A 72,089-nucleotide genomic window follows, 5' to 3' on the forward strand; every position below is an offset into this window, starting at 1 on the left:
TTTCTTCACGATTATTCTAGAAAACATGACCGAAGAGTGTCAAGTCCGAAAAATCCACTTTAACACTCACTGGAGGCAGAGAAACATGTTTTTCTTCTCTTTATGAAATGGTTTTGAGTTGGTTTATCTGATTGTTTGGTTTGGTTTTGGGATCTCCCCACCCCCACCCCCGTTCTCTCCTCTTCCCCCTCCTCCCCCCTCCCCTTTCCCACCTACCCAGCCTTCTTGGTTGGCCTGGAACTCACTATGTAGTCCAGGCTGGTTTGCAACTCCTAGAAATCCTGCCTCCATTGAGTGTTAGGACTACAGGTCCTACCATGCGCAACGTAAAATATTTTAGTTTTCGATTGCATTTCATTTTAACCTGTTCATTAACCTAAGTCATTTATTTTATCAGAAGTCTTTGTTTTATCATATATAAATCTGGCCATAAAACATGGGTAAATTAAACTGTTAGGATTCTGTCTAAGCTCCACCCCACAGTTACCTGGCAACAGCCAGGTAGGCCTGGGCCACCATAAGAAGGGCTTCTTGCCCCTCCTCTCTTTCTTGTCCTTGTAAGACCCCACAAAAACTGAGGGTACTCCAGCACCCCACACCCCGGAAGGCGACACCCAAATCACTCTCGAGAAACGGTCTCGATGCAATAGCATGAGGATTTCTTTATTCCAGAATTCTGGGTTCCATAGCCGTGCACCACGCAGGGTTAGAGGACTATGGACCCCGAGTGCCGAATTGAGACAGCTTTTTATAAGTTTACGACAAAGCCCTCGAATCACAAACCAATCATTTCTTAGCATGGAGAGCCCTCGAAATGCGAGCCAATTGATTTGTACCACTCCATAGTTTTTAGGCCAATCAGTTTAAATTATCGGAGCCCACGCTCAGTGGATCAATTAGTTTCCTATAATGTTTACAGCTGCGTGAACTCCTGCTTAGGGGTAATGGCGTAAGTTTACAGAAGATAAGCTTACCCCATTTCCAGTTACCCTATGGGGCCAGAATCACCTATTCAAGGCCTTTCTGCTAGGTCTAAACAAAGGGTGGGCTCTGGAATGTGACCTTTTACCTAGTTTCTAACAAAGCGAGATAGCATTTTAAACTCCTCGTTTCTTGGGGTCATTAGAGTTAGGCTGTATTATTTTCTATCCTTTCATCCTCTCTTGCCCTCTTGGGCTCTTCCCTTCTCCCTTCCCTCCCCCTCTCTCTCTCCACGTGGTCATGGCCGGCCTCTACTTCTCTACTCTCTCCTTCTCTTCTCTTTCTCTGGCTCTACTATCCTCTTAACTCCCCTCCCCATAGCCAAAATAAACTCTATTCTATGCTCTACTATCGTGGTTGTGTGGCTGATCCTGGGGGGAAAGGGATGCCTCAGGGGGGGCGGGCCAAGCCACCCTCTTCCCCCACACCTCACCACATCCCTTAGAACATATCTTAATAGCTCGTTATCTTTTCATGATCACAACATAAACAAGATGAAGTATTTTTAATGAAGGTAATAAATTTTTCATTCCTTATTTGTTTATTTCTTTCAGTGTGTCAATGCTAATATTTTTTAAATTTTTAATAAGAAGGGCAATGAAATAAAATAACTTTGCAATAGACATTTTCAAAGTCTTCAAGTATAAAACATTGTACAATATTCTAAAGGTCAGAGAAAATGACAAGAGGCAGGGTCAAACTAGTTTGAGCAGTCGATCTTATTTTAACCATGGTTCATTTTCTAGGAATAGCATTTTGGGTCCAAAAAGGAACACTTGCTGCTGCTGAGGTACCCAGCACGTCAGAGAGAGCCAGCTCATGACACACACTGTGTCTTCAAGAAGACCAGGAGCCAGAGCACCACAGACAACGGGAGGCTGGAGCCCAGGCCAGAGCCCAAGACGAGGCAAAGCTAAAAAATGCTGGTGTGTTTCCATGTTCATTCTGTAACTGTATTTTGGCAAGGTGTGAGGAGAGTAAATGTTGCTTTTCCTTTAACAATCACACTGCTTTAAAAAAACAGCTCATCAGACTGATTTTTCAGTAGCAGACTTCGAAAATATTTTAGCTAAATTTTCTCTACCTAGGTCCCTCCTCCATTATTAGTAAAACATTGTCTGGAAACAAGTTTGTGATCAGGGGGGGTGGTATTTACAGGAATGACCATGGGAGTTATTTACTGTGTAAAGCAAGATTGTTCTTAGGAGGCCAGTAGCAATCCTGATATTTATTCTTCTGTAAGTTTGAGTCTTCTATTTCATCCTTATCTTCCTTTGTTTTTTTTTTTAAGTGTGTGCACGTGTGTATGTATGTGTGTGTGTGTGTGTGTGGGTGTGTTGTAAAATATAAGGGTAGGCAAGAAACAAATATTGAAAAAAGTCTTTTATGAAAAAAGGGGGGTTGTGGTAGAGACGAACCTCATCTGTTAATATAAATATAAAATTAAATGTAGATTAAATGTTAATATAAATATAAAATTAAATGTAAATGGAACAAGGCCTCACCATAGAATAGTTTGATAAACAAGCCATAATCCTAAGGAAGGAGTGTAAAATCTACTTGTCAGCGTAGACACATTCTTAGCCCCTGCCATTTCCCCTAAAATAGTAATTCAACACCATTTGGTGGTATTTATCACAAAATTTAACTCTGAGGCAGACCTTACCTGTGTAGTTTATAAAGAACTTGTACAGATGACAAGTTCTTCCCTGAAGTCCAGAAGATGTCACAGGATGACCTGAATGTCAAAGCCTGATTGTTTGGGAGCTGGGATTTCCTTGAGTTAAGTTCAAGTAAGTATCTAGTTTAGAAACCCAGAGTTTATTCTGGTACTGGCCAATTTCTTGTCAACTTGACACAAGCTATTGTCCTCTGAGAGGAGGGAACCTCAACTGAGACAATGTCTCCAGAAGATCTGTCTTTAGGCAAGCCCATAGGACAATTTCTTTCTTAGTGATTGATGTGAGAAGGCCCAGCCCACTGTGGGTGGGGCCACCCCTGGGATGGTGGTTCTGGGTTTTATAAAAAGCAGGATGAGCCAGTCATGAGGGACCAGCCAATAAGCAGCACCCCTCCACAGTCTCTGCATTGCTTCCTGCCTCCACGTTCCAGGCCTGTTTAAGTTCCTGTCCTAACCTCTTTCAATGATGAACAGCAAGGACAAGCTAAATGGCCTTTTCCTCTTCAACTTGCTTTTTGGTCAACATAAAAAATCTTTTTTACTGACACGCAGAAAAAATTAGTTTTTTTTAAACATTCACTATGTATGCTGTTAATATGTCTAGTACATTAAAGCCCTCTCTGAAAGAGCTAGCTAGCATAGTTCAGAAGAGGTATGTGCTCTCTGAAAGCACTTTGGCACACCTGGCTCACTGACAGTCAATCAGCTTGTCAATCACAGAGTGCAAATCAGGTATTAACTCTCTCATCATCAGGAAGCAATCCTGGGGATTGCAGGAGATCAATCAAGCAGGGGCTGGCACAGTCTATCCCAAGAACCAAGTACTCACTCCTGACCGTTTTTGTAAATAAACCTCACCACGCTCATTCACTCACTTGTGGACTACTTAAGGCTGCCTTCGTGTCACAGTTGGAACCTACGACAAAGGCCCAACGGCTTGTAAAGCCTTAAAGATTTGCTACCTGATGGACATTGCTCAAACTTGGACTACAAGGCCTGTGATCTATTTGCAATGTTAAATAAACAATTACATAATCTTTGTAGCCAACGAACTAAAGAATATCTGTACCTTTATACCTTTATACTTTGCCCCCTTCCCCTGTTAAAAAATAAGAATAATTCAGGGTTTAACTGAATAAAGAATTTCTAAAACTTGGCAGATGTCTGTCGGTGTCAGTTGTGGGAAGACGTGGTGACCCCAGCCTGTCACACTCTGCAGATGTCTCCAGGTCCCTCTGTAAGGAGCATGCATATCTCCTCCATACTGCTTTATAATTTTCAATGCCTGAGCTGTCACTATGTACACAGATTTTGGTTAGTGATTTCTCCCTATGCTTTAGTTCTATTTTTACCATGTATTTTCCTGTGTGGGGCTTTTCCTTTGGACTACAGATAAGATCTCATCCCGCCAGCCTATTGTCTCTCTCCTTGGGTGGCTTTCAGTGTATGTGGGTCGGGGTTTTTCCTAGCGTGTCTCTGGAAGAGTGCACTTCTATATTTATTCTGCACATGACTGCTTCTGTGTGCTTCGGTCTACTTCCTTCCTTAATAAACTATTTTGTTAGCAGTGTTTATTTTTTCCTCCCATCCCTTATCCTGTTGCAGTTATTTTTAAGGTGCCACTGACTCTCTGACACCCCAAAGGCTAGGCAAGGCAGGAGTTGGTCTGTTTACTTCTCACATAGGCCGCCAGAGTAAAACACGGGTCTCTATAATTACTTGAAATGAATTCCAGCTCCTTCTATTTTCTTTGAAAAACCTGCCTTATCATTTCAAGTCCCTTTCTACCTGCCACAAGCCATCAGTTTGAAGATGGATCCTGTACATATTTTTTTGAAAATCCCTATCAGTGGTATTTATGCATTTTACAACAAGCAAAAGTCCCAGCTATGAGAGAAAAATAGCAAATCCACTTGCTCTCAAATGACTTATATCTTATCATATGCAAAGTCAGAGAGAAATAACTGGCTTTGCTTTTATGACAGTGTGGACTAGATCAGAGATTTATTTTACCGTTTCACCAACAGAGTCTGATGATGCAGCATGGGATGGTCTAGCACCCACAGTCCTCCGCCCTTGGTCTCCCAGGTGTTAGGGTTGCAGGTCTGTGCCACCACACCTGGCTTTTAAAGGACACAGTGTCCTTTAAAAATACTTCACAAAGAGCTAAATGGGAATGACGAGAGGTTATTGATTGATGCTTGGATGTCAGCCTGTTTCTAGTATGTCATCATTTCAGACAGATCACAAGATCCACAATAAAAGCCACTCCTGACTGAGAAGAAGGCATCTTACACTCCACTGGCTACACTGATGATCTCCGGCTGAAATAAACAAGGTGAAATCAACATGCTGTAAGCCATCTGTGATCCGGGGTGTGTGCCCTATTGTCATTGCAGATGGTACCACATCTCAGGTGTGCAAGTGTCTCACCACACAGTAAAATACATAAGTGACATTTTAAGTAGCTTACAAAACAAAATGCCAAATCTTTGTTCCCAATACTTGGATTTTCTTTTTGAAATTATAGTAGTAATCTCTTCATTTATCCAAGAGGGCAAGTGTAAGGCCAAAGGAATCTCCTATGTGTATTGACCTATGTTCTTTCTCTCCCAACTTTGTAACCAGCAAGAGATGCACAATAGCATTCATATGTGTCTGGATACCCAAGCAAGTACCACAGTGACAACCTAGACTTACCCCTCAGCCCAGTGTTACTGTGTGGAGGAAACTCCTGATATTTCTTTGATGTAATTGTAACATTGACTATATTTTCTATCAGCAGAGTTAAGACCATTTATATAGTGCTGTGCTCTCACCTTTTAAACTAGAAGCTACCCTCTAAAATCACAGGGAGAAAAGACTTTCATGCGAAAAGAAATCTAGTTCATATAAAACAGCCTAAAGAACAGATAGAAGTGAAGGCCAGAATTTATTAAACAAGCTTGGATCTGCAATAACATAGGTTCTTAAAGATGGAATGCACTGTCTTATCAAGTGGTCACTTCCTCTTCAACAGAACTGTGCAAAGAGTGTCAAGATAATCAGATATCCGTGGAAGACACTAAAGCTTTAAGAACACAGCTAGTGAGATAACTCCTAATGCTCTCAGTTTCTGAGATGACAAGAGAAAAACAGATCTAACAATAGTCATGTCACATGATACTATTTTCAAGGCTAGAAGAACACATCCCTTACAGCTTCATATCATGTTAGATGGAAGCAAGTATATATATCACGATTTATTCCTAATCATTGTCAATATCAGTAACTCTCTCAATAGCTTTCAGAAATCTTACCTTTTCCATACTTGGGAAAGTCCCCAAATCATAGCTTTTAAGGACTAGTCTGCCCCTATTGATTGGTAAGTCCCAACAGAGAGATAGTTTTACAAAGAGCTCTCTCAACTCTGCGAGCATTTAGGGGATGATGATGACTCTGTTTTATCCCTGATAGATCCTTTAATTTGAGATGAGATACTTAACTGTGAAAATCTCTTAGGTAATGAAGGTCGGATTTCAGAACTCAGTAAAATCATCTTAGAAAAGCAGTCATGTGCCCCTTGGGTAAGGAAGCCTAGGAAATGTTCATACTGGATAAGGAAACTAGAAATGCCCACATTAGATTAGAGAGATTCGCAAATGCCCACATACAATCCTGAAACAATTTCCTGATTTTCAAAGTAAAAAAATCTTGTGCTGACAGGACAGTCGACCCACCCCACTGCACTGCAGGAAGATAAGATATATCAGCTTCTTCACTTCCTCCAAGATGCTGATAACAAATGAATGTTGCAGGTGGCCCTTTCAGACCTTGTACAGATCTTGTACTTGTACTAATAGGTGCACTGGACACACTGACACCAAGATGCAATGCTTTATTCTGTGGTAGAATCTGTTATCTATCTCGGTGCAATCCAACTGACGTCATAGTAGTCTACTTGCCTCTACATTGTTTTCATTTTTCATCTTGTTTCTCTCTCTCTCTCTCTCTCTCTCTCTCTCTCTCTCTCTCTCTCTCTCTCTCTCTCTCTCTCTCTCCCCTTCCCTCTCCTCTCCCCTCCTCCCCTCTCCTCTCCTCTCCTCTCTTTTTCTGAGTCAGTGTCCCTTGAAAAACAAAGTGGCTTCTAACTCAGCCATTTTAGAAGATGATATTGGTTTTCTGATCTCTAAGACACCACCTCCCACCTCCTGGAATTAGGGATGCCATGCTTGGTTTCACACTGGTGCTGAAGACCAAACAGCCTGATGCAACTTCTCTACACTCCCAACTTTGTCTGTACTATTTGACCATAGTCTATAATTACTAAGATAATAACAAAAAATACAAAAAAATATTAGAAAACTAAGTATTTTGTGCCCTCTGACAAATCTTGCAATGATTCATCAAATAAATTATTCAAGTACTTCACCTCAGTTTGACTGATATACAAAAGCAAATCAAGTGTCAGAGGTTGGTAATCTTTTATTGTAGCAAGCACAGGCCCCTAACAAGTCTATGTGTATGACAGGTCCTTTTACAGAAGCAAGCAGTTTAAAATTCCAGATATGGTCAGATGGTAAAGGTTATCACAAAGGAAACATAGACAACAGCAAGAACCAGTCTAGATTCTGGCAGACCTGGTTTACATCCTTGCTCCATCATTAACCTAGGTACTGACCTAAGCAAGTTAGTTATCCTCAGGATAGAGATGATAAAGAATGGCTGAGTTACCTTGTAAGTGAACTGAGACAATACACCAATGTTCAGTGACCCAAGCATAGTAACTATGTCAATTACTTAATATTACAAAGTCACTCTAAGTAACGTAACACACCGACCACCTGCTCAAGAGTCTGTGGGTGGGCAGCTTGAGCTGAATCCTACACTAGAACAAAGGACCCAATGATGCCTTTACAGTGTTGGCTTATGGTCTGGAGAAGTACATTCCCAGACAGCTTCACTCACAAGTGATACTACAGTAGGGTAATTGGAAAACCAGAAAGGTGGAAGACCTCCCTTGTTTTCCAAATGGTCTTTCTCTCTATAGAGATTCTCATTCTAATACTGAATGGCCTGGACTTCTTCAGCATTCCAGAAGACAAGGCTCAATGCACAATGCTTTCCCATACCTCTAACTCCATGTTGCTTGCTAATGTCTCATTGGGCAAAACAAGTCACATAGTTAGGTACCGGCACTCACGTTTGTGAAGAGCTGTTTCTTTTATACTGTTGCAATGACTTTGTGAACTGTTTTAACTTAAATCCTGTCACTACCATCACCATCATCTATATAAGGTATCTTAACCTGGAGTTGAGCTAAATATCATTTAATTGTGTTGATTATTTGTTGAAAGGACAAATGGAGAGTTTCAGATTTCTGAGGTCAGCAATCAGCAGGCAGACACACAATCCATGCACCATTTCCTGTGTGCTTCTATGCATAGATCTTTCCTAAGTGCTAAGAACTGCTAGCAGGGTGTAAACAGGCCTTGCTGGCATGGAACTCATATTCTACTGGACAGAAAACAAGGCTTCATAAAGAATGTATGGTAGACAGCTCAGTCAGTAAAGTGCCCAAATCACATGCACGAGGAACTCAGTTTTGTTTTTTGGGATTTTTTTGTATATATATATTTTTTATTTTCTATATTCTTTGTTTACATTCCAAATGCTTTCCCCTTTCCCAGTTCGCCCCTCCCCATATGCCCCATAAGTCCTCTTCTCTCCATCCATTCTCCAATGATTCCCCCTCCCTTTTCTCTGTCCTGGTACTCCCCTACAATGCTGGATCAAGCCTTTCCAGGATCAGGGCCCTCTTCTTCCTTCTTCACGGGAATTGTTTGATATGCTAATTGTGTCTTCAATATTCAGAGCTTCTGGGCTAATTAATATCCACTTATCAATGATTGCATTCCATGTGTATTCTTTTGTGATTGGGTTACCTCACTTAGGATGATATTTTCCAGTTCCAACCATTTGCCTAAAAAAAAATCATGAATTCATTGTTTTTAATTGCTGAGTAGTATTCCATTGTGTAAATATACCACATTTTCTGTATCCATTCCTCCATTGAGGGACATCTGGGTTCTTTCCAGCTTCTGGCTATTATAAATAAGGCTGCTGTGAACATAGTGGAGCATGTGTCCTTATTGCATGTTGGGGAATCCTCTGGGTATATGCCCAGGAGAGGTATAGCAGGGTCCTCCGGAAGTGTCATGTCCAGTTTTCTGAGGAACCGCCAGACTGATTTCCAGAGCGGTTGTACCATCTTACAATCCCACCAGCAGTGGAGGAGTGGAGGAACTCAGTTTGAACCTGACCACCCACATAAAAAGCTGAGCCTAGTAGCACAAGATCAGAACCTTGATGCTGGAGACCCAGACATCTAGAGCTCATTGTGTAGCCTGCCTAGGCTAATCTAGAAGCCCAAGGTCTCAGTGAGACCTTGCCTCAAAAGACAAAACAAAACAAGCAAGGTAGAACTCTCCTGAGCAATGACAGCTAATGCTGACCTATGTCCTCCAAACAAATGAATGTGCACACACTCGCACATGCACCCACATGCACATACACAAAGAATACTAAACTATGAAACATTACAATGAAATGTGAAGAATATTGGAACCTGTTAGGCCTGTGAGAAAATTCTAACAAATAGCCTTTGAAACTTTCTAGTCTTAGAAATCAAATTAGCCAGGATTAAAGGACTGAGATTAAAAGATAGTACATTCCACAAGTATATATAATATATACATACAAATAAGTATGTATAAAAATGTTTTGTATATCCAGAGATATGAATACATATATATATGAATATAAATACACAGATGTATATATATATACACATTTGTTCATATATATACATTTGTATATATATGCATAAATATTTATCTATATCCCTCTAAATACAAAAAATTATATACACACATATTTATGTATATACATATATATCATACATATACATATACGCATACGCATACGCGTACGCGTACACGTACACGTATACATATACATCCGTATTCCTGGATATACAAATGATTTTATATACATGCTCATTTCTGTATATATGCATATATACATTTATTTATTCATATCCCTGGATATAGAAAATATTATTTTTGCTCATTTAAGAAGTTTAGTGCCCTTTAACCACCTTTGATACTGAGCTGAGTTTCACATGGGGCTAAACTGGGTTTCAGCAGGAGTACCCCTAGCTCTTATCTGACTCTTGTTGAAGGGATCAGCTTACAACATGATGTGATTAGTTTCATCATTCCTAAAAGCTTCACTTAGACATTTCTCTTTTTTTGTTGTTTTTTGTTTTGTTTTGTTTTGTTGTGTTTTGTTTTGTTTAGAGACAGGGTTTCTCTGTATAGCCCTGGCTGTCCTGGAACTTACTCTGTAGACCAAGCTGGCCTCGAACTCAGAAATCTGCCTGCCTCTGCCTCCCAAGTGCTGGGATTAAAGGCATGTGCCACCACCACCTGGCCCCCACTTAGACATTTCTTAAATACTGGGATAACATGTTAAAAGTTGCAAGTTTTAAGCCATCATTCAGGAGTATTAAAGAGATTGTCTGATTCTGACATTGTCTGAGGATCCTTGGACATTATGAAAATATTCTTAGGATGAATGGCATTTTAAAGGAGAATTCTGTAAGCAACGAAGGTATCATAGTACAGTGCTTGGTCCTAGGAGATAGCAGGACAACAGACACTCATTGATGATGCACAGGACTCTAGCTAAAATGGGGAAGTGAAAACCTTAAAGCTAACTTCAGATAGAACTAAAAAAGAAAGGTCCACTCTCCTCATAAAGAAGTGAGGCTAGAAGCCTTTGAAGGTCAGGAGCCACAGTCATTTTAGTGATTTGTCATGTGAGTGGCACATAATTCTGCCTCTATCCTGGGATTCACAATGAGTAGACTATAGTCTTCAGGTCAACTATCCAACTGAAGGGAATGATCAAAAACAAAGGCTGTATCTGTCAGAAAACATAATCCAGGAAGCAGGTTGGTGTTATACCACAAAGTGTGTTGTTCTGCCATTGTGTGGAGCCAGTTCCTCTGCTCCAGCCCTCCTTGACCACAGGCGATGAGTCACCCACTGTTCCTCCATCCCTGCAGTTTCCTCTTCTTCCCCATATTGTAAAGCCGGCCCTGTTCGTTTAGTAATGCCTGCTTATCCCTAGATTGTAGCCGTAACTCCACATCATGAAGCCTGATACACTGGAAAGAGTTAATAAATGTGTGTTAGTGACCCACTTGATCAAATGGACGAGAGAGTAAAGAAAGGGTGGACGCCCTTTGGTTGGGCCACAGGCCTTGGACTATTGCATTAAAAAAGACCCAGATCAACAATGAGTGGAAATAGATCATATATTCAACAAAACCCTCTTTCAGCCTCTTTAGCATAGAATTTGATATAACCCAGAACTTAACACTAATGAAAAAGTATATCTTAGTGATTTTAAGTGTGAGGAAACCCATGGAAAATTCTTTTCATCATTAGTAACAACTTATTTGCCTATTCCTTCTTGGGGGGCCAAGTTAAAAATCATGTTTAAGGGAAAAGAAAAATAAGCATCTTAGAAAACAGCTATTCAGTCCCTCTCTCCCTGTTGCTCACTCTCTATTATCTTGAAACAGAGTCTTATGTTGGCCAGGTTGGCCTAGAATTCTTGATTTTCTTGCATCTTGTTTCCAAGTGCTGAGATCTCTGGTTTGTTCTAGTACCTATGGCATTCATCTTTCCATATGGCAGGGTTCATATCCACGCCAAGGACCACACACACACACACACACACACCAGTGTCACTTGAGGCTAGGTTAATTAACAGGTGCCTTTCTGTGACTTCCTTTTTTCTAAAACAAGAAGTATTGAGTCAGCCATTTAGCCAGAGGGAAATCCCGGGGCCATGACTATGAATAACAGAAGCTTACCAAGGTTGGTAAAATCCATTTCCCCTTTAGAGGTCTGAGACCAAAAGTCAGTGTCACTCTCAGAAGCCCAAGAGACTTAGGAAAGCTTCCAGAAATCCTATAGTCGTTAATATTTCAAACTCAAATTCTGAGATGTTTCAGAGTTCTTTCTTGGATAGAAGCAGCTTTGATTTCATAATAAAAATTAGCCAAAGGGGGACTGCGGTGATAGCTTGATGACTAAGGAAAGCACTTACTAAGAAAGTATAAGGACCTGAGTTCAAATCCCCAGAACCCAAGTTAAAATAAGAGTGTGTGAGGCCAGGGTGAGCTTCAAAATGAGACCCTAGCAAAACAAACAAATACACAAAAACCAGTTAATAAATAAAGTCATGATAATAACATGATAGTGAGAGTCAGAAAGACTGGATGTCTGCTCCCAAATCTATTCTCAATGTGGTCATAAGGGTCCAATAACAATCTTATCACAGTGCTTAGAACAGAATAAATACTTAATACACTTACATTTCTTAGGGTTGCATGTGCATGTGTTTGTTGATGCGTGCGTGCGTGCGTGCGTGTGTGTGTGTGTGTGTGTGTGTGTGTGTGTGTATGTGTTGTGTTGTATAGTGTATATATGTATATTTGTGTTCTTATGTGTGTGGGTACACATGTGCACATGTGTATATACAGAGGCCTGCAGTTGACATTTGATTTCTCCCTCAGTCCTCACCTAAGAGTCAGGCTCTCTCAACTGAACCCAGAGTTTGCTCATTGGCTAGTCTAAGGAGCCAGTTTGCTGGAAAATCCGGTCTCTGTCTCCCAAATGCTGGAATTACAGGCATGTGTCACCATACCTAGTTTATATACTACAAGGTGCTGGGGTGGGGGTGGGGTGGGGATCAAACCCAGGGCTTTGTGGACCTCCGGCCAGCACTCTTGTCAATTAAGCTGGTTCTCTAGTCTTTATTCTGAAGAACTATGCCCCACAAAGTTCTCATTAAGGAGAGGAGAGGAGAAAGGGTGCAGAGTGTGAAAGGGAAGGGAAGAGAGGGAAAGGGGGAAGGGAGGGAGCAGGGAGGGCATAAGGGAAAAGAAAAGAAAGTATGCATGTTTCTCTGAGTGTTTCAGAAACTGGATTCAAGGCTCAGGATGAACGTCAAACAACCCGGCCCATGTCTCCTTCTGCTTGCTATTAGAAGGTGTTGGCTCTTCTCTAAAAGACAAAGCCATTTGAATTATCTTGCCAACACCCCATTCTGGCCCTAACTGCCACATTTATTTGAAACAAGAAGTGTGTTCGGTGGTTCAGGGTGACCCAGTTAAGAGCAGTCCCATTTGAAACTGTTAGGTATGCTTTCTTTTTCAGTGGCCATCCTGTTTAATCCCTCTGGACTGAAATGGTCTCTCTCACAGCTGCTTTCGGCCCATTTCTTGGAGGACTAAAGGGCTCACTCAGCTTTTTCAGAATGCTGTTTTGACTCAGAAGGAAGAGGTGGTGGGGAGGGGGAGAGGGAGTTCAGACCAACAGTAAGATGCCAATCACTTGGAAAAAGTACTCAAGCGGTTGCAAAGGGCACAGAAAGAGGTTGGACACGCTGCCAAGGAGGAAACTGGAAGAGTCCCCGCTCCCTTCCTCACCATTCAGTGGCTCAGGCCTTGCTTAGTACCAACTGTGAGAAAGAGAACATCTTTGTGGGCCTATTCTCCATTATGGGAAAAGAAGAATTTTTGTAGTGTACAGTGCAGTCCCAACCTGTTTGCAGAGTGGTCACAATGCTACTCTCCTGGAAACATGTACAAAATAAGCAATGTATACCTTACTAAAAACATGTGCTAGAAGTTTGTAACTCATAAATATTAGGTGGGGTGGCGAGGGTGTAATCAGCGATCTCTCGTGGAACAAGCCTTCCAGGGAAACTCAGAGAGTCACATGATTGGGTGCCTTTATTTCTTCCACATATCTCCAACAAGACTGTGTAGACAAAGCATTGGTTATAAGCATTAAAGTCCTTCAGTTCAAACTGAGACAAAATAAAAAAATGTATGCTCTGATTGACAAAGTGAAAAATAAGATACGGAATAATACCACTTAGATAATTAAATTATTTTTCTATTATTATATCTACCTATTTTCTCTGTCTATCAATGGGAAATCTATTAAGAAAACTTTTAAGTTACTTTTATAGATGAAAACATTCGGGGATGGGAGAGAGGATCTTTATATTTTGTATCTATAGTCTTTTATGTTTGCCATAATCATCTTTTGCTTATACCTTATTTGTACAGCTGATCTCGAGGAACAGAGAAAATTCAGAATTATTGGAGACAACTAACTGTTAGTTTCTATTAGTTTTGTGGCCATTAAGGAACCGTTTAAACATGTTTGTTGACCCTGTGGGTTCTCTCAAACTAACTGCGCTCTGTGGCTTCTCCTGAAATCTTGCTCCAGAAAATATGTACATTCAAGATAGAGTCATCCTTGGGATAGTACCAGTCTTCTAAAACTATATACAGAACCATGATTTGTGAAACTTCTCAGATATGGTTCAAGGCTGTTCACACTCAGACACAGTAGCTAGAGCCAGATTCAATAAGAAAGTTTAACACGGCTGAGTTCGATTGAGGAACATCAAAAGCTTTTGTCCTGCAGGGGTTCATCTTGCTTCTTTCACAGAGATCAATATACATGTTAGAATTCAGGAAGGAAACTAATACCCAAGAGCAGAACAAGTCTGGGCAGATGTCCTCACAGCCCCCTCCTTTACAATCATGTACAGCCAAAGGAGTCTCCACCTCACTGCCATCACTGTTAAATCCTCTAAACTTATCTTCATATCTTTGCTATCTTCACTTTCCAATTCTCTTTCATGTCCTTGCTGCTGGGTGCTAACCCCCAACACCTGTCACCCCGCATCCCTGAAATGGACAGCAGGCTGCTCAGGAATTCTATTGTCTGGCCACCACAAAGCATCTTTAATACAATTTCTCCAGAGCTCTTCATCTCCTGTGCGCAAAATTATACTTTTTTTTCTTCCTTACCCATCCAAATAGTTAGCCTTGTAATATTCTAATCTTCTATAACTGCAATTGAGGAGAACAATCCCAAGACCTGAGCTGAGCTGCCATCTCATGATCTCTAATACCCCCACACCCGGGCGAGGTGACAAGCTAGTGGGAAAGGGCAAGCCCTCAGGAAAAGTCTCTCAGTTTTATGCAATACAAAGCACGTACTTTGAGAGTCTAGAATTCCGATAGTCATGCTTGAATGACTTCTTTTGAGCCAACATGTTAGTCAGATATTAATTTCATAGCTAACTCCCAGGACTATTTCTGTGTTAATGGAATGATTCTTTAAACAGAAATTCAGTCTCTAATTATGAAGCTACAGGTACACTGCTGGTTGGGAAGCTATTTTTGGAAAAGGGAGTCTTCTTGGGTTTCCCCAAATATATCAAACGGGTAAGTGAGTAAGTCGCATAAACACTGCATTTGCTCTCCTGCTCAGAACACCTCAAGGTTCTCTAAAACTCTTGCAGCAGAACCTTCACAGTGTCACTTGAAATTCCTCTAGTTAGGTTGGTCTCTTCAGAGTGAGGCAAGAGAGGAAAACTCTGCGTTCCACCACCTCTTCATTCTTAAAAGTATTGACTCTGCAAACCCCAAGGAATGTTGGCTTCTATGAGCTTCTCTCCACACATGGATATTTTCAGTCTGGAATGCTAAGCACTAACAACCTTCATTCTGTCCTTGTGGATGGGACATGTGTGGCTACTTTGCCTAATCTACAGTTGATGCTTCTGTTTTTCCATTGGAAAATAACTTGAAATGTAATCGAAAATATAACAACAATAGCTTCATAAAGAAGAGACATATCTACCCAGAGATGCATTTTTCAGTGCTCATAATATAGCAAAAACTTTGCCTTCATTTTAAGTAGTCATTTTCCCTGCCTTAGTACATTTTGGAAGTACCCATTTCTAGAACCTTTTAATTGAAAGTGGACTCTCCTCTCAAATGCATTCACTCTCACTAAACCCCATCTCCAAACTTCATGGCCTTCAAAGAAATAGGCAAGGACAGTGCTCTGACAGAAAGGGATACCTCTCCTTCAACGAAGTACAAAGACATCTTTGCCATACAAAAGTGTTGGCTTAAAACAACTAGACTGGGATCCATAGACTAAAATTAAGCCAAGTAATCTCTGCCAGAGTGAAAGACACAGGCAAAGGCCCCAACATATCTCTAATGAGATTCACCACAGAAAATCCAAATGTGAATGATTCTGACTATTAAAATCCCAGCTCAAGACCCAAAAGATGATCTTTTGCCCTTTTACCAGAAACAGCTCTGATCATGTATTAGGATCGCAGAGAAGACCAAAGCCTCTGAGTAAAAATCGGCTCAAATTCTGGCAATTTAAAAAACAAAACAAAACAAAACTGTAATCATGCCCAGGCATGGTGTCACACTCCTTTTATCCCAGAACTCGGGAAGCAGAAGCAGGCAGATCTCTAAGTTTGAGGCCAGTATGGTCTACAGTGAGTTACAGGACACCCAAGGATACACAGAGAAACCCTATCTCCAAACAAAACAAAACAAAATTCTAACCATGAACCATTCAGAGGATGCAAAAGTTTTTCTTTTAACGGGTTTCACTAGTTAATAATGTCAGCCCATTCAACTATCTTAATTAGCAAAGTGATAATCACTGTCTCACAGATGACGACATACATAGAAAGACAGTCTCCATGAGGACCAAGCCAGTTAGGAGAGAATTCTCCAAGAGGATTTCACACTACATGCCTGTAATCCCAGCACTCAGGAGGCTGACAAAGGAGAATTGCCAGGAATTCAAACTCAGCCTGGGCTACACAGTAAGTTCAAGCCTAGTCTGGGCTGTACAGTGAGAACCGCTTTCAAAAAGAAATATAGAAACAAAGGCCCATCAACAGTTATCTCTCTACTCCCCTCATCTTTCTCTATGCCTCAGCCTAATACTCTCCTGCCCTGGCCTCCAGCCCCATCTTTCTTCAACTGTCTCTCCTTCCTCTAGGCTGTCATTGAAGTTTCTTCCTCATGTGCCTCTCAGTAGGAGAGCTTTCTCAGTAACTGTACCTCTTGGTATTGTGTGATCCAAAGTTCTTTGCAAACTCCAAAGAGACAGATAAGAAGGCTTGTCATGGGAGAATGCCCTCTTTGGTAGAGCCCATGGAGACACACAGAAACAAAGTCTCAACGTACACATGCAACCTCTGGGTCTCCATTCTTGAAGGGAGGGAGCAATTCTAGTAGAAGAGGAGTCATCCTGTGAAGGGAACATATTAGCAATGAACAAAACTTAAGAATCGGAGGACCAATAAGTCTACAAATAAGACAACTTCTAGGCTAAAGCTTTGGGGATTTTGCTCTTCTATTTGTTTCTACTACATAAAAATATCCTTTAGTGTCCATTCTTGGGGAAGAATACATATATACCTACAAGGGCAGGGTGGCAGAGAAATCAGTTAACTGGGAAGATTGTGGAAATTCAGGTTCTACTGCTAATAGCCACAAGTTATACATAGGATGACTTTGAATTTCCCTGGGATGATGCTCCCCTTGCCAACTCCTGGGGTTACAGAAATACACACCACTGTGCCCAGTTCACTGAGCTCTGACTTCCTCCCAAGCCTTCATCTAAGATTTTTGTGTCTATTCTTATAATAAATTAGAAGAAGAAAAAAAAGAGCCTCTGATTTGTGTGGTACACTTGGAGTCATATTCATTCAGAGATCAATCAAATGTACATCTTATGCTTTGGAGATCTGGAGATGGAGATCGATGGTGGAGGAGATTCCCTGCATTCAAAGTTTCCTTCACTCTAACTATCTTGGTGCCAATTATGAAAGTCTCTAAAGGAATTAGAATATCAAAAGTAAGTTCGTTTACCTTATAGCCGCCAACAAAACCAGCCTTCAGGACATTTAAACACACTCCTGCTACACTGGGTGTTTTTAGTGTCCTTTAGATTCTGGTGCACACTCAAGATAATAACCCCAAGGACAACACACAAGGCCTTATTAAGCTCTGCCCTGGGAATTCATGCAAGAGTGGTAGTGAGCGCATATTAAATGTAGCAGAGAGCATCTCAGACCTGCTTCCTCCTGTCCTCCGATGGAAATCAATAAGCCTCCAACCACCACGACCAATATCAGAAAGCAGCTGCTCAGCCCGGCAGCTGCACCTGAGACTGCACGTCCTCTTCCATTAGAACTGCTGACTGGAGCTTTTGAATCAGGCTGGATCAATCAGATATAAAAGATACCTCTTGTCTTCTCTAGCACACATTTCCGCTCTCAGAGGAAAGTGGGCTCTTGTTTTTGAAAGGTTGATTTTAAAGAATCAGGGAAGTATGGCATCTAATGAACCAAGCATACTTCTTTTGTTTATATTTTGTGATCAAAGGTACTAAGAAGAAATAGATAGGGATTTTTATGACGAGATAATAGAGAGATGGCTTGGTGGTTAAGAGCCCTTGCTGCATACTCATGGGGGTCAGAGTTCAGATCCCACCCAGCACCTGGTATGTAAAAAGCTGAGTGTCTGCAAGTACCTGTAACTCCAGCACCTGAACCCATGCTCATTCACACAGACACACACACATGCACACATGCAGACACATACATACACATGCATGTACACACAAACCACATACACATGTATATACACATAAACCACACACACACTCATATAGACACATACACATGCACACATGCAGACATATACATAGACATGTATGCACACACAAACCACATACACATGTATATACACATAAACCACACACACACTCACATAAACACACACACATGCACATATGCAGACGTACACCACACAGACAAACCACATATATACATGCACATACACAAACCACACAGACACATAGACACACACATGCAGACACACCACACACAATCAAACCACACACTTACATGCACACACACACAGAGACACACACACACACAAACCACAAACATGCATGCATACACATAGCATGCACATATACAGATATACATGCACACATGCACACAAACCATACAACAGACACACAAGTAAAACAAATCCTTCAAAAAAATAGCCCCCCCCAACAAAGCAAATTAGGCCTCTCACTCAAAGAAGTTGTCAGCTATTAATAAGTTTTGATTATATGTTCAATACAGTGTGTACAGCATATCAAACATAAATATTTGGCATGTACTTGAGGAGTAAGTAAATGTTCTTTTCCTGAGATGAATTATGTGTACAAGGGAAAAACAAAAGAGAGAGCCAGGTATGATTACTTGTGGGTAATCCCAGCACTTGTGTGTGAGGTCCTAGAGTCAGATCTCTGGGAGTTTGAGGCAAGTCTAAGCTATAGTGTGAGAATAGAGAGAGAGGCAGAGGAGGAGAGTTTTAGAAAATTTGTTAACAAGACTATACTGTTCTCTCAGTTATGATTTCCCTATCTTTTATAGTTAACCATTAAGTACTAAATAGCTGTCATCCATTCTTAAGTACAGGAAGAACAAGATGTCCCAAGTTTTCAGAACTTAATGAATGACCCTGAAGTCAGAGTCTCTGATTCGACTTTGATTTATTATCCAAATTGCAATGTTTCACTAATTCTAAGCAGACAAGCCCCATGCCACCAGCAGCTTTCTTTTGGGTTATGTTCTGTGTATATGTGATGTATGCAGGTGCACATGTATGTGAAGGTATTCATGCATGTGGAAGCCATGTGGGCAGTCTCGGGTGGTATTCCTTGGGAGGACTCCATCTTAGTTTTGAGACAGTCTCTCACTGGTGCCGGGATCTGGCTCTGATGACTGAGCAAGGCTGGCAACCAGGAAACCCTCAAAGCCGAGCACGTCTCCACCTCCCCAGTACACAAATCACAATCGTGCACTGATGACAGGTCACAAACATTAAACACACACAAAAAGAAAAATTAATAGCCAATTGGAATCTCTTTCTCTTTCCTTTACCTTATCCCTCCGTTCTCTGGATAGATCTCACTCTCAGGCACACATTATATATGTTAGCCTTCGGTCTAAACTCCACCCCACAATTACCTGGCAACAGTCAGATAGGCCTGGCCCACGATAAAAGGGGATGCTCGCCCCTCCTTTCTCTCCCGTTTCCTCCTTTCTTCTCTCTTGCCCTCTTGGGCTCTTCTCTTTCCCTGTCCCCACTCCCAGGTGGTTATGGCGGGCCTCTATTTCTCTACTCCCTCCTTCTCTCTGCCTTTCTCTGCCTCTATTACACTCTTAACACCCCCTCCCCAATGCCCTAAATAAACTCTATTCTATACTATACTATACTCTCCTGTGGCTGGTCCCTCAGGGGGAAGGAATGCCTGGGCGTGGAACCCTGAGGCACCCTCCTCCCCGACACCTCACCATACCACAGAGAACAGATCTTATTTCCGTTTCTCTTTTTATAAATGTTAGCATTCTGTCTAAGCTCCACCCCACAGTTACCTGGCAACAGCCAGGTAGGTCTGGCCCACTATAAAAGGGGCTTCTTGCCCCTCCTCTCCCTCTTATTCTCTTATCCTCTTGTCTCTTACCCTTTAGTTCTCTCTTGCCCTCTTGGGCTCTTCCCTTCCCCCATTCACTTCCCCCTTCTCTCCTTGTGGTCATGGCTTTCCTCTACTTCTCTACTCTCTCCCTCTCTCTGCCTTTCTCTGCCTCTACTACGCTCTTAACTCCCCTCCCTATTCCCTAAATAAACTCTATTCTATACTACACCATTGTGTGTCTGGTCCCTTAGGGGGAAGGGATGCCTCAGCATGGGCCCGCTGAGGCACCCCCTTCCCCACATGCCCCATAGAACATATTCTCATACCTCTTTCTCTTTGTATGATCACAACAATAAACACATCAATATATATAGGTATATACACACATACATATATACCTAGTCCAAGAATCACTTAAGGAAAGAATTTCAGTTCTGAGAAAAAAATGTGACATAAGTTTAAATATAAAACGAATGAGATTTCACTATAAATATGCCATTCACTAGGCAATCTCATCTCAGGACTGGACCTGCCTGGTACACTATGGTGTCATCTTTCAGCATGAGCTGAACCAAGACAGAATTTTTAACAGTTTGAAGAAAATGGAAACTGGGAGGGGGGAGGGGGTGGGAGGAGCGGTGATCAGAATAATTTGTCCTAAAGTTTTCACTTTTTTTAAAAAAAGGAGAAAAGAAAGAAAATGCAAACTGTTCCCAAAGCTGCTCGTGTTGAGGGTGCATTAGGAAGATGAGTCAGAGGCCTCATGGGCTCTCAGGAGTTCACAGAATGAACCGTTATCATCTCCATCCTTCCCACGTGCCCACCACATGGAGTCTGACTCAAAGTAGCATGGACGCCCTGTTTCCCAGAGATAAGGTCTCAGGCAACCCTACCATGGCCAAGGTTGGAGTGTGAAAGTCAGTCTGTCCTTCAGCATGGTCTCTCCTTTCTGCCCAGCTTTTCCTGTGTGACAGTTTGCAGCAGTGATGGCCCCCACGGCCCCAGGCATGACGGAGCTGGAGCATATTTTTGAACTTGATTTTGCCAAAGACACTGGAAATCCAGGAAATCTATCCTCTGCCTCCAGCCGTCAGTCAAGACTGAGCTCTGGCTGCCTTCTTATTCCAGAATATGCACACACTTATCTGTCTGTCTGTCCCTCTCCCCCATCTCTCTCTCTGTGCACGTGCATGTGTGTGTACATGTGCAAGTGTGCACATGTGTGTACTCTATATTGTCATTTGTTTTCTTTTTAGTTTTTAACTACAAATTTGAATTTCATTTTTTAAAAAAATGTATATGTATTACCTTAGTTTGATTTTTTTCTGCTGTGATAGACCATTACCAAAAGTGACTTGAGGAGGAAAAGGTTGCAGTCCATCATCAGGGGAACTCAATGCAGGAAGTCCAGCAGGAACCTGGAGGCAGCAACTGAGGCAGAGCAAAGATGGTGGAGAAACACTGCTTGCTCAACATGGCATCACCCATAATTCTCTGGGCTGTCCCACATTGTTCTTCATTAATCAAGAAAATGCCCTACACACTTGCATATGTTCCAATCTTGAAGGAGGCATTTTCTCAGTTGTCGTTCCTCTTCCCAGATGACTAGCTTGTGTCAAGTTGACAAAACACTAGCCAACCCAGGTGAAAATCAACCGGGAAACTGACTAGCACCTAAAGTCTTACTATAAAGCAAACCAAGCAGGCTTCCACCTCACCCAGCTCAGAGGCAATCACTCTCCAGTCTTCAACTATTTATTCTACTCTTACTTTATATTTCTAGAGAATTCTCCTGCCTGTTTACTTTTTAAGATTTCCTCTTATGTGTTTGACCTGCTGCATTTCTTTAAAGAAGACAAAAGTGAAATGTCTTATATCAAACTCTTGACAGACTTTGCACACATACACACAAGCTTATACACACACATACACACATACACACAGGCGTGCACACACACACACAAACACACACACACACTGTTCTTCCAATATTGACTTCCTATTAAATTAACCTTAGAATTTAATTAGCAAGATTCATAAATATCATTCACAGGCAAAAAATAATCTCACTTTGATTTCACTTCCCTTTTTGTAAAACTTTTATTTTTACTAGTTAATAATGACCGTTATTCTGGTTTTCTATGTCTCTATCAATAGCTTACCCCAGCTGTCTATTAACCAGACAAGTCAAACAGGACATAAATGCATCCCCTCCTTCATCTTAGATCAGTCGAGCGGGGAATGCTCGAGGCGAATGCTGTCGCTTGGCTCCCTTTCTGCTTTGTGTTCAGTCCAGAGCCCCAGCATACGGATAGTGCTGCCCATGATTAGAGTATGTCTTCCCACATCAATTAACTCACCTAGAAACTCATTGATAAGACCAGAGGTTTGTCGCCAGGTGATTCTACATCCTGGCGAAATGAAGATCAATATTAACCATCAAATCTTTTACCTTTTTTTTTAAAATTTCCTATCCTCTTCTTTGGAAACTAGTTTTGGTTGACGCTGGGATCTCTTAGATGGCTCCTCTTACATTTTCTTCTCAGGAAGTTTCTCCAGCTTTATCCTCTGATACTTACACGTTTGTCCTTTGCATGGTCTCTGACATGGTGTGTTTTGTTACGTGTCTAAGCATATTGGCCCCCGAGCTGCCTACTCGCTCTGCTGCCCCTCTTACTTCTTATCTTCTCTTGGGTTTTGTTGGTGGTGCTGTTGGTTGTTCCCAGATCTTTGCTAGGTGTTGTGGCTTGACTGAAGAATGATGCTCACTGACTTGTGATCTGAATTCTTATTCTCTGTCACTACTGGGGGCAGGTGTGTGTGTGTGTGTGTGTGTGTGTGTGTGTGTATGTGTGCAGCAAGTCTTTAAGTGGTAGCACTAGTTGGTGAAAGTCCATTAAGTCCATTACTAGGGGTGAGCATTTGACAGCCATGCTCCAACTCCACAGTGTAGGCTTCCTCTCAACTTCCTGGTCCACCATATGAGAATTCTCTAACTTAGTCTCCCCTCACCAGGAACTCTGCCATGCCTTTCTTGTCTTGATGGGCAATACCTCCACGAGCCAAATAAACCCTTCTCTTCTCTTATGTTGTACATTGGTCAGAGTGAGTCAGACATCAATATATTGATTTTAGCCTTTAAGAGTTGATCAAAACATTCTGGGTAATTTATGTCTGGGTAGGCTCTGCTAACTAGTGGCTTTCACTGTATGACAAGAAGTAGTATGTGCTGGCTATAACAGACATGAGAGCCTATAGGTCTTTTTCACTAGGTTAGTCAAACTTCCCATAGAACAACTCTTCTATTTCCAACCTGGAAGCCAGGGTTCTGTGTGCCGTATTCAGGAACGAAGTCAGGATTCTCAGTCTTAGGATACAAAGACTAATCCCCTCAATTTTTCATTTGAGTGAAGATTTTACTTAGCTCAGGCTGGCCTTAAACTTACTATGATAGCCAAGGAATACTGCTCTGAATATCTGATCTTTCTTCTTCCTGAGTGAGCGGTGGAATTACAGGCATGAACCACCATGCCCATATTCGTGCTGTGATAGGGATTGAACTTGGGGTTCTGTGCATGCTAGATGAGTCCTCTACTGACTGAACTTTAGCCACAGCCCCATAATGCTCCCCGTTTCAATGCCGACTCTCACAGACATCCTTAGATGTTCTGGGTGTCCTAATACAAACCCTCAGTAGTTGAACCTCTTTAAAAGGTACATTTCACTCAAACCTTCAGTAGAGGTGGAAATTCACAATTTGAAGTGGAGTATTCACAACTGAACTTCGTTGAGAAGGAATCTAGGGATCTACTGTTTCTTTCCCAAGATGCAATCATGAACTCTGCCTATGTCCAACTCACCTCCTGAGCCTCCATCAGGTCATCGGCTGCAGTGCACCTCCTCAATCCTACCCCCAGTAAGGGTACATACTTCCCTGGTCTTTTCCCTATTTAGTAAGTCTTAATATTGTCAAATTTTTTTATGATACCTTTCTTTTGCCCTTGGACTTTTTTCTTTATTGCATGGTTGAAGTCTTTGTAAAAAGCATAGGGTTTTGTTGTTGCTGTTGTTTGTTTTGAGATAGTGTTTTGCTCTCTAGCCAAGGATGGCCTGAAATTCCCTGTGTAGCTCAGGCTAGCCTCTTACCTTAGCTTCAAAATTATAGCACCACTTCAGAGATAACCTTTTGTAATTTCTTCACTGTCACTTTCTTGGAGTCTGGGAGATGACTCCCATGTGTCCTCTGTTCATCTTGTTGAAGTTCTCTCAGCCTTGTTTCCACCATACTTCCTGAAGTCATTCTATCAGTAGTGTCTCAGTATGACTCTATTCTTGCAGATGATTAGACTCCAGGATATATAATATATATTCCTATGTCTAATGAAGCCTGTATATTAATTGACAAATAAAATGCTTACATGTTAAAAAATTAAGAATTTAAAATAATTTTAATAATAAAATTCAGTTCTACTTTGATAGTAGACCTGTTTCTTTTAATCTCTCTTTTCCTTCCTACCTTAGCTGTGTGGTTAGACTTGCAGGCTAGAGAGATGACTGAGCAGTTAAGAATGCTTGCTGCCCTTGTAGAGGACCTCAGTTCAGTTCTCAGCACTTATATCAAATGGTTCACCATTGCACACATGTCCAGCTCCAGGGGATCTGATATCTCTGGCCTCTGTAGGCACCTGTGCTCATATGTGAACCAGTACACACACTGGTTCAATCCATAGCACCACAGGAAAAAAAAACAGATGTGGTGGCACAAGCCTGTAATCCCAGGTCCCAGGAGGAAAAGGAAGAATGATGAGGAGTTAAAGGTCATCCTTGGCTACATATTGAGTCCGAGGCAAGCCTGGGATACAAAATACTTTGTCTCAAAACCAAACAAATAAACAGGACCCCTGTGATGGTTCAGTGGGTAAAGGCACTTGCCACACGAGCTGACAACCTGAGTTTGATCCCAATCCCCAGAACCCAAGTAAAGATATGAGGAGAAAACCGACTCCACAAAATTGTCCCCTGATCTACACATATCTACCTGCACACCATCCACACACAGTAACAGTGTAGCAATTATATAGTTGCAAAATTATATATTATATAAAGTTTTAAGGGAAGATAGATTTTAGATGAAGTTAAATGATTGACATAGGCCCTCTGCAGCAAGCTCGCTATTCACATGTTAGTTATTTTTAATCATAGTAATACTATAAATATTTATTAATTAATAACTAATAAAGTACGACAAGAAGAGGGGACATGGGAGTTGAATTACATCTGGAAGGTTCTGTAGCTGAAATGCACATTGTTAGTCTCAAGTGAGACATGACGTAGGTTCATTTTTTTCTCACTGGCTCTAAGAGTTGCTGCCTTCAGGTTTTATGCTGGCTAGTTTTGTGTTAACTTTACACAAGCTAGAGTCATCAGAGAAGAAGGAGTCTCAATTGAGACAATGTCTCAATGATCAGGCTGTAAGCAAGCTTGTAGGGCTCTTTCTTTTTTTTGTTGTAGTTTTTGTATTTTGTTTTGTTTTGTTTCTAACTCTTTTATTATTATTATTAAATTTATTTATTGACTTTACAACCCAACATCCGTTTTTCCTCTCCTCCCAGTACTGCCACCCATAATGGGAGGCAGCCTCCATTTCCCTTAGAAGTGGAAGCCCCTCACTGGGTGTCAACCCCCTACTCCCATTCTACACACACACACACACACACACACACACACACACACACACCTGAACATCAAGTTGCTGTGGGACTAGGCACATCCTCTCCCACTGAGGCCAGGCAAGGCCTGTCCATTTAGGGGTGTGGGATCCACAGGCAGACAGGTAGGCTTAGGGACAGCCCCTGCTCCAGTTGTTTGGGGGACCTGCATGAAGACCTGCTACTTATGTGCAGGGAGCCTAGGTCAGTCCATGCTGGCTTTTTGTTTGATGAGTCAGTCTCTGAGAGCCCCCAAGGGTCTAGGTTAGTTGACTCTGTTGGTTTTCCTATGGAGTCCCTATCCTCTTTGGGTCCCTCAATCTTTCTCCCAGCTCTTAATTAGTGGTTGATAGGAGAGCTCTTATGATTGGGGCCATTCCTGGGCTGGTGATTCTGGGTTCTATAAAAAAGCAGGCTGAGCAAGTCATGTAGAGCACGTCAGTAAGTAGCAGCCCTCCGAGGCCTCTGCATCGGTGCTTGCCTCCAGGTTCCTGTCTGTTTGAGTCCCTGTCCTGACTTCCTTTAACGATGATCAGTGGTATGGAAGAGTATGAGAAATGAACCTAGTCCTCCCCAAGTTTCCTTGGTCATGTGTGTTTTATCACAGCAATAGTAACCCCAAATATGACATTTTCCAACTGTATTCTATGTCCAGGCTTCTAAAATGACAGTGACCTGAGATATTGCAGAACATCAAGATGAGTAGTTGCTTCCCTTATTATCAAATATAATGGGCACTTTGCTCAAAAATCCTCTAGAAGGGATTCAAACCCAAGTAGCAGCCTACACATATATAACTTTATCCAAAGGCAAAATGAAGGCCATCTTGCCTCCTCCCATCAGCAATCACCAGCTTTAATTAAGAATCCCATCACACAGGCCTCCATAATTGGAGAATTCATTTAGTGGGCCATTACAAGGTAAGTAATTTCCACTCCCTTAAACTCAAAAGTCTACCAGATGAGTATTTTCTGGGTCTTTCCATTATCTGTGCATAACCCTAAGCTTTCCAGAATTCTACTTGTGACCATGCAAGACTCCAACCCTGTCTGAGTTTAAAATCAGGACAATTCTGACAGTTTGTTCAGGAAGCAGATGTACTTTTGTTGTACAAAGTTTACATATCTTAGTAGATTTAAACTGAGCTATAAACAGAGTCAACTGCCATTTCTTGACTATTTATATAAATTAAAGGATGGTTTAACTTAATTTCTTCCACTTGTGCCCTCTGGCAATAAAGGTTGCTGAAGAGTTCAGTTCTCTTTTCAAAAGAGTGCTTGCCATCTTCTGATATTTAGCTGCATTTGCTGCGGTAGTTTATATTGGAGCCTGCCATGATCTAATCCATAAAAGCTCATTTCTGACGGAACTTCCCCATCCTCAGATCAACAAACTACAAACCAAAGAAACAGGACTGAATAGAATTTCCCCCATCAAACCCAAGACTCAAATCAAGACATAATTTAAAGAATCCTAACATTGTGACCAAAATAGACAAAACAGATGCATTTAGCTTTGAGAGGGATTATTGAAATAAAATGGCAACATCAATGATGTGCCTCAACCCCTGCACCCAGAACTAAGCGGAGAGGGGCTTCTTAATTCTAAGAAAATACATTCATGATTCTTTACCAATGTTGGCGGGTACATATTTGAAAATAAATTATAATAAATCATATGCACTATAAAAAGATCTTTTCTGAAGACCCTGTGTGTGTGTGTGTGTGTGTGTGTGTGTGTATTAATGGACATGTATGTGAATGTACATGCATATTGAGGACACAGGGTGATGCTGGTACATTCTAGAATTTTCTATTTACATTTACTTACTTATTTAACTTAGAAATAGGGTCTCACTAAGTGTCACTGGCTAAACTCTAAATCTAAAACTCCCAATGTAGATTAAACTGGTTTCAAACTCACAGAGATCCACCTCACACTCCTAAGGGCAGGAACTACCATGCCTGGCATCTTTCTCATATTTTGGGACAGAGTCTGTCACTGAACTTGGAGCCCACTGGTTCACTTGGCTGAGCTGGCCCTGCTGCAAGACACAGAAACCTCCTGTCTCCAAGTCCCCTGTGTTAGGAAGCTAGGCAGGTGCTGTGCCAACCTTTTGTTTGCTTGCTAGTTTAATATGAGTTCTGGGTGTTGGAATCAGGGCCACATGTTTGCATAACAAGCCCTTCCTTTTGCCTATTGAGCTCAGTACTTTAATATTCTGAGTGAGCAGAGAACGGAGTGAAGCTAACTTGGGTGGTAAGCAGATTTGTAAGATAACGCTGTATCCTAGCCACGATAGATGCACATCTTCTCCAGAGAGCCCATCGACACTCAGTCCAGGCACTGCTATGAAAACTCACAGGTGTAAGCAAGACCTTCGGTGAGCTGGCCTTCGCTTTGGTGATGAAGCCAACTGGATGAACCGTGGAAAGACCTTAATGTACTTTTTTAAAAGGGGAGATTTGAACCACCAGAAGGTTGTAATGCAAGAGAGGCGTTTCTAACGCTGGCTTTGAATGCCAAGAGGATAATGTGGAATTGGCTGTGGACAACTGAGAGCTGGAGTCTAACCCCCAGGACACGGGGACCTTGGCCCCGCCATAGGAAGAAAGTGAATTTAGCCTGCAGCCGACATTGAGCATGAAGCAAGCTCTCCAGGGTTACCCGGAATGAGGAGCCTGGGCCTTTGGTTTCTACCTTTTAAGACCCTGAGCTGAGAACACAGCCCTGCTACACTTGACTTTTGTTTGAAAGAACTGTGTAAATTAATAAATGTTTTTTTAAAGCTGCTCTTTGTGGTATTTTGTTATATAACAATATAGAACAGTGCAAAACCCCATTTTAGTCCTGGAGGGAGTGTTGGTTGGGTCCTGGAGGGAGTATTGGTTCGTTGTATTGGTTTGTTGGGTTTTTTTGTTTGTTTGTTTGTTTTGTTTTGTTTTTGAGACAGAGTAACACTCGTAACCCAGAGCGACCTTAAACTCATTGTCCTCCTGACTCCACCTCCTGAGTGGTGGGATTAGAGCATGACCCATCTCATCTAACCAAATCCCTATCTGTAAAGATGCTCCTCTTGTTTTATTGAGACTTTGGCATTATATGCATGGATATAACAACTGCTATCTATTTATCCATTAAGCAATTTCTAGTTTAAAGGGGTTATGAATAAAGTTGTCAAGAAACTTTTGACCATTAGTAGAAGCACATAAGGTTCAGGGGTCCATCGGTGCTTCTCCATATTTGTGCTAAAAAAGGAAGCACCATGAAATGATTAGCTATTCTCTTGTCTCCCTGGGTGAGAACTACCTGACCTCTATTAGAGTTTATTAGATACTCCTCTGCTTTTTCTCAGGGAGAGAATAAAATAGCCATGAAAACTGTCAGGAAGTCTTAAATTGCTAAGAGCCCTCCAGTGTAACGAGTTCTAGACCCAGGGAGTCCTTCAGTGGGTTGGTGAGCCTATTTCTCCTGCATACTTTGAAATTTTTAGCAAACCCTATACATGCAAATTGAATAAAGAAATTCTTGGAGATCGTGAAGGTAAGAATGCAAATAGACAGAATAGAAACAAGTAGAAATGACCTTCACCCTGGCTGCTAATGTTAAGGCTTGTACATCCAGTGATCTTAGTAACTTAAGACTTCCTGGCAGTTTTCACTGCTATTTTTTCCCTCCCTGAGAAAAGTAGCAGAGAAGTGTCTAACAGAATCTAATAGAGGTAAGGTATTCCTCACCCAGGATACAAAAAAATACCAAACCATTTCCTGGTGCTTCTCCCTTTTTGGCACAAAATACTAAAAAGCAGGACAACTTACCTAGAAACTCAGTGAGTTAAGGAGAAGAAATTCAAGTGACCAGGATTCCCAGCAAGTGCTCCTGCAGACAGCTGTTCCTCCCTTCAAGTAGACCTAAAGCAAAAGATCAGAAACACACCCAACCTCAGAGGACACCACCAGCATTGTTTGCTTACACTTCACTTTCTGTGGGAAGGACTTCTTTTTCCCTTTAATTTAGTTGGTTGCTTGATTGCATGAGAGTTCTATTAAAGTCGAGAACCAACACAGACAAAACAGAGCAGGGGCAAAGGTGAAAACGGCTTGGGCAGTTGTCCTGAATGGCCTCATTCCAAATTTATCTTGCCACAAAATCTCACTCAGTTGATAAATGAGCATCAAATTATCAAATATATTTGTACATATGAAATGCTAATATCAAGAATGGCTGTCAGCTAAGTTCACTGGACCTTTAAGATAACCTGAATTAATGAAGAGCCTGGCACTAGATGTGTAATGTGAGAAGACAGACAAATTTGTCCAGACAGGGTAAAAAAAAAAATCTTACATAAGAGGATCATGCCATCAGAAAAACAGGGCATAATACAAATGTCTTGAGAATACACTAATTGGTCCTTGAAGCCCAGGATGCTCCATATGAAGTCTTTCTTTGCAGTCAATAATGGTTATCAGTCCTTAAAACTCCCACTCTATCTCAGGACTACTGTCTCTCAATGAGCTGGCTCCTTTTTATTTTCTGTCTCTCTGTCTCTCTATATGTGCAGTGTCTGTGTGTACATGTCTTTATATGTCTCTGTGTGTGGGTCTCTGTGTGTATGTGTATAAATATGTCTGTGGAGGTGTGTGTGTGTGTGTGTGTGTGATCACACTCCTACTGTACTAGGCTCTTCATTCAACACAATGGGGTCTTACCTAGAATATTTGAACCCTTACCTAGAATAGATGACCCCATGTGTTGTGGCAACACAATGTCATTAGTAAAGTAACCAGTTCCAGTGAAGGGTTCCTTGACGTTTTATGCTCTCAGATAGACCAGAAGCATTCTGAGTTGGGACTTGAATATCTACATGAATAATTAATCTGATCAGAATCAACATACCCAAAGCCCATGGAAGGATTAGCTTCCCTTGAGGAAGTCCTGGATATTCCTGATATAGCTTTGAGCATCATGATGCCTATGACCTGACTGACGGGTTATAGGCATATTTATAACCCACTGGGCTGATGCAGTGGTTTTGAGATTTTATGTGTTGTAAAGCCAAACCACAAGTGATTTAGGAATCACTTTGATGCACACAGTTTGACCCATAGAGTCAGAGTGGACCAGTGCATTTACAAACATCTGTGATTCCCAAGGGAGCAGCACCTTGGCTTTCCCTGTTGTGTCAGAGTCAATTCCAGTCTGTAAAACTATTGGAGAGAGATCAGCAATTGGTAATTGTCTGTCTGACTGTCTGTCTGTCTGTCTGTCTGTCTGTCTCTCTCTGTGTGTGTGTGTGTGTGTGTGTGTATGTGTACACGTTCATATGTATGCATGCATGTGTGTATGTGTATGTATGTAAGCAGCAGGTCCTCACAGGGAAAACATTCTCCCTCACAGTGAACTTGAAGGCACTTGTGTTGACTTCTCTTGTCCACTTGTCAGGGTCTGATCATTTTCTGAAGGATCCTGCCGAGCAATATGAGAAAGTGCAAGTTCCATTTCAAATCTCCTTTGCCTGCCAACCATAAGACCCCGAGTTAATACATTATTTCAGTTATTTCACCTGTAAAACAAACAAGGTATCTCTTTGACAACATGACCACTTAAGGATATATAACTTAAAAATAATCTGCCTGCCCTATAGACCATCAAGATGCACTTTTCTAGAGACAAAAAAAAAAAAAAAAAAAAAAAAAAGAGGCACAAGCTAAATATCTGAATATCTGCTTGTAATATTTTGGCATCTTAGTTATGCATACATATTCAAAATTGCATTCACATGTATGAGGTAAAAATGTTGGAAGCGAGGGCATTACTCAGTGGTAGAGTGCTTTCTTAGAGTCTAAAACCTTAAGTTACATTCTTAGCCCTGCACATAAGTGTTTATAATAATTATCACTATCAAATACAATTACGTGTTGCCTTTTAAAATACTGTATTTTTCCATTTTCACGTTCTAAAGCCAGACTTCTCCTCAACGGTTGCCACGTGCCTCCCCCCAGCAGTTTTCCAGCAGGTCACTGCCATGTCCCTCTAAGGCAGAGACCTGATACTGCTTAGTCCATGAACAGCACTGACGCTGGAAATGTCCCCCCCAAGGCGTAGGCATCCATTTGTACCGCATTTGCTCATTTGTTCATTTCCTGTCAGTCTATATTTGTAATCTCTATAATGTACTGATTACTGGATTCCATTCATAGGTGATGTCTGAAAGGCTGATTTTAAAAAATATCTCGCGCTCACATTTCAGAGATCAAATCAAGAATGACTATTATGTTGGTGACACGTTCTTCTTCCTTCTATCTTCCTTAGTCAGTCTGGCAGATGACCTCCATAAACACCCCAAACAGACTTTGACTTTCATCACTGCACCCCATGCATCTTTCACTAACAGTGATTTGTTGTTGCTCCAAATTCAGGCATTTCAAGGGTATGAAAAACCATGACATCATAAGGATGTGTATGAAAGGTGACTTCCTTTTTTCTGGGAAATAATTTTTTGAGACAGTAAGTTCATCTTACATTTAGGCAAAAGGATATATATTTAAAGCCAAAACCAATACTTGAAATTAATCCAGAAATATCAGATTAGCATGTGTTTTGTTTTTCTTTCATTTGTCCCTGGGATCCCAGATGGCGTCATTCTCTGTGGCTGGCCATTCAGGGTACATTACTATTATCCTCCTTTCGAAAGGAAGCAGCAGAATTTAATATATGAGCGCAATCACCAAGGCCCATCTGCTGAAAGGTACCCACTGGCTTACCTGGCACAGAGAAAAACTGCCCAAGGAGGGAGAGAGAGAGAGAGAGAGGGGGGGGGGGGAGGGGGAGAGGAGGGGGAAGGGAGGGAAGGAAAGAAGGAAGGAAGTCAATTCTTGACACTTTAAAAAAATATTTCTCAGAGGAACACTCCTCCACTGCTGGTGGGGTTGCAAATTGGTACAACCACTCTGGAAAGCAGTCTGGCGGTTCCTCCGAAAACTGGGCACCTCATTTCCAGAAGATCCTGCTATACCACTCCTGGGCATATACCCAGAGGATTCCCCACCATGTAATAAGGATACATGCTCTACTATGTTCATAGCAGCCCTATCTATAATTGCCAGATGCTGGAAAGAACCCAGGTATCCCTCAACAGAAGAGTGGATGCAAAAAATGTGGTATATCTACACAATGGAGTACTATTCAGCCATTAGAAACAATGAATTCATGAAATTCTTAGGCAAATGGATGGAGCTAGAGAACATCATACTAAGTGAGGTAACCCAGACTCAAAAGGTGAATCATGGTATGCACTCACTAATAAGTGGTTATTAACCTAGAAAACTGGAATACCCAAAACATAATCCACACATCAAATGAGATACAAGAAGAAAGCAGGAGTGGTCCCTGGTTCTGGAAAGACTCAGTGAAACAGTATTTGGCAAAACCAGAACGGGGAACTGGGAAGGGGTGGGAGGGAGGACAGGGGAAGAGAAGGGGGCTTACGGGACTTTCGGGGAGTGGGGGGGGGGGCTAGAAAAGGGGAAATCATTTGAAATGTAAATAAATTATATTGAATAAAAAAATATTTCTCTATTTTATTTTATGCATATGAGTGTTTTGCCTACACTTATGCCTGTGTACAATGTGCATACAGAGCCAATAGGGAATGGGGAATAAAAAAACAGATTCCCCTGGAACTGGAGTCAAAGATAATTGTAAACCAAGTGGGTACTGGGAATTGAACTCGAGTACTCCAGAAGAGTTACAAGCCTTCTTAACTGCTGAGCCATCTCTCCAGCACTCCCATCCCACCCGGATCTCTCCAGCCCGGAGGCTGATTTCTTCAATAAAATTTCACCTTTTCCACAGAATAAGGAAAGCAGTGGTATGGAAAATAGCTGCTGGTCACTGATGCCTCAAAGTTGTCTCCTTGGTTACTCAAGAGCATGTTACTCTCAAATTGTCCTTCCCAAAATGCTAGGCCATTCCCATCAAGGAGGTGACTATGGACACTTTCATCATGGAGGAAGTAGAGAGAAAACTGCCCTTCTGTTGGACTCTGGGTCATTTATAGAAGATTTCGCTAGGAAATAGACAATAGGTAAAAGTAAATACCCAACATTCCAACTCCTACACCACTATCCTTTTGTTCCTAATAGAACAAACAAGCCTACAAGCAGAGGTTGGAGAGATGGCTCAGCAGTTGAGAGGCACCAACTGTTCTTCCAGAGGTCCTGAGTTCAATTCCCAGCAATCACATGGTGACTCACCATCTGTAATGGAACCCGACGACCTCTTCTAGTGTGTCTAAATACAGCGACAGTGTACTTAAATAAAACAAAGGAAAGAATCCTACAGGCAAGCTATTCTTTGGGGGATGTTTGGTACTCGTGTGTGTGTGTGTGTGTGTGTGTGTGTGTGTGTGTGTGTGTGTGTGTGTGTATGTGTGTGTGTGTGTGTGTGTGTGGTGTAACATGTAAAATTACATTCTTACACTGACCAAGTCTCCTTCTTCTCCCATAGCTTTGAGTCAAGTAGTATACTAAGTTAATGCTATGGCATCACTTAAATAAGGCTTACTTAAAAAATAACTGACTCTTATTTCTACCTGAATTTAATGCAAGGACAGACTTGGGCATTCAATTATGTTATTCTTAAAGCTTCATAAATACAAGAAAATGCCCTTTCATTCTAGATTCTGGTCTCTCAATTCTACTAAACCTTGTTTTTTGTTTTTGTATTTTTCTCTAGTGAAAAAAATAAAGTTTTTTGTGTTCATATTAGGAGAATTTTGAATTTAAAAAAATTAAGCAGTGAATTAACAAAGTTGGTATTCAAGATGGCCAACTCCCCCCCACCCCCGCCCCTACAAAACTCTGAAAATAATTCTGATAAAAAGAGCAATCCTGCTCGTGAGGAAGCCAGATGGCACCGTACTCCTTCATCCAGTCTGTTAGCTTTCATGTTGCCACTGTGGAAGTTTCTTCCCAGAGAACACATGGACATGGGACTCTGTGGCAGAGTCAGTAAACTGTTTTGAAACAAGGCCCATCTACCCAACCCCCAGGTCTGCTAAGGAATAGCTTACTTCATGTTCTTTGGGATAATTTCCCTGGCAGACTAACTACCCTTCTGGAAAACTAAATATATCCCTCGTGGTCAACAGAAAGCAAACACTGAGGCTTCTTCCTGAAGAATTTAGACAAAACCTCAGAACTTGGCCACATTCTCTGGATCCACACAGTGAGTGGAGCTGGGTCTGTCCTGAATGGTTAGAACACTCATCTTTGGAAAAATTCCCCATATTCTATGACACGGTCATTTGTAGAGATGGTCACTAAAGCCTAACAAGAAGCACTGGAGACAACATGATGAAGGAGGCTTCTTAGCATAGCAGAAAGCAGTAGTTGAGTGACTATTTTGAAATCTCACATATTGTCACTTCCTCTAAATGATTGCCATATCCCAAAGAGTCCTGATAATTAAAGCTCAGAACAATTAGTACTAGGGTAAGTGTAATCTACCCAACATATATGTTTTTATAAGATTTTTTTTTTTCAAGACAAGCATGGAGGAGTAAGACTGTAATTCTATCAATGGAGAAACTGAGGCAGAAGGACCAAAAACTCAAAGCCAGCTTGGGCAACTTTGTGAGACCTGGTCCCAAAATAAGATGTAGAATAAGGCTGGAGATACAGCATGGGGTAAGGTACTTGTGTGGTGTGTGTGAGGCCTAGCCTTAATTCCCAGCAGTCCTGCCACACAACATTTATAATCTGGTCAGATATATACCCATGGAAAGTAGTTTAAGCTGATCACAACAATCATTAGTGTAGACTACAGTCTGTTTCCCATAGGTGTGGCATTCTCAGAACAAAGAGGAGATCAAAACCGTACTTCAGAGCAAGCTCCTGAAAAGTTCATAGAAACACAATGTAGATGACAGCCCTCTAGTGTGTTGGATAAGGGCCACTGCTTCTTTGACATGTTCACCAGGGCAAGTGCCTGGAAAATGCTACTAACCAAAGCATCCATTCACACCATAAGCACCATGCACGGAGTAGCATGCCTTTACTTCATGGCTTGGTTTTACCAAGTACTGTCCTTCTGACTGCTCTAAGCTAACATCCAGGTACCATGATTCAAGCAATTTCATTTAAACCATAAGGTTCTACAGTGGATTTTCTTCATTCAGTAGAACCTTTGAAAACATAAGATTTTTTTAATGGCTCAATAATTAATCAGAACAAGCTGTGTCTTCCAAAGTGACCTTTTAAGACATGGGTGATGGTGGTAACATGGTGCCCTTTCCAGTGATTCCAAATTCACCTTAACAGCCACCATGTGGTGTGATCTGTCTCATGCAATGCCCAAACATTCATGCTCAGATTTTGTATGTGAAAACAGAGTTCTACAAATTGTACCGCTTAGGTATACTCAGCAGTAAACCTAGTGCATGATGAGATTGAAACAAAAGGCTAAGTTTAAATAGAATCTCAGCTCTTTGTTGGCCTCATAATTTTATTACTGACACATTCTATTTGTTTATCTATTTATTTGTATTTTTGTTGGTTTCTTTAAGACAGGGTCTCTCTACATAGTTCTGGTTGTCCTAGAATTCCCTAAGTAGATCAAGCTACCCTGAAATTCACGAAGATCTGCTTGACTGTGCCTCCCCAGGACTGGGACTGAAGGCATGAGCTACCACACTCAACTTGAATTCAATTTTAACTTCCCTAGTTCAGCCTACTAAGGAGTCCAAACTTTCCACAGGTGTCTATCATTTTTAAAATTGGTTTTTCAAGGACACCTTTATTACAAAATAGTTCACATGCAATAAAAGCCACCCATTTTAAGATGTATAGTCCAGTTGGTTTCAGAATCTCTTCAAGGTTGTACAAAAATCACAACTAATTTTAGAATATTTCATAACCCTAAGAAGAAACCTCACATCCATTAGCAATTGCTCTCCATGCTTCCCTCCTCCCGCCTCTGGCGACCACTAATCTACTTTGTTTCTATCGATTTGCTTATTCTGAGCATTTCATATTAATGGGATCACATAATATGTGGCCTTTTGTGCCTGGCTTCTTTTACTTAGCATAATGTCTTCAAGGTCCATCCATAGCACATATTAGTCAGTACTTTGTTCTTAGTGGCTGGCTTCTCAACATTTATAAGAGATTTTATTTTGGATATTGCTAAATATACTTAGTCACATGGGAAGATCTATCAGATGCAGTTCCATACAACAAGTCCAACTGCGAAGTACATAGCAAGGCTTGTCAATGAGAACCAAGACATGGTATCAAGACACATCACACACTCTGCAAAATGACCATGCAAGACATCCCAGAAGGGCCACAAAGTCATCAGTTCACCGCAAGGAATAAGCAGAGTCCTAACTTCCACCTTCTGAGAGGAAATCATTAACTGTGATCTTAGCAGAATGTAGGCAAGGCTGCTGGTCCTTCCAACATGGTAATTACATCCAAGCAATCTGTCAAAACTTTAGTTTTCCAAATGTGTGCAGAGGACACATTGCATGAATTGGTGACCATATTTCATCTGCCCTGGTTTTCTCTACCTGATGAAGTCATTGCTGTTAACACACCCTTTCTGAGAAGAAGAAAATGCTTTCAATGGGACTTAAAATGAGGCTCAACTTTTTCCTTAACTGACCGAAATTTTCATACATGAATTAGATGTTTTGATTAAATATATTCCCATTACCCCCTTCTAACTTCTCCCAAACCACACTGCTCCCTACATTATTTTTCCTTCCCAACTTCATGTACTCTTGTTTAAACCCACCAAGTTGACTTAGTGCTGCCAGTCTGAGCATGGGTGTGGAGCCACTCACTGGAACATGTCAAAGAGGGGCTCATCAGGTCCCACTCCTAGCTGAGGAGATATTGGCAGTTGATGGTTGCTGGAGGTGAGGTATATATGTGTGTTGTTGGAGGTGGGACTAGCTTTCTTCCAAGGTTAATCTTTTAGTGGATGATTTTCTGGGTCCTTACCACATGGACTACTTATGGTGGCTTTTTCTCTGTTTTTATGGGTGGAGGGGAAAAATTATAAAATGGAAAATCAAACAATGGTAAGTCTCCAAGAGTATGCCCTCTATCATAAAGAAGTCCTTTTCTACTTAATTCTTTTAAACATAGCACCAACTCCTCCCTATAGCATACTCTCTAGTCAGAAGAATTTTGACTGATTTCCTTGGAGCCAGGCAGGCATGATTTCATTTTATTATAACCTTATATTTCTCACCTATTTTAAGCATACTCTTGGTGCAGTGGTGCCTAGATGACCGAAGATCATACAGAAAGCTCTTTTAAAATGCCCACTATCTTGGTTTGACTCTGTCTCCCTACATCTGGAATGGAATCTACAAATCATTATCATGAGTAAGCACTCTTGGTGCCATGACTAAGCACTCATTATTTTATTCGATATATCCCTTATTTGCATTTACATTTCAAATGACTTCCCCTTTCCTGGATACCCCCTCCCCGAAAGTCCCATAAGACCTCTTCCCTCCCCCTGTTCCCCAATCCACCACTTCCCACTTCCCTGTCCTGGTATTCCCCTACACTGCTGCACTGAGCCTTTCCAGGACCAGGGGCCTCTCCTTTCTTCTTGGGCTTTATTTGATATGTGAATTGTGTCTTGGGTATTCCAAGCTTCTAGGCTGATATCCACTTATCAGTGAATGCATACCATGAGTGTTCTTTTGTGATTGGGTTACCCTACTGAGGATGATATTCTCTAGTTCCATCCATTTGTCTAAGAATTTCATGAATTCATTGTTTTTAATGGCTGAATAGTACTCCATTGTGTATATACACCACATTTTCTGTATCCATTCCTCCATTGAGTGACATCTGGGTTCTTTCCAGCTTCTGACTATTATAAATAGGGCTGCTATGAACATAGTGGAGCATATATCCTTATTTCATGCTGGGGAATCCTCTGGGTATGTGCCCAGGAGTGGTATAGCAGGGTTCTTCGAAAGTGTCATGCCCAGTTTTCTAAGGAACCACCAGACTGATTTCCAGAGTGGTGTACCAGTTTGCATGACTAAGCATTCTTGGTCCCACATTGACATGGGGGTGTCACTGACTGACTTGGAAATGCTTTCCTAGTGGCTACCATTTAGAAATAACCTTAGATACCATTAAAATCATCCCTCTTAAATGTTTATGTATTCCTGAATACATGTGCTGCACGAATGACAGACTGAGAGAGAACATCGACTTCCTGCTACTGTATCTCACTTATTTGTCTTCTGGATTGTTAATTTGACTGAAGTGGCATCTGTGGTTTTGCTGCTGGATAAGGATGGAAACACTATGGAGGGCTTGGAGAAAAAAGGCTGACTGAACAAAAAGAAGGCAAAGAAGAAAGGTCAACCCATCATGTTGGTATTTTGAGAAAAATCAGTCAATGGACTGAGGAAATGCTTTTTTTACAATTTCATATTTGAGGAAACAAATGATATTTACATCAATGAAGAGCTTAAAGAGTGAGTGAGGCCTGGTTGTGTAGTAAGTGCCATTCACTTTCTCTTTTTGACTTGAAACGAACTTTCAAAGTATAGATAGTATGAGAAGTGAGTGTATGTGTGAGTGTCTGTGAGAAGTGCATGTGTGAGTGTCTGTGAGAAGTGTAAGTGTGTGAGAGAAGTGGATGTGCTTGTGTCTCTGTGTGTTTGTTGTCTTATACCAATATTCAGTTTCCTAGTCTGAATTTCTATTTGCTTTTGGCCCTAGGGTTCTTCTTTTATAAATCTTCAAGCTAAATCTCATATGCATATCAATTTCCAAGCATAAGAGGAGCTTCCTATAAAATAATAAGTTCTGGACTTGGGATGTAGTTCAATTGCTAGCTTGCTTGCTTAGCATACATACATCAAGTCTTGGGGTTTGATCCCGGGCATCCCATAAACCCGGTGTGGTGCATGTCCTTAGTCTCAGAATTCAGGAGCTAGAGACAGAAGGACCAGAACTTCAAAGTCATCCCCAGGTAAATAGCAGGTTTGAGGTAGGATACTCAAGACAGTGAGTGCCTCAAGACATAGAAACATGAACAAGAAGGAATCAGTTCAGAGGCAACCAATGTGCTTCTCAAAAGCTTCCTTCGACTATTTGCTGCTGAGATAGATACCCACGTGTGAACTGGAAGCAAAGGAAAGGAAACATAGGAGTAGCCCATAAAAGCAGATAGAATTGTTCAAGTTAATGATTATAAGTTCCAGTATGGATGAGGAAATGAGGGGGGAAAAACACTCGTGGAGGATAGCAGCTAAGCATCCTGTCCTAAGAGAAGGCCTCATAGAATCCTCTGCCTGGATTAGAGTTCCTCCTCACATGCTCACAACATCTTTTCCTTCCTCTATCATAGCTTCTACCTCACCGGTGATTGGCTAATTCTTCATCCAGGTTGAAGCACCATAAATGCAATCATGACAACTTGATCTTAACTTTTTTCTAAATTATTTATTTTTTTTAGAATTTCATAGCTGAGCATTGTATTTACATCATTTTTGCCCAGTTCTTCCCTCCTATGCCCCGCTTTCAAATTCATGACTGTGCCGGGCGGTGGTGGCGCACGCCTGTAATCCCAGCACTCTGGGAGGCAGAGGCAGGTGGATTTTAGAGTTCGAGGTCAGCCTGGTCTACAGAGTGAGTTCCAGGACAGCCAGGGCTATACAGAGAAACTCTGTCTCAAAAAAACCAAATCCAAAAAACCAAAAAAAAAAAAAAATCATGACTGCTTCTTTAGTTATTTATGTTTTACACATACACACACATTTGCTGAATCCAGTACCAGGCATGAAATCCCTCCTACTGAGTAGGCTCTAAGTCTAACTAAGTGACTGCTGATTGTCCCCACGATGTAAGCGCCACTACTGCACCGTTACGGATAGACTGCAACGCAGACACTGTTGGGCTCTTAGGCTTTAAGTCGGGGAGAACTCTGAATTGCTTTTCTCCCTTCGATGCTCGTGTCTCACCTTCGGATACTGTGAATGCGTGTATTCAGCAAAGAGGCTTTCATGGCGCTTTCCATCCATTTTTCCCAAGCCCAGTGTCTGAGGTGTGTGGCATCTTCAACAATAGGGTCTGGGAGGCAACCAAATGCAGCAGCAATAGCTGATCCCATTTTGCGAATCTCTCAGACTACCGTGACAACAGCCAGAAGGGAGGCTCCCCATGCTTGACACTCGGCCTTTGGTTATTACGTCTTTGGCTCTCAAGAGGATCAATCATTATCACTCCAAATATTACACACACACACACACACACACTTATTATATAGTATTTTAAAATAAGCATAAAATAATACTTCCCTATAGATTTTTTCAGTTCTCCTTAGAATTCTTTATCCATTCTCCCTCCCTGTCGCTCAGTATTGCTCTCTTTTCCAGGAACTTCTGATTCCCCTCCTCCCCCTTCCAAGCATGCAGAAGACTACAGATTATAGATTACCAGGTCCAGTTCTTGAACAGTAATTGTCAACAACAACAATATATTTGGAGTCCTTCCTTAAGAGATTACTGCTCGTTTTATTTAGCCCTGGTTCTTTTTTCTTTTCTTTCTATTGATCTGCCTATCCATTTATTTATATTTTTATGTGTGTTTATCCAGGTGTATATGTGGGCACACTTGCATACGTGCGCATGTAGAGACCCAAAGTTGATATCGTGTCCTTCGAGATCACTCTCTACTTTTTCCACAGAGGCAGAGCTCTCAGTTGAACCCAGAGTTCATGATGAGCCAGCTTCCTCAGGGGATCCTTGTTTTCGCCATCCAGTGCTGGGACTACAGGCTAACCACCAAGCCTACCCACTTTCTCTGCGGATTGTGGGAATATGAACTCCAGTGCACAGGGTTATGCAGCAAACACTATCTATTCAGCCATCCCTCCAGTCCCAGGTCCTAACTTTTAGTAAATGACATTTTATTATAAAATAAATAAGTATATACGCTTAAAATGGAAAAGAATATTATAGATTAATATAACTTATTTATCATCTAAATCAACTTCCTGAACTTTCTGAACTTACAACAAAACAAGAGTAAATCTGAAGAAATTATGTCTGAGGAAAGGCTTCATCATTTGCTTTAATCGCTTCCTAAGATGTTACTAAACCTGAGGTCATCCGATTTATACAGCAAGATAATCTCTTATTCTTCTGGAAATTTTCAAAATACAGCCAGCATGTTTTCTGATTAGCCCCACTTCCTGTGGTGGGGCTTAAACAACCATGCCAACCTTCATTAGCTGCTAAGATTTCCAGGACTTGGGAATCACACGATAATCTTGTAAAATAGATTGCCAGCCTTTCTTTGCTAAGTGCCACACATGCTAATTTTTTACAGAGAATTAAAAAGAAAACACACACACACACACACACACACACACACAACTAATCTCAAGTGGTTTCAAGTCACAAGCTATTATCAGCTCCATCCCCAGGGAAGCTGGGTCCCTCCTCCCTCGCCGTGGCTCTAGTTGTTCCAGTATTTCACGCTGATCAAGTAATATTCCCTCCACCCTCCCAAGTTCTGACTGACTGCTAGTCCCGGAACCGTTACTAAGGATAACTTTTAATTCCACGCTGGTTCGTCATCGAGTTAGATAATGAAATTTTTATTTTCAATCCATTTCCCCCACTTTTCATCACTTAGACTACACCAATCTTCCAACATTTTCAATTACAAACTAAAATAACACAGCCTACTAGAACCACCCTTGACTACAGTGTGATTTTTTTTTCAGCAATGCATACAGAGAGCTTCAGGATTTTCTGCAAACAAGCAGAGCAGTCATGTTGGGTTGCCTCACAAGGGGCGGACCACACAGATATCCCCCACATGGGCCACAGCGCTCTTTTTCAAAACTGTGTTTAAAGTACATTTCTGGTGTTTCATTTTGTTCTTTTAGCTTGCCTTTTGATGCCACTTGAGGGGTAAACTGAGTTCTGTGTTTTCAGATTTTTGTACCTGTTCTTCATCTTGGATTTTAGGTTTTAATCCTTTACATGATGTGGCTAGCCCAGTTCACAGATATGTTAATAGGCACAGCCAAGCCAGTTTGGTATCTCCTTTGTAAAATAGCGGAGATAACTGCTCATTTGGAGTAAGTTCATCTGGCTCCCACTCTTAGACGCAGAGAGCACATCTGAGTCAACTCCTCTTCCTCAGAAGCTTTGTGTTAGTTTCCATGGGAAAACTGCAAAACTGCTCAAATGTGGGCATGTTATAATTAGAACCAAACGTGGGCTTTATGGGACCTGTCAGGATGTTTCTAGGAAGCCTGCTCAGCGTCGGCTTCCCGAGACATCTTTTCCTACAACCATGACTCATTCCTGCTTCTCCTAATTCACCCCCACTTGTTCTGGGATGGAAGAAGTCCCACATGCTCCAAATGCAGATGAGGAAGCTGGTGTCCGGACCGTGAATAAGAGGTCTAGGGCTTGTGGAAGCGAGGCAAAGGATTTCGCTGCGCACATCTGAGGCCAGCAATATGGCGGGTGTGTATTTATCACACATGGAGAGATTCATTTCTTTGGCAACCTAGCCCACTCGCTAATCCTCTCAAACCCTTCCATTCCAACTCCTTTCTTCCTTTCATGAAAACACAGTACAAATTCTCTGCAAAACAATGAATCTGCTCCTCGGGGGAATGTACAAGTCAGAAAAGCTTTTAAGAAGAAAAGAGGAGCCAAGGCCTTTGCATAAGCAGGCCAGCTGCAGAGCCTCCAGAGAGGAGGGTGAGGAGACCGCTCCCGCTCCCTGCAGCCCTGGCCCCAAACCTCCTAGCTACCGCCTGTCTCCGCTTCTTCCCACAACCCCAAACAGTCCAGCCCACACCTCCGGGACTGCACCCCTGTCATTTTCAGGAAACGAGATGTTCAGCGTCCATCCTGGCATTTCTGTGAACTCACAGAAATAATTCATTGACTCACAGAACCGAAAGAGATGATCTAGTCACTTTTATTTTTAAAATGTTAAAAATGCAGTCAGAACAGTTCCTCTGACCTACGCAGGCTCACTCAGCTGAGAGGCTGACCAGAACCGGTATCTCCTTTCCCCCCTTCCATTGTGGTTTCCACCTGAGTTTGGAAAAGCAATCCGAGGTAGATTTGCTGTTTTTTTGCTTAGTCTTCTTCCTGTTGTTTCTGAAAACACTCTTCGAGTTTATGTGCTATATCAGCTGTGCCAAACCTGATCCTAAAGATGCATGCCTAGTACTTGATAAAACTAGAGCATTCTAAGCCTTTCCTTGGAAGGTTCTTGAATGGGGACTTTTTAAAGAAATCACTTAATCAGTTTCCCAAATGAGTTTTCGGGTGAGGGCCAGTTGGGGATTAACATTATAAAGCAATCCTGGAGGACAAAAGGGATCTTTGAGTGCTGGGTACCTCAACAAGAATAGAAGAGACAAGCTGGAGACCAAGAATTTTGCCTCCTAGCTGCTTTTTTTAGTGGGTTAACCACCAGACCACACTTCCTCTCTTGAAGAAGCAAGGAATTAAAATCAAAGGTTTACTCAGATCCATGCTGCCTGCTAACACTGCTTATTGCGACATGCTGTGACCCTACTCTCTATGGCTTGGAAACAGATGTGGGGAGGGAGCGGCCTGAAGGTCTGCGGGGTGGGGGAGGCAGGCAAGCCGGCAGCTGGCCAAGGGAAGAACTTCCTCTGCAGCTCAGCTTTCTGCAGGAGTGGAAGTGACTCTAAATTGTTACCATGCAGAGCTGGAATCATTTTTTTGCAATTGCCTGGCTCTGATTCCAGGTTTGCTCCACTCTGTAGGAAAAAAAAAGAAAGAAAGGAAGGAAGAAAAGAAGAGAAAAACCCTGAGAATTTGGTAATGAATGCTCCTGACCTGACTTTTGCCTCTGCCCTCCTCCGATTATATATTATGAAGCTACAGGTTTAAACACCCACCCACCCCCACCCTACCCCCCCCCCCCCCGCCTCCGCCGCCGCCCTCCCCCCACCCATGCACACGTTAAAGGAAGTACAGAAAAGTTAAGCAACCTGACCAGGGTTACACTAATTTCAGCAATGCAGTTGTTTGATTACGAGTGTAAGCAGGCCACTCTCAGCCCCACTCTTCAGGCTTCCTTTAATACATGCTCATCATTAGGCAGCTGAAAACAATGTTTGAGGTTACTCCCCCCCCCCCACACACACACACATATTATGAGTGTTTGATGTGCCCTTAGACATGTGGCCTACTATGTCAAGGTTTATGAAGCTTTTGAATGTTACATATTGATTTTGGAAATAGTTTCTGTGACTATTATGCATAGCCAGAAGGTCCATGGAGGTGGAATTGAAACTGTAATTTTGATTTTCAGTGGAGGCTGCAAATGCAGCTATGCTTAACTGGCATGCGATGGAGATCCTAGACTCTAGGTCCTGAGGGGTACAGGGTTGCCAGCCTTAGCAAACTAAAGAAGGAGGCCAGCTCGATGTGAGTTGCAGACTTTACAAATGCGAATGCAAATATATTCCATATACTTGAGGCCCACATAAAAGCCATCTATTGCTAATCTCAAATCCAAACCTAGCAATGCAGCAGGGTCCTTCCCATTAGCACCAGGGTCTCCAAAACTCTTAGCAATTATTAGCACGACGCAATTGCTTCCCTCCAAAAGGTTTTCAGCATGGCTTCAGGGAAGAAGTAGACTGTCTACACAACAGTCCTATTACTCTGCAATAAATGCTTCCAGAGACAGTACAAAGTTGGGTAGGGTCTGGAAGCAGTGAGCAAACAAACAAACCCACCACAGCCAGGAAGGGTTCACAGACTCATTCACATCTGAGTTCAGTTTTCAGGATAAGAAGTTCATTATACAGAGAGCAAAGGCCTAAAGGAATATGATCTGTCCAGGGTGGCTAGAGCGTCCAACTAGGAAACAGGGTTTGAGAGCATGAAGAGGTAAGGCTTACCCGGGCAGCAGTAAAAGCATGTGTGCCGTATACATCTTAGTGGAAATAAAGTGCCAGCAAAGGTTTTGCAGCTGAGGGGCATAACCATATCTGGTTTTGAAAGAGAATTCAGTCGGCAGATTGGAGTGGGTGGGACTTATAGGGAGGAAGACCAATTAAGAGTTTATCAAAATAGCCCAGACCAAAAAAAAAAAAAAAAAAAAAAAGATAAAGTTATTTCCACTAAAGCAGTACCAGTAGAAACACTGACGGCAGCAACAAGAGGAAGCTGCTGGGTCGAGTCATTAAGATCGTTTCTATGAAAGTGTTCAATCACTATGAAGAACTGTGAAAACAAAGTCTTACACGTGTAGGTATCTATCTCATTAGATATCCCAAACTTTTTCGGGATAGGAGTTACATTTTATTCATCTCAGCTATTACCAGTACCGAGCATACTTCCTGGAATAAATAGACCCATTTGGAGCCCTGAATCAAATTTGAAATTCTGGCCATGTTAAAATAATAGACAGTTTTCTTCTACATGAATTGATGAAAATACCAACAAATTAAGTCCATAAATTCCAAAAGAAATACCCAATTAAGGAATGGCTGGAGATTTTATTCTCAAGAAAAGAATATATCGGGCTGGAGGCATGGCTCAGAGGTTAAGAGCACCGACTACTCTTTCGAAGGTCCTGAGTTCAAATCCCAGCAACCGCATGGTGGCTCACAACCATCTGTAACAAGATCTGACCTCCTCTTCTGGATTGTCTGAAGACAGCTACAGTGTACTTACATATAATAAATACATAAATCTTTTTTTTAAAAAAAGAAAAGAATATATCTCTGTAGAAGGAGACCAGAGTTATAGTAAAAATTGGAGGGTTCTAGAGGGCATTTGGAGAGGATAGCAACCATTTTGGAGAAGATAAATAAAGCTTATAAATCTAATTAAAATGATCAAGATGAAGAGAGTGAGGCCAAACAATATTACTATTATGATTGACAGGTGTGACATCAGTACACAGCATACAATTATTAAAAAGGGAAATTGGTTACTATAAGAATAACTTTATGCCAGTGAATTTGATCATGTAAATGAACTAGATATGTTTCTTGAAGCATATGTACAACTAAATCTTATTGAAGAAAAGCATTGAACATGAATAGTTCCATATGTATCAGAGCATTGAAATTTATAGGCAAAGCAGTTCACAAAGAAAACCCTGAGCCAAGATAACCTTACTGGAGAATTCTACCACATAATTCTGGGACAGCCCAGTTTCATAGCTTAGCAATAGATTCTATTACTGATGCCGAACAAAACTTCCTGAAAAATTGAAGATAGAATGCTTTCTAATTCTTTCTCTGACACCAAAGAGCAGCAAGGGATACAGGCATAAAGAAAAGACTGTTCCTGTTATGTCTCCTGAAGATTGTTTCAAAATTCCCAAGGACTTATGTCATCTTTCTAAATTTAATCAAGACTGTATAATATTGATGTAGCAATGAATAAACACGCATCAGCGCAGGTATGGACGTGTGTTTTTGGCAATACATAAAGGCAAGTCAGTGGGAAGGTTGTTTTCTGAAAACAGCTGGAACTCCTGGGTTTCAACACATAAAACTGAAATTGTATCAGTCAGTACATGCAACTCTATAAAAAATTCACAAATGTAAAACATAACACGATGAAACTTCTTATTTAGAGGCTTATTTATTTTGTTCATTTGTTTTTACTTTTGAGCTAAGGTCTCATGTACCCCAGGGTTCTTCAGACTGCTTTGTAGCTGATGCTGGCCTTGAACCCCTGATCTTCCTGCCTCCACCTTCCAAGAGACAGGATTGCAGGAGTATGCTCCCTGGCTGTGTCTTCTATGAGAAAAAGTAGGACTTGAACTGGGTTAAGATTCCTTAGGTAAACAATGAAGACCAATGCATAAGAAGAAGAAAATTTGGCCTGATAAAAATGAAGAAATCTGCTCTTCGGACAGCATTGTTCAAAGGATAGAAAGGAGAGTCACCAAGTGGAAGAGAATATGAGCAATCACATATCTGAGAAATAAATACCTATGTCTAGATCATATAAAGAACCCTCAAAACTTATATGACAGCGACAGCCCAGGTTCATAGCTTAGCAACAGATTCTATTAGACTTTCCCAAAGAAGATACAGATGGCTGATAAGCGAGGAGAAATATCATTACTCATCAATAGATGGAAACAGCAAAACATCGGTTATCATCAGGAAATTCAATCAAATCATAAGAGTGTGATACCGCTATGTGTCAACTGGAATGGTTAAGATTTAAAAGGAGTATCCACCCCAAATATTGGTAAGGATCACACAACTGCAGGTTTCACTCAGTGGAACAAAAAGTGAACTATACACTCTGGCTAAACAAGGACAGACAGACAGGAGCACATGCAAAGCCCTGAGTCCATTTGGTACCACCAAAAAAGTGACAAGCATGTATCTACTATATGTGTAACCATCCTAACTGAAGGTATCTAACCTTCAATGCTCAACTGAAAAGCTTGCACACAACTACTGCAATAGCCAAAAGATGAAATCATTCAGTGTGAGATGACTGAAGAAATACCCTTCTCTGTAACATCCGATAGTCGGGACTTCCTGTCTCCACCTGTAGAGTCCAGTGCTGTCCCAACAGTCTCTCCAGCCATATTGGTACTGGTCACTCTCCACTTTAACAGCCATTCTCAAGGGCCTGGGGCTGCTCATTAGTATGGCTGAGTAATTCAGAAAACAGGCTGAGACAGCCGTGCACCGAAGCTGCTGATTTGTGTGGGAGTCATGTTTTCCAAGAGACCTCATCTGCCTTGCAGCCTTCAAAACTTCCTACTGGTTTATTTTTCCTCCAGCATATTTGTACATTGTGCCTGTGTTCTTTTTAATTCCCCTAATTGCAGTGACTCAGTTTGTTTTTCTGTTGCCCACATCCTCTCCCCACAAATTTAGCCGACCGAAAATGGGGTATAGCGGCAAGAAAATCCAGACTCTAGTTCTGACTTTTGATATCAGCTTCCTCTGACTCTAGGATATTCAAGTTATTGTTTTGCTTTCCTAGGGTTCAAAAGGCTGAGGCAGGAGAATAGCAAGTTGAGGATAGCCTGTACCATTAAATGATCCTGTTGTCAAGAACAAAAGCATCAACAAAAAGAGAAATGAAAGGATTAAATTAATTCATTTTTAAAGTATATAGACTTACCATTGGTGTTCAGGATGATTTATAGCGCTCATAAAATATTTAATAAGTGTATATGTAAGGTATTTTAGAAAAATATAGCTGTTATCAAAACTGTTATAAAATTAAAATATTTAAATATTTTTCATTTACATGTGTGTGTGCTCATGCACGAGTGCAATAGCATATGGAGGTCAGAGAACAACCTAAGGGTGTTGGTTCTCTCCTTCCACCATATTAGTTCCAGGGATCAAACTCAGATGGCAGCAAACACCTTTACCTGCTGAGACACTTTGTTGGCCCAAATATTTTACCTCACTTAATTTAAAAACAAACAAAAACAAAAAACAAAAAACCCTAAGTGGACTTAGGTATAATGATACCATAAAATTGACATGGTACTTTATTATTGGGCATCATTATATGTTCATCCATTTCTACCCTATGACTTAGCACCACAAATGCTTATTTCTTAGTCAAAACAGACCAGTTTGGGATGATGGACACACTCCCCCATCTAAGGATTCATGCTTTCAAACTCTTTGTATGTGACAAGAGAATAGAGATTTGAGACAATGGTAGTTTTTCCAGAATGCAGCCTGACCTGTGCTCCTATCTTATTTACCAGAATCAAACACATGACAAACTCAACATTGAGACACAGGCTACAAATAGATTAACACTTAATGATATCCAATAATAAAGCATCTTCCCAGTTTCATAATTAAGTTAGTTATTGTTGGTAAACACCAGGACCAAAAGCAACTTACAGAAGGAAGAGTTTGTTTGGGCTTATGGTTCAAGAGGGGCATCCAGAGTCAGAAGGAAGGTATGGCAGAGGGTGGCTGAGCAGAAGGCTGCTGATCACATTTTAACTGCACACAGGAAGCAGAAAGAATAAGCAGGAAGTCAGGTATGGCTATAAGCCCTCAAAGCTTGACCCTAGTGATTTATTTCCTCCTCAAAAATGAACCTCCTAAAGGTTCCATAACTTCCCCCAAATTGGAGAGCAAGTGCTCAAACACATGAGTGTGTGTGGGAGTGGGGGGTAAGGCATTCTTCTTTCAAACCTTCACAATTCTCCTTCCTCAGGAGAGTTTTCTTAAAGACACGACTATCTTAAGAACAGCCTTGTTCTCTTGAGGCTAAAAGGAAAGCCATGGCCATTAGCAGTCCCTGCCCACTCCCCTGAACTCCCCTGACTGTACAATTCATAGGAGCCGTCATTCATTAATGCCTCACCCATTTGTTCTTTGTGATGGCTTCTTTTCACTCCATAGTCATCTTTGAGATTCACCCAGGCTATAAGATGTCATCAGCACTTACAACTTTCCAATTGCTAGTTATTGCTCCATTGTATGGTATGTCTCTCTGCTTATATATTCATCTACTGATGGACATTTGGGTTGTTTCTACCTTTTGGTAATTATAGACAATGCTGTTATAAATATTCATGTTCAGGCTCCTGTTTTCATTGTTCTTGGGCACATAAGTGATAGAATTGTTGGGTCATGTAATGGCTTTGTTACCTTGAGAGGGAGTACCAAACTGTTTTCTGAGGTAACTCCACCAGCAATCAAAGAAGATTTTAATTTCTCCATGTGTTTACCAATATTTCTCATTATTCTTTCTATAGACATCCTAGAGGATATGAAGAAGTATCTCATGATTTCATTTGCATTTCTCTGGTGACATTGGCTGTTTGTATTTCTTCTTCAGATAAATGGCTATTCATACCCTATAGAGAGCCTTATTGAGGTGCCATGCCACCTGGCAGGAACTTGATATCGACCATATGTGAAGTTCCTCTCCCAGCTTTTGAGTGGGAACTCCTGTAGCCATAATCCCCTCCACCTAGGGTAGAGTGTTCAGACAAAGGTGAAGTCTATTCTTCAAGTACCTGCAGTTTCCTGAAAAACACTAGCCACCTGTGGAGCAACTGAACTGATTCTGCTGAGAAGTTTCCAGACTTTTCCCCCTGCCTATATATATTGGGAGTTCTTCATTAAGCTTTGAGACCTTGAATAGCAGGTGTTATCTTGGTCTCCATCTTTTTTTGCCGCTTTCCCATACATCCCCAGCTTCCCTTCCAGGTAACCCGTTCAAGTAACTGTGGGCAGTTACAATAGCCTTTGACCATAGTAGGATTTATTATTATTATTATTATTGAGCTATAAAAGCACTTTACATATAATAGACACTAGCTTTTTATCAGAGTGATTTCCAAAGTTTCTCCCATGCCACAGATTGGCTGCTCATTTCTCTGGGAGTAGTTTTTTTTAAAGGAAAAAACAAATAGGTTTTGCTGAGGTCTTTTTGCCTATTCTTTTCTGTTTGTGTTTGTGCTGTTCATTTCAAATTTAAGAAACAACTACCTGATCCAAGGTTGTGTCTACATTACCTTCTAAGCATTTTATAATTTCATGTTTTACATTTAGTCTCTAGGCTGGAAAGGAGGTGTTAGAAGTATATCTATTTGTAAACTACACAATCTTGCACTTGGGAAATTATATAGATTTAATATATTTATTATGTCTTTTACCATCAAGGAGGTAGAACAGAGCCTCCCGGTCCTCTCATGAATGTGGGCTTACATTTTTCAAAACCTACTTTAAGAAGGGTTCTTTAACACTTCAACCTCCCTTTTAGCCTACCACCCACCAGAGGGAGGGAAAAGAAAGAATACTGGGAAATAGGGGTTGGGGACCTGTTTAGAAATAGTTCTTTGGGGTGATTCCAACCTTCATTGTCAGCAGTCCAGTCCACTTGGCAAACGCCAAACACAAATCAGTAGCAGTGGCTCAATCCAGAAGAAACCAATCGGCACTGCTCTACGGAAATGGCAAGAAGCAGCTGGAATACCACCAGAAATTCTTTGGTGCATTTCTCTCTACAAAGTCATGACAAGGGAAGATCAGTGAAGAACGCACAGTGAACAGAAGTAAGAAAGAGTGTGTCAGCAAAGACCAGCCTCAGTGAAGCCCAGTGATGACCAGCAAAGTGTTGCAAGGCAAGCCAATGCTTGAGTGTCATCCACTCTCTGGTGGGTTCTACTTATACTCTTTCCAAACATCACGCATCTCAAATCTCACAAGTGTCTGCCCCAGAAAAGCATCACATGCCCTTTCACCCAACTTCCAGAAACACACATGTCTGTTCTAAGCAAAAGATCCTCTCAGAAGAAAGTTTCCAGAAAAAACATCACATGATGCAACTAAGTCTCCAACACAACCAGGAATCGCCACAACAAAGTGCCTTCCTTACCAGGGATATACCATGATGGGAGGGGGAAGAGACGTTACAACAGAAAACTGGCAAATGCTACTCCATCCATATGGTCAAAGTAAACCACGTGACTAGCCACGACAAGTCAATGGATGGACAGCCTTGCTAAGAACAATGAAAACAACATTTTACCTCTTTCACCTCCCTCCTGAAAACCTAAAATCCCAATCTAATCTGGAGACTCATAGGACAAATCCCTGTAGAAGGACACTTGACAGAGCATATGTCCAGTCATTCTGAAAATTGTCATGTTTGTAATAAACAAGTAAAGTCTGAGGGCTTGCCCCATCACTAAAAGCCAAAGAAGACACTGCAACCAAGGGTAACATGGACTCCCAGGCTCGGGATAGCTAAAGATCCCTGGCAGCCTTGATTTTTTTGCAAATCTGGAACTTTCTTAAGATGTGTATTATATATTTTAGGTAGCCTTGTCAGAGAGAACTAGACGGGGATTGAGTGTAATCAAAGAGAATGTATCATTTATCAGGAGAGGACATACTCAGAATCAGCTCAAAGTTATCAAATATGGCTCAGAGACATTGAAGAAGCAAGAAGATTCAACCATTTATAACTAAAGTTACAAAAGAAAACTAAAGTTTTTAGAATAGAGATATAAAATTTTTTTCAAGTAGAACACACACACACACACACACACCAAGACACACTCACTATAATCAAGGAAGAGCTCTTGAAAGCAAGACACTTAGACTGAAGACTTTGAACTTCTCTAGCAGGATATAGCATGATATCTTTGAAGTGACCATGTAGGAAAGTATCAGTGTAATAGAGAACATTCATGTTGTTACATACGCATACTGGTCCCTGTCCCCATCTCTTTCTTTGTAATAAAATCAAAAGAGGAGCATACATGGTTATGTGCTAAAGGTCCCATATTCTAGCTTGCCATGCAGATGTACTTTAAGCAAATGCAGTACGTAAGTAAGATGGACCTCTATTGCAAGTAAAGTCCAAAAGAAATTTCCCTTCCTTTCCATTGATCAAGGACAGTGTATCAGGTGAGCAGGTCTTTCTCCTCCCTGAGTCAATGCATCTTAGGCATTGATGTTTTAGGCATCAGGACCTGGCATCATCTAGAACTTCATTATCAACTGCCGGCATCCAAGAAAAATGTGCAGCACAGTACAAGGGAGGCAGACCCTCTCAGACTTCTCCAAGGGATACATGCTGCTCTCCCTTGAATGCTGGCAAGAGCTAACCACAGAATCTCAGCTAATACTAAGGAAGATTGGAACTTAATATCTAGCATCCCACTCAGGAAAAAGGGAAAATTAAAGGGGAACCCATTTTTGAATAGCTAGCAGGGTAGGTTTTCCTCAAACCTACTTATACACAAACCTCTCTTTCAATAAGACAACCCACCTTCAGATTTTGAGAGGAAAATGTTCTGATCTGCTAACATGCATAGAGTTGCTTCACAAATCATTTTACTGCAGAGTGTGAAGTAAGAACACTGACATGACTGCACTGCTGCCCCTGAACAGCAAGTGGACAAATGCAAGATAACAAGCCAAGTCAGCCCCAGGTCAGCCCCAAGTCAGCCCCAGGTCAGCCCCAAGTCAGAGAGAGACGTTCACCCCAAGGCTAATTCCTGTGGATTGCTCTATGAGCCAACACAAAATGACCTTCAAAATAACACTACTTTCAACATTCCTGTCTCAGTCTCCATTGACTCTTGGTATAATGAGACTGTAAAGTGTTTAGGGACTCTACATCCACCTACACCACAAGATGACTCAGTTTAAGGAGTCAGTAAAAGTTTGCAAAATTGAATGGCCTCAGTGGCAGGGACATGATTGGCAGATTGTATTTTAGGGTTTGTTTGCGTTTGCTTTCTGTTTTTGTGTTGGAGAAAGAGATTTGGGGTCATGTGTTACAAAAGTTCTTAATCCCTGTGTCCACTCAGAATGAAAGTAAGAGAACACTCGTGGAAAGGCTGTTGGGTTTCCACAGGCTGGGCAGGGCCGTGAACACGGAGGGAGTTGTCCAAATAGCGACTGCAACAGGTTTTGGATTAAATAAACTAGTTAAGTCAAGCCATTTCCAGCAATCTTGGAAGACCTGTTTCTTTACTGTGTTAAGTAACTACCCTCTTGAAAATAATGTTTTAGTATCAATCACTCTCCCTTAATTCACAGACTATCTGTTGTACCATGTATCTGCTCTGCTATGTCATTATATTTGTGTCTTCAAAACTCCTGACCCAACATCTGCCATGCACTAGCCCAACAGATCTTCACAGAGCTCAATTATATATGTGTGTATGATGTATATGTATGTTATATGTATGCATTAATGTATATACATATATATGCATATATACATGCATATAGATATACTTTTGCATATATACTTTTGAGCGAATTGTGTGAATCACACCTTCTTCTCTTCCTGGTTTTCATGTGTAAGTCAGTAGGTATAATGTTTTTAGACTGTAGGTATTCTTATACATGCTAATTAGGTTTAACGGAAAAAGAAAGTAGGGCTGGGCTAAGAAGTGGTTAGAGTGCTTTCCTAGCACATGGGAGAGCCTGGGCTCAACCCTCAGTACCACAACAAGATTAAATAAACATAAAACAAGTAAATAATGAAAATACTTGATTAGGTCTGTAAATAAGTCTCCTACAAAATGAAGTTTTTATTTATAACCAACTGGGAATAGGGTGGAATTTTCTGGAATTGGTAGGCATCTATTTAAAAGACCTCAATGTAAATGCCCAATGGCAATACAGTGTATCGCTACTCAATAATAATAAACCTCTGTTGTTTTTGGCTTTACTAAATGTTTTACTGGGTTATCTTATAGTAAAATAAAATCAAAAAATTATATGAAACTACAAGAACAGGAAAGGGACAAAAACACGGGAATTAATAAAAGTAGAGCTCTAGATAGAGCATTTGTGATATAAAATGTGTAAAGTCTGACAATAACCAATTATAATCAATTATGTGTTATTTTTTTTCTAAAAATCATTTTCACTGCAGGGTTGTGATTCCTATCTATACATCTAGCCAAATACGTTCAAGAATTGTACCTAGAACATTTAATAACACTGTGCAAGCCATAAGACAAACATTGTTTTAACTCCTTAAAAATATTTAAGAGCAAAATAAAGATCTTTGTAAATACAATTTAAAAAAAGAAAATCCTTTAAAAGAAGACTGATGCATTTGCTTTCTATGAAAATCTTAAGTTCCTGTTTTCAAAAGACAATCATAAAAAAGAGAAATCACCTCCTGAAAAAAACTGAATCACAGCATGTGTGATACATTTAAAGTAAATATAAGATGTTGACAAATCAATTAAGAACATTTGAAGCTCAATAAAACTCTTGAGAACAATGACAAAGACTGTCAGGAAGGCTCTGACCCAGGGTTCACACAAGACACTGCCACAGATCAAAAACAAAGTTCATGTCAAGGCAGTGACCAAGCAAATCAGTGACATGGATTACAAAATGAAGTTTGTCCAAAAGAAAGAGAAATCCAACTACTCCACCATGCAAGAAACTATGAAAGTGAAACTTCTTTAAACAAAACCAAAAACTCAATAGAAAACTAAGCAAGACTACAATGAGAAAATTCACAAGAGGAAATGCAATAAAACATAAAAGAAGAATCTACCACAGTGATGAAAGCCTTGGAAATGAAATTATGAGGTGAACATAGGAGTAATTCACACTCAGTGCTTGCTAGTCTGAAGGCTGTTGGCAAATGAGGAAGGTGGGAGTTCACATGCTGATGGAAGAGGCTGGGAACCTTGGGAGAAATGGTCAAAGCATATCATATACATAAATAAAAATGCCCCTGTGAAACATTTTGCTATATGTATGATGAATAAGCCCATAAAATTGGTGGGAAAGGAAAATGCTGTGCAGCTATTGTGAAAGGCAGTATTTAATAATACCAGGGGGAGGGGAGGAATCAAACCACAAAGCCAGCCCTTCTACTTCCAGTCATATGTCTTAGAAAACGACATTCAAATGTGTAATGAGTGTATAAGAATGTTGAACAGTACCTTGGTGAAAGCAATATTGATTGACTCTGTAAAGGCTTATAAAAATTCTTAAAAAATAATTGTATTGGCGTATGTTAATTGTCTATAGTAATGGCTTTGATAAGGACATTTTCATACATGTGTATAGTACTCTTTTAGCACGTTCCCACCATAGTTCTTATCCTTCCCTTTTCCTACTGAAAGCATTACCCTTTCTTGCCCAGCGTCTAGACAGCGTCACTTCTGTGATGGTTCGAATGAACTTTCCCATGTAAGTCTCAGGCATTTGAATATTGGAACCCCAGTTTATGGCTGTTTGAGAGATGATTGGGAAGTGTGGCCTTGTTAGTGAAGGTGTGTCACTGAGAGTGGGTTCTGGGACTTAAAAGGATGTGCCATTTACACTGTGTTCTCTCTGTCTCCCTCTTGAGATGAAAGCTCTAAGCTGCCACCATGATTTCATCCTACCACTGTGAAACTGCAAACCCAAATGAAATAACCGTTTTGTTTTCTTGGTCATGGTGTCTTATTCCAACAATAGAAAAGTAACCAATACAATTTCTACATGTATGTCACCTATGACATCCATTATTTTGAGCATCCATATAAAATAAAGAATCTGTAAATGAGAGGAAATGTGCTCTAGGAAATAGAAACACATTATACAAATACACAGTAATTTCAATGACCTCAGCTGATATGCATTAACATGTATAAAATTAAAACACATACATTTGAGTGAAGCATTACTAAATGCAGTGGTAGAAATGCAAATGTCAACTAGATCTTTTTTTGTGTGCACAAAATATTCTATAGACAAACAAATTGCTATTTTATGCAACACTGACCAGAGAAGGCTGAATCTGAGAATTTCCTGAGTGAACTATGAATTAGCCAGTATGCCCAAGAGTCACAGCATCTGACAACAAAATGATCAGTAAGTCACCTCACTGAATTTCTAATGACAGTATTTTTGTTGCTAGTGTTCAACATTAGGATGTGACAGATTAAATTTAACTTGCTACATGGAAGTGAGGCACCGACACCCTTGCCTAAGTGTGAAACGGTCACACTCTTTGGGCATTTTATAAAGAGCTCTAAATGAAGGCAACCCTCTGATCATCCAGGCTCAAAGCCAAAGTTCATAACCTCTAGTGTGTCCTACGACCCTTGAAAAGCTGTGCTTTCTTTGTGAAAGCACATCCCAGCATTCTCTAGGCATAATGAAGGGTTGGACCTGGGAAGTTTAGAATACTAATTGCAGTTACTCAGTGGTCTACAATTTAGAGTGAGGGGGAAAGGTAAGCAAAAGACAAGGACCTTAAGCTCAAAAGTGAAGGAAAGGGAAGAATGGGAGGAGAAGAGGAGAGAGAATCTCTTAACTGAGAAAACACTACTAACCAAATGAATGAGGCAAATTATTAAATTGAGCCTTTAAGCTTGTCATCAACATGGTATCATCTATTGATTTCCTGGGTTTTTAAGGATAGGAGCTGGTCAAAAGACTTGAGCAACTAAATTTAAAATATTTGTGAATATCCAGCTTTCAAAAGCCCAGGCTCTTTTTGAAGTCAAACTTTGCACACAGAAATTAAATGCAGCTTCAATTTAACTTCAGTGTGTATCCATAACAGTGATTTCCCAAATATTTCTATTTTTTCTCCACCAGTGGCAAAATGCAAAACCTTAAATACTTCTATAATCGCTGCAAACATATCCAACAGTCTCTGCAGCTGCCCCGCGCTTTCCTTAGGCGCCCTCCCACCTCTGGTCTGTCTAGAAAGAACACACTGAAGAAGACTGAGGAGGGTAATCAAATGGACTCCAGGTGGCTGAGAGAAGAAAATGATTTTGTTTTCATTTCTGCCTTTCCTCCTTCTGCTCCTCTTTCTTTTCAAATGGAAATTGTTTTCATATGAGACACTTCCTAGTTTGTATCTGGAAAACTTGAAAATCTGTCTGAGATCATGCTGTAAATATTGAAGAAAGAAAGCTTTCAACTTTGAACTAACAGCTGACTATGAGAATAAGCCAGAGTAAACCAGTTCTCAAACTCCTGGTGTTCTGGATAGTTCTACTTCATGCCCTCTCTTGCCCCCATGGAAAGGCAATCTAAACTAATTCAAATGTTTATAACACAGAACCTGTATCAAAGATGATATGTTCAGTGCTGACAAGGTGTCTCAGTATGTGTACATACTTGTGGGCGAGACCAAGTGCCCTAATTTGATTTTCCCTGAATCCTCACATGGTAGAAGAAGAAAACCCACACCTGAAACTTGTCTTCTGACCTCCAGACTTGTCTATATTCTGCTAGCCAAACTAGCCAATATGCTCCAGGGATCCCCTGATTCAGCCTTCCAAACACTGGAATTACAAGTGGATCATGCATACCATGGCCCACAGGCATACCATCCCTTCAGTTAAATAAATAAATAAATAAATAAATAAATAAGTAGATAGATAGATAAATAAATAAATGTTATATACATATATATATATAGTTTCATTAATCATTATTCTTCCTACATTTGGACTTCTTTCCTCTATCTTTTTATTGTTGTTTAGTGATTTACCCCTTTTCTATTCCAGATTAGAGGATAAGGGTTTTTCCTCGTGTAAATGTATGTGTGCATGTTTACATGTGTGTGGGTGCACATATATGGGAAGGTACATGTTTACATGTACACATATGCATATGTAACCCTGAGGTTGATATCATAAGACTTCTATCATTCCCTATCTTACTCGTTGAGATAGGGTCTCAACTGAACTCAGAGCTTGTCTATATTCTGCTAGCCAAACTAGCCAACATGCTCCAGGGATCCCCTGATTCAGCCTTCCAAACACTGGAATTACAGTTGGATCACCGTACTCACCCAACATTTATGTGGGTTCTGGGGATCTGCTGTATGCAAGACTTTTCTGGGGAAGACAGAATAATACACATACTCACTCCGGAAAGGAAACCCATGACAGGCTAAAGAAGTAACTCTAATTTCTTGAACCAGTTCTTGGAGTTACTTACAGAATTATGGATGAGGCAATGGGTGAGAAGATATAGGAGCAGGGACAACCCAAAGACAGTTGTATCACCAAAAAAGCCCACTACCCAAATGGAGGATGGCTTGTAAAGGCTGCATACCTGGAACTCTTTGTACAACTGGCTGAGGGCTGAACAGGTCAGAGAATCTCCCCACTGCATCTCTGCCTATCAGGACCTCCTCCCGTAACACTCACTCACTGCTTCTATAACACTAGAGAAGGCCCTCCAAAATCTTGCAAGTTTCAGATGTAAAGTTAGTTTGTCTCCTGAACCTCACGATCCCTCCTCTCCTACAATAGAAGGATCAACAGGATCTGAATTCTAATCCTCATGCTTGTGTGACAAGTGCTGTGACCACATCATCTTCCAGCCCAAGAACAAATTGTTCTGGTTTTCTTAATGACATGGAAACTACAGTCTACTACTACTACTACTGCATTGGTTCTCAACCTGCTGAGTTGCTACCCCTTTAGGGCCGCATACCAGATATCCTGCATACCAGATATTTATATCACAGATCATTGCAGTAAAAAAATTACAGTTATGAAGTAGCAAATTAATTTTATGGTATGAAAGAAAAATTTAAAAAATGATATTAGCTTAGAAGTAGAACAAAGTTCCACAACATAAGGGACTTTATTAAAGGGTCCGCAGCATTAGGAAGGTTGAGAAACATAGTACTATTGTTGTCCATAACATATGCACAATCTACCCTCCAGAAGGATGAGTTCCAAAACTTAGGGTACAACCAACTAGGCATTTAAATATTCAGAATGAATTATGTCTGTTTGGAGTCACCACTTTCTAAATAATGCAATTTTAAAACTATTATATTATACTTGCATTAAATTAGTACACAAAATCTACAGATCGTACAAACTATCTGGGAGGATTGTGTAGGTTAAATAAAAACACTGTGTCATTTTTAAAATAAAGAACTTGGATATCCAGATTTTGGTACCTGCAAAGGATCTTGGACACAGATCCTCATGGATACTGAAGTACAGCTATTTTTTAGATGATATACTTTTCTGACAAGGTCTATATCCTTCTGTATATTATTTCTTCCATTGTTATGGTTGTGTAGCTTGGTGTTCTTGTGGGAATCCTAACAGTGGGAGTGGGGTGTCTGTGACTCTTTCGCCTGCTCTTGGGACCCTTTTCCTTCTCCTCGTTGTCTCATCCAGCCTGGAGATAGGGTTTGTACCTGATCTTATTGAACTTGTTATGCTATGTTTGACTGCAATCCCTGAGAGGCCTGCACTTTTCCAAAGGGAAATGGAGTGGATCTGGGGGAGAGGGGTATTGGGAGAGAGGACTTGGAGGAGTGGAAGGAGAGGAAACTGAGGTCAGGGTATAATGTATGAAAGAAAAAATTTAAAAAAAGAAAAATATTAGCTTAGCAGTTGACCATTTCTGATTCCTGCAAAGATACCTGTTACAGGAACTTCTTCCTTCTTTAACACAAGATGGTATTGTGTTAATAGTCAACTTGTTCTGTTAACAAGATCCATTAATGTTTGTCCTGTCCTCTCCCGTACACTTGTCTTTATCACAGAATTGTTCTTTTAGGAAGGGTTTGTGTGTGGAACACGTGCCTGAATCCATTCAGTTCAACCTCCACCTTGAAGAGTCGCTTACCTAGGAGTAGGATTACCTAGGAATGTGATTCTAGCCTCTCAGTTATCTCTCCCTCCAGGTTTCATAGATGTTTGCTTTGTTGCCTTCAAAAAATCCATGCTTACAGATGGGAGATCTGCTGGCAATTTAATTTTCTTGGTAGTAATTTCCCTTTGAGATTAAGTAATCTTTGAGATCTTTTTCTTTATCCTTAATATTCCAAAATTCCTTCTGGGGTGAATTTATTTTATTTAAGTTACTTGAGACTTGAAATGTATTTTATACCTAAGGATTCATGTCTCACTTCAACTCAGGAAATTCTCAGCCAATTTTCCTTCAAACTCTGCCTTTAATCTCATCATCGATATAAATTGCATTCTCCAAATCTAACCCCCATTTATTTTTAAGGTGTGACTTTCGGCAAGCACTGTTGAAAACCTGAGGCCTAGATAATAAGAGGAAATTTGATTTCTAAGAAATGTGTCTCCAAATGTACAAGGCCTACTGGCTGCCTAGGGGGAATAAGATTTTGTAGTGATCCACGGCAAAGTCTATCACTGTGAAATTATAAGGCTAAAGAGACAATCCTAAAACGTGCTTTTTGTGGTAATGCTTGCAAATATGGGAAGCATAGAATGTTTGATGGAAAAGGTAAGTTTGCAGAATACTCCAGAAAACCACTCCTGATCAAAATGCAGAGAATGGGTGATTGTCTAATATCAGCTCTGATACACCTGCACCTGGGAAGATTGTCTAATGTCAGCCCTAACTGATACACCTGCATTTAAGGCTCAGGAACCATAACAGAAGATGGGGCAGAAAGACTGTAAGAGACAGAGGAAAAGGAAGTTTAATGTGAAATTTTGTTTCCTATAAATTCAGCGAAGCTATGCTCATCAAACCTCGCCAATACAGCTGCCTGTCCAAGAGTGAAACAAGAATGACAATAGGCGTGTCCCCAAGGAAAGGGGACTCCCAGGGCCTCGAGCCTAGACAAAGAACTGCAGGACACTAAGGACTGCTAAGAGCATAACAGTCCTGTGTAGCAAAGAATCCTCAAATTGGTTATTTAATACCAAGTAGTTAGCCTAGAAATGCACACACACACAGACACTCACATTATATAGACTATGCATGTTATATGTATGAGTGTATGTATACACACACACACACACACATATATATATATACATAATGAGAGGGGTAAGCAGGAACTGTTGGAGAATGGAAAAAAAGGGGGAAATGTAGTAATTATATTTTATTTTAAAATATTTACAAGCAGGATAACCTTGAAGCTCCAAAGAAATACAAATTATTTTATTTCAAGCTAGTGTCAGATTCAGGACTAAACCCAAATTCTCCTTTATTTCAACACATTATTCCTCTTAATGCCATTCCATATGTCTTCCAAAAACATTAGAAATATTTTGGCCATCATCCATCCTCAGGTGATTTTCTGATCAAATGTCAGGGAATGTAGATTATTAAGGGGCTGTGGGGACCTTCTGAACACAACTGGAATACTGAGGGTTAACTGATGACTCAGGCAATATGGAACATTGGCCCTCCACCACTGAATCATGAAGGAGCCTGGCAACAATGATTCAATTAAGGAAAAGCTGCTGTGAACTAAAAGGCTGCTTCAGTTGAGGAGACGAGCATTTGCTCACAGTATAAGCAAACCCACACAGGTCATCTGTGGGTGGTTACAAAAAGAAGGTGTTTTGTTTTAACCAATTACTCAAGAATTGCATCTAAGAACTAATTGGTAAAGAAAGAGCTCTTTTTGAGCTTTTAGAAACCTTTAGGTCTCTGCTCACATATACCATGGAAGCCTGGCTGGTGGTGGATATATTTAATCCCAGCACTTTGGAAGCAGAGGTGGACTTCTGTAAGTTCCAGGCCAGCCAGGTCTACAGAGTGAAATTCTGTCTCAAAAAGAAAGGAAGGATGGAAGGTAAGAAGGATGGAAAGAAGGACGGAAGGAGCAAACAAATGAAGAAACGAAGGAAGGACTGAAGGAAGAGACCAGGAAAGACAGATGACTAAAGTAGGAATAAAAACAAAAGGCCCAGCGCATAGGGAGGTGATTAACCAGAGCAGATGAACATGCCAAGAATGTGGTGGAGCTGAGTGAATCATACACCACCTTAATCTCCCAAGTGATGGATAATTTCAACATTCTAGTTTGTGTTGTATGTCCATCCTTTAGTAGAGATGTCATGGGAAGAGGGGGATTAGTAACTGAGTTGGTGTGTATTGTACATTGTATTTTCTATCTCCCTTCACACTGTGGAGAGAACTTGCATAAAGGAAAACATCCCTGTGCTAGCTAGTTTTCTATCAACTTGACACAAGCTAGAGTCACCTGAGAGGAGGGAACCTCAGTTAGGAGAATGGCTCCATAAGACCAGGCTGTAGGCAAGCCTGTGGGGCAAGTTCTTAATTAGTGATTGATGAGGGAGGGAACAACCCATTGTGGGTGGGGCCATCCCTGGGACGATTGTCTTGGGATTTATAAAAAAAAAAAAAAAAAAAAAAAAAAAAGCAGGCTGAGCAAAGCCCTGAGGAGCAAGCCAAGAAGTAGCACCCTTCCATGGCCTCTGCATCAGCTCCTGCTTCCTTTCAGGTTTCAGCCCTGCTTGAGTTCTTGTCCTGGTTTCCTACAGCGATGGTCTGTGCTGTAGAAGTGTAAACCAAATAAAGCCTTTCCTCTCCAGGTTGATTTGGTCATGGTTTTCATCAGAGCAAGAGGAACCCTAGGGAGGAGAAAAAAAAAAGAGTATACTTTGACTCTATTCACATGTATGCAGAAACAGTTCTAAGGCAAACAAACACAGATCCTCAGCCTAGTTAAAGGGCCCTCACAAGATCAAATCAGGAGGGGAGAAAGGGCCGTTTTCAGCTGAGGCTAGAGGAGACTTTGAGCATAGACAGCCACATGGGTATGGTCACACAAAGTGGAAACACAGCTTTCTTTCTCCCAAGGGGAGGGGGAAAGGGGAGTGAGATTGGTGTGGGAAAGGAAGCTTGGGGGCTGTAGAGAAAGGCTGTACTTGAATGAGCATTAGGGGATAGAGTCCAGCAGGTAATAGGGAAGAACAAATAACAGAATTGATGTACAATGACCAAAGAGGAAATAGAAGGTTTGTGGCCATTTGGGTTTAATTACAAGTCTCTCTTTAGCTGCTCACTGTGGTTAGGAGAGGCAGACACAAGAGCTGCCTCTGAGAGTGGGATCAGATGATGAACATAACCAGGAACACGGAACAAGCTAGAAAGAGAACTGAAGCAGGTTAGCAAGTCTGATGGGCATGGCCTGGGACAATGAGCTGTCAAGGGCTGTAACTTCCAGAACGGGCAAGGATAGGCTACAAGGGCAGAACCGAATGTCCCAGGGGGTAGATAACCCAAAGAAACAGGAAGGCCACCTCCAAAGGAAGCTGACAATATTGCCAGTTACAAGATCCAAAGGAATCTAGGAACCTCGAGGCCCATCCAAGGCATGGTCTACACTCGCAGATCTGTGTAACAGTGGGGAATGTCTGTCTCCCTTGATGTTTGGCAGTGTCTGGAGACAGAATTGTCAAGTATCATTTGAGAAAAATTATTGATAATGGGTAAGTAAAGGCCAGAGAGGAAAAAGTCAGCTCCCCAACAAGGCGTGACCTACCCCGGGATTCTGTGTCCTGGGGATCTCTGAGTAGGACTGTGTCTGGCAAAGCCATGCACCAACATCCAAGAGAGAGAATTGGCGGCATTTTAAGCATTTACTCCTGCAGTCAACATTCTAGCAACCCTTCAGCACTTATCCATCGGCCAAACATGGCACTCAATCTAAGAGGCTAAAAGCCTCAGCCTCACAGTTTATCATCAATTCAAGAAGCCAGCTGGGCAGGATGCCACAGGCATATAATCTCAGCACTTGAGAGGAAGAGTCAGGAGGATCACTGCAAGTTCAAGGCCCAGCTAAGATATATATATTTTGGAAAAGTTCAAGAAGTTTTAGGGTTAACTACTATTGTTTATTTCTTCTTTGTTCTTTGAAGATTATTTTTCAGTGTTTGCAGAAGTAATGAGAGACTATGTCCAACATTCCCAGAAGCCTTCATTTCAGTGTGGCCAGGAAGGGAAGTGCCAAGAATAACAGTGTGGGTGAGAGGTGACAGATGTAGCCAGCTTCAGAAGCCTCCAGAATGGCCTCCACAACCGGCAACAACCAGAAGAGTCCCTTTTAAAAACACTGCGTGCGAGCATCCTGGAAGGAGTGCAGAGATGCCTGCAACTCATTTTGAAATGCTCTGCAGTGCAACAAGCATCCATGTGGGCTGAGAAGGCAAGGCTTGGTTCAAAAGGCAGAAGAGAACCACTGTGCACAATTAAGGTAGCCGCTTAGTAAAGGGTTTGCTGTGAAAATCTTCCAATTCTCCTTTATGTTTCAAATTTTGAATGAACAAAATGCAACTTAACTCTCCACTCATTTGATATTCAGCAAAGGAGATTTTGAGGCTAAACCTCATGTGTTCAGTAGAAGCGTGTAACCAGCCTTAGGAACTCATAGCCTCTGGGTCAGCAGCTGAAGCAGCAAGAGCTAAGACCGGTGGTACACAGCGTAGGAGCCAGGGCACTGCCCAACATCTTGTCTGTCAGAATCACATTGTTCCAAAACCAAGACATCCTCAATCAAAAGTGATTTATATGCCTGTAGAAATTTGTGAAGCCCTGGAGTGGTAAGAAACATCGATGGTTTTGTAGATTCATACTCTAGTTTTTGTTCATTCTTAATCTTAAAACTACATTTATTGACTAGGCATGGTGGTACACACCTTTAATCCCAGCACTGGGGAAACAGAAGCAGGGGAATCTTTGTGAGTTCAAGCCCAACCTGGTCTACATAATGCATAAAGAGTTCTAGGATAATCAAGGATACATAGGGAGACTCAGTCCCAATACATACATACATACATACATACATACACGCACACACACACACACACACACACACACACACACACACACACGAAGCCTGTGATGTTCCTGGTACCCTGACACCACTATAAGTTCTAGGGATAGACCAATGGTTAAGATACATCCTTACATAAATTCCTTACACAAAAAAAATAACAACAAAGCCGGGCATGGTGGTGCATGCCTGTAATCCCAGCACTCTGGGAGGCAGAGGCAGGTGGATTTCTGAGTTGAGGCCAGCCTGGTCTACAGAGTGAGTTCCAGGACAGCCAGGGCTACACAGAGAAACCCTGTCTCAAAGAAACTAAATCCAAAAAATAAAATAAAATAAAAAAATAGCAACAAAATACCTAGGAAATAGGTTCAGTGCAAATAAATACATACATACATACATACATACATACATACATACATACATAAATAAATAAATAGTTCGGAAACTCAGTAAGTAGAAAAGTCTCATGATGATGTTTCAAGCAAACCAAAGCAGGAGAACATTGCTGAGAGGATACACAACCGAGCACCAAGCCAGGAAAGGCCTGAGGTAGAGGAGCTGAACTCCAGAGCAGAGGGGCTGCTTAATACTTCTGGAGGGCTAGCTGTCTGTAAAATGAAGATTCTACACAAACAACCCAGAAATACTTTGTAATTCTTAGGATCTATGTTTCCTTTTGCCTGTTTTGTTTTGTCTTGTTTTTTTAATGCTTATTCATTTTTAAAGTTAACATAACAAGCCATGGCCCTCACTGCAATCTCTTTCACTATATTAGTACAATGCTTTGTGTTGTTTTATCTTCTTTACTTCTTCCTATGTCACTAGTGCTTCTTGTATCACTAGCCTCCTGTGTGACTAGTGCTGGCCCCACTCCCAGTAGCCAGTATTCTAAAAATAATACAAAATTATATGCTTAATAAAGCATGGTATCAACACTTCTTCACTTTCAGAGGCTCTGATCAGCTAGCTAATCATGCTGGTATTTTCTTGTCTCCTCATTGATCATCTTAGAAAAATAAATAAAAACTAATTGCTAAATATCAACTATTGGCTAAGGCTCGAGAAGCCCTTATACCTGGGACCCATCCCATCATATCCCGTCACTATTCATTTACACATTGATAGGAATCCTGCCTACTAGATCAACCAGGGACTAGAAAGATGGTAAAGTGCTTATTACCCAGGCACGAGGACTTGAGTTCTTAGCACCCATACGTAAGTTGGGCCCAGCTGTGGGCATCTATAACTGCAGCCATAGGTGAATTGGGGGTTGGATGGGACCAGTCGATCTAGGGCATTCCTATTAGCCAGTCTATCCAAGAAAGTAAATAAGCTATAGTGTATCCCTGTATCAAAAAATAAAATGGAAAAACATAGAGGAAGACAGCCAACCTGTGCGTCTAGCTTCTGTGGGTGTACACACCTGGGTGTGCACACCTGTGCACACACCACACGCACACCCCTACGCATGCAATACAAACTGAGATCCTGGCAGATGAGACTTGGAATACAGTTTTGGTGTTCAGTTCATGGGCTAAAAAGAACATCTGAATCTAGCTTCATCAAACATGATTGGGGACTCTTGAAGCTCCCCATAGATCAAAGGTAGCAGAATGGAAAATTTGTTACACATCTCTGTGGCAAAATCCTGTTGAGTAGCGATAGCCTGGGTCCCAAAACCAGGAAGAGCCTTACTTAGTCTACAATGCAGACCGTGGAAGCATCAAATGGCTGAATAGAGAATAATGGGAACACCACCAGCCTCATCCCCAGCCACTGTGATCCAGGGACATTTAAATGAAGTTAGTTCCCTGTGTTCACAAACTCTTATGTAACCCTTAAGACATGCCATGCTGTTTCCCCTGCCTAGAACACTCTCCCACCCACAGCTCTCTTCCTCTGGATAAATTCTACTCATCTTTTAGGACTCTGAGTTCCTTCCTATACCACCTTGGACTTCTATGAGGCCTATACCACACTGCAGTGAAACAATTTGTTTACTTATCTGTATCCCCACTGGCTATTAAGAAACATAAGATGACTTATGCATGTCTGTGAGCCCCCTTAACTACATCCATACTCTCTGCTACAAAATATCTGTTTATTTCTGCAGTGAATGAGTAAAGCCTCCATTTGCCCCTTCTACCACTAATTAAACTCTACTCACATCTTAGATCCACACAATTCTCAACAAATAATCTAGCTTTTCAAACAAAAAACAATTTTGGAGTTAAGAACTTGTGCCAAGCATCGTGGTACACATCTATAATTGCAGCATAAGGAGGTTGAGGCAGGGGCATTGTGAGTTCAAGGCCAGCCTGCATTACATAGAAAAACTCTTGACTCCAAAAATAACTAAATCCATGACAAAAATCAAAACAAAAACCAAACAAACAAAAGTTCCCAGATTTTTTTTTTCAGGAATCCCTAGGCCAAGAACTACAGACTTTTCAAAAACTGCAATAGATTTTTTTTTTTAAATCCAGAAATTCATGACTCCTATGACAGCTGGAACAAATATATTGTCTTACTTGTCACTATTCTCCTAAACCAGTTTGAAGGAATATGTTTTGCTTTTGGTTTTAAACAGGAACAGATTGCTCAGGGCTGGGGAGGGCATGCAAATCAGAAATTCTCCCACTCTCCTCAGTCCCAGCTCTTTTGCTAACTTCCAAACTAAAATCACCTTGTCTTCAACTAACAAGAAGTCATGGGTGCTCCCGCATCAGCCAGCCTGGAGCGGTCAACATGGAGGGAAAGGGATGGCCAATTCTGCTCACGGTCAAGATAAGAAAGTTGGATTCAGACAGTGAATATTGGAAGGAGGGGAGGGAACTGGGGTTGTCAATCATATCTTCGGCTGCTGGGACGTACTCTGCAAATGTTGGAATCATATTCCACCCAGAGTGAAGAAGCAGCTGCAATCTATGCCAAAATTCCTTCATTTCTGGACCCAGAAAGAATCTGGTTTTATTGTTTTGTTTGTCTGTCAACTGGGTTCCTTTTAAGTGGCAAGCACTATACAAATAGCTTTACATGTGCCTTACAGGAGCCCATCTAACATAAGAATGATCCATAGAACCAGGTGAGTGCAAAGGAGCAAGAAACGTAACCACACAACTCCTAAACAACAGAGCCTAAGTCTAATTACAAGTCTCCAAGATTTAAAAAATAAGAATTTTCCATCTGAACCTGGAAATTTGTATATTAGAATAACCACAGGAGTATATATATATATATATATATATATATATATATATATATATATATATCCTTTTAGAGATAAGTCAAAGTATAAAAGCATTCTATACAGCCCACAACATCACAACAAATAACCATTCCACAGGATACTAATACCTAGAGATCTCCAACTACAGGAACCTATTGAGATTTTTTTTTCTGATAGTATTTTAATGAAGGTGAGCTGTTGATCTACACTCATGGGGCTCTAGCATCTAAGAGCCATTACACACTGTTCCCTAGGCTTTAATATGCTGCTAGTGACTCATCACCTACTGAAATTTAAATTCCTCTCAGATTTTAAGTTCCAGATCTGTATGGTCTTCTATAACACCCTACGCACCTAAGTTTCCTCTTAGCATCACAAATTCATATTTATCATCTTCTATCCAAGATCACTTATACGCATCTAATTTCCTACCATAGGTTGATTTCCTAGACAAGAATGACAGAATGATCAATTCATTTTGTCTTTCTTGTCTAAAAGCCCTGCACACAGCTGGTCCCTCATGAAGCATTTGTTGAGTTGATCTAGCAGACACAGAAACCACAATTGTGAAAACAACTAACTATAAAGCAACTGGATAAGAGCCCAGTTAAAAAGGCTCAAGAAGAGCAACCTGTAAGCTCTGTTGGAAAGACCTGCACGGTGAAGTGATGGGTGTGCAAAACTTAAGAATGAACAGAATTTCGTCAGGGGGAGAGAGAGCAGAAGGAAGTCCAGCATCTTATTTTCTTGATGATATTTAGGGCAAAAAAGTTAAAAGGTGTGTATACACACACACACCACACACACACACAGACACGGGGGAGGGGGGAGAGTCAAAGAAACAGAGTCACAGATTTGAGACTGATTGTACTGGCTGGTTTTATGTGTCAACTTGACACAGGCTGGTGTTATCACAGAGAAAAGAGTTTCAGTTGAGAAAATGCCTCCATGAGATCCAGCTATGGCGCATTTTCTCGATTAGTGATCTAGGTGGGAGGGCCCCTTGTGGGTGGTGCTATCCCTGGGCTGGTAGTCTTGGGTTCTATAAGAGAGCAGGCTGAGCAAGACAGAGGGAACAAGACAGTAAGAATCATCCCTCCATGGCCTCTGCATCTCCTCCTGCTTCCTGACCTGCTTGAGTTCCAGTCCTGACTTCCTTTGGTGATGAACAGCAGTGTGGAAGTGTAAGCTGAATAAACCCTTTCTTCCCCAACTTGCTTATTGGTCATGATGTTTGTGCAGTAATAGAAACCCTGACTAAGACAGATTGGTACCAGCATAGTGGGGTATTCCTGTGACAACCTGACTGTGTTTTGGGGAGGACTATGGAAGGACTTTGGAACTTTGGGCTAGAGGATCCATTCGGTGTTGAGCTCTGTGGGATGTTGTGTAGGAGCTTGGAAGATAATGTTGAGAACAGTATAGAAGATGGAGGCCTGGCTTGTGAAATTTCAGAGGGAAGATTAAAGACTCTTATCAGGGCCATGTTTTGATTGTGAAGATTCTATGGTTTTGGTTAACTGGAGCTGAAGAATCACCTATGATTAACAAGATACCAGAACCACTAAAGCTAAGTGCTATGTTACTGGGACTATTGATGCTGGTTAGCTGGAGCTAAGAAATTAGTGGTGATTAAGAAGAGACCAGCATCACTGAGGCGAAATCTTCTAGGAAGTGCTTTCTGAAAGCACAGAGGCTGTGTTTCAGAGAGAGCCACGGTTGTATTTTGTGCTGTGGCTGGACTTGGTACTGTGTAAGAGTCACCCAGGTGGTACTGGTTTTGAAGGCATGAAGGGGTCATGAAGAGCAGCTGAGGCTCAGCATTGTGAGAGGCCAAGGAAGGCCATGGGTGAAGGTGCAGCCTCAGTTGCAATTGATGGCCGAAGCCTGAAGGGGTCATGCATAGGAGCTGAGGCTTGGCACCTGAAGAGAGCCTGTGAGAGGCTATTGGTGAAATCTAGTTACAGTGGAAGACAGCAGTGTTTTGGAGATGCCAGTGCCATGAGATGACCACCAAGAACAGCAGCAGCAGCAGCAGCGGAGTACAGGCATTTGGGGCCTAGAAGACAAGGTATGTGCTAAAAAGGGCAGAGCTGGAGAAGTGACCCGAGCCCTTGGAGGAGCCTGGAAGATCATGAGTTGGATTCCAGACACTGGATCATTGGAGATTGATTTTTGCTTTTGATTGTGTCTGTACCCTGATATTTTTCCCTCTGGAAGGAAGAAAGTACTTTAGTGGAGCCCATGGTTAAAGAGATTTTGGATTTTAAAAATATTGGACATTTTAAAGGAAATGAACTTTTAATATGTAAAGATTGTGGGAGTTTTAAAGTTATTTAGATCTTAGGGATGAATAAGAAAGCAAAAGTTCAGGCTTAATAGCAATGGGTTTGTCAAGTTGACAAGAGGTCAATTGTACTGGCTGGTTTTGTGTGTCAACTTGACACAGGCTGGTGTTATCACAGAGAAAGGAGTTTCAGTTTAGAAACCCTGACTAAGACACTGGTCTTGCTGATATGAATATGTACTGTACTGACTGTCTTATGTGCTGAGCACATACTTTAAAGGAAGGCTGCTGTCCAGAGACCTAAAAGCCTGGAGTATACTTCTGAACAGGCTGCTACCATGGGCATTTACCTGCAGTATTACTTGCAGGATTTTAGGAAGAGTTGAGATGGAGTGGTCCATGGAGATAAAAGCTTTCCAGATTGGGGGAGGGGCAGCAGCACACTTTTAGATTGTAGGTCTCTTCCTACTGGAGATAAGAAGGAGAGTATCCCACATTAACACAGTATTTGCACACTAACCTATCCCAGAGCCAGTGTTTTTAAGTTACCTAATGGTCCAGGGAAATAGAAGAAATTGACATTGAATAATCAAAGTCTCCTCCTTCAGCCTAAAGAGCCCTGGAGTAGGAGTTCAACCTGGAGATGTTCTGGGATCACTCAGGAGTTTGGGGAAAGCACTA

The sequence above is a fragment of the Apodemus sylvaticus genome, chromosome 5 (assembly GCF_947179515.1).
Source record: "Apodemus sylvaticus chromosome 5, mApoSyl1.1, whole genome shotgun sequence".
Taxonomy (NCBI): Eukaryota; Metazoa; Chordata; class Mammalia; order Rodentia; family Muridae; genus Apodemus; species Apodemus sylvaticus.